A 72,089-nucleotide genomic window follows, 5' to 3' on the forward strand; every position below is an offset into this window, starting at 1 on the left:
CTTCTTCCAGGTACCAGCCCACATCGGTCGTCATCAGAAAACAGGCTGACCTCTGCTAAAGCTCACGGATTAATTACATGGGCATAACAAACAGATGACACTTATCAGCAAAAGCCCCCCCAAAAAACAAAAACAACAAAAAAAAAAAACAGAGAAAAGACAATTATTCAGCTCAATATAAGAAGAAATGCAAACAGACAAAATACGGATAATTCATGTTGGTCTGACATTTTTCTACCTCATCGTCCTGTCTGAATCTGTAGCATTACTCAATGACTAAAGACTACATCGGGCTAGGGAGTGTTGAGGAGACTGGGGTTGGCTTCTCTCTGGGGGGTTAATGCTCTGAACATTTTATAGTCAATCAATAAGCTTCAGGCATAACTTTGGTTAGATCCTTGACCACTCTCCTATCAGGAATTGGTAACATTTTTATGTACAATAAACCCGGCTATTAATCAAAATATACATTTTTCTTCAGGGTTCAGGTCGGACGTTGTTCTTGCAGTGTTTCTTAACAATTTACATCCTGTTGGAGCACATCTGTGATTTAAAGGGAACTGCTTAGGACGTTCTAGAACAATCCAGGAACCACCAAGCCACCAGTTTGGGTGATTTTCCATTACAGCTGACTAACAGCTCTAGTGGTTAGTCGTCGCATTGTCGAACGGTTCCAGTTTGTGATTCCACATTGTGAACTAAATTCTTGTTTCTTTTTAAATAGTTTATGTTGTACATTGCATAATCAGTGCATTTCAAACCTTCATTTAATTCAGTGGTTCCCAAATTTTTTACTTCTGCGCCCCCCCCCCAGTGGTTTCCAAACATTTTCTGCGCCCCCCCTATGGATTACAAATGGCTGTGGGTAGGGGGGGGGGGGCATCAACTTTTTGGGGGGCAAAATTAATGTACGTAGCTGAAAATAGACACCAACATCGGTAGCCTACAAGGTACTTGTTAAGCTTGTTAAGCTTAAGGTTCTGTATTGATATTAGCTAGTCATCCTTTAGCTAACTTTACCTGCATCTAACAGCTTTACTCAACTCAGTCGGTTAGTTTGGAGGGAAAAACTGTGAAAAGTTCTTTGCGTTTTGCTGATTTGCTGCCGTGATTCTAACACAAACCTACGTAGCTCCGCACAGCAGCAGCAGGTCTCCTTCACAGGTGGAAACCCAGCGCGAGCGTCGTAGCGCTCATGCTGCGTTTAAAGGCGGCTCGGAAAAACAGGTTACAACATGTTAACAACGGATTACACAGTTTTAACTGCTGATAAAAGTGACAGAGGACACAGATATGGGAAGTGTGGAAGCCCCTACTGTATCAAATTGACATAGGAATAACAGAGAGTTGGCCATTCTAAGGTAAAAACCCAGCGCATACAGTGTTCATGTTTTGTTTTTGTTTTTCATCCAGACGGCTTCCCGCCCCCCACCCCCTGCAATGACACGGCGCACCCCCCTTAGGGGGCGCGCCCCACTTGGGAACCTCTGATTTAATTAATCAAAAGTCCATACAAAATTTAACATTCAAACAAAGTGCATGAAACCTCTCTGCTAGATTGACTGATATTCTGACTGGACAGAAAAACAGGCGAACAGACGGCCAACTGAAAATAATCACGGCAGAAATCAATAAGATAACTGTTTCTTATTGGGGGCTTTCTTGTGCAGAGTCAATTAAAGCTGCGAAGAGCATTAAATATTCATCAACCCAAAACATTTCTACATAAATCTTCTACTTTACATATATCCCGTCTGTTGTGACTTTTTTACACTTATGTTGTTCAGTATATTTGCATGATAAGTGACTGATTTACAATTATATGTTAAGCATAATTTACATGATGATTATTATTAATTGTATTGAACATGATTGCATATAATTACAAAGGCGAAGTGAAATATATTTCAGTGCAAGACATGATTTATTTGAATAGAGGAAGTCTTTTATTTTGAAGAATGCTTAAGGATCTGTTACTGTTTTGTCACTATCTTGCTTTGTTGACTTTTGATTGCTATTGGTTACGAACAGCTGTTGCCCGTTATCAGCTCACGAAGTTTTTTTTCCTCTTCAATAAATACTGAACAGAAAGGTTCAGTAAAAGAAATACGAGCCTCCGTCTTGTTTGAGAAGAAGCTTTACTCCGTAACACCGTCTGACAAATTTCTAATACTTTCTTGGGCTATTTGCTATGCAACAAAATTGTTCTCAAGCCACGACAAGATAATAATTCCTAAAATTATCCATTTATGTATTTCAATAAATGCAAAAAAAAAAAAAAAAAAAAAACATTTTCCCCATACACCAACCTCAGAGGGATTACAGGACAGCTGCAGACATGGATCTGATATGGAGGAGACATTAACAGCTCTGAAATGTCTGCAAGGGTCTGGAGATGTAATGCTCAGGAAGTCATCCATCATTCCTAAATCGAGTTATCCTGCCAAAGGCCGTGGTTAGGATGGTAGAAAGAGGTTAACATGATTTCTGTTGGTAAGTTTGTGATAAATTGCGAATCCAAAAGTTCTTGAGGCTCGGATGAATCTGAATTGTGGGATGACCTGAGAAGTCTCAGTCAGAGTGACAGGAAGGACAGAGTCCAGAGAGAAACCGGACAATCAACATATGAGACATATGCACTAGTGAGGTATTTTATCAAAGTTATTTTTAAAGGGAAATTTACTTCTGATACAGAGTAGCAAATGAAAATGACTACAAGACAGAGATGCCTAAACTGAGTGAACAATGACGGGCACCCCTCTGTCTGAAACACAGAACTAATTTGAGGGAACACCTAAAGCAATACTTACTTTGTTGCTCTGAATATTTCTTCTGGCAAACAATGAAGTGCTGACTACAACCTCTTAGTTCCAGCAGACTGTGCAGCCTTGTATCATCATCATTCAGAGTGCACTGGACCGACATTAAATATTGATAACGAAATAAGCTAAATCACATGGGAAACAAGGCTAAGAGGGGGAGTAGGACCTGCCTATAGGGTAACAGCCCCTTCAGTGTGAAAAGACCTTCAGAGCATACTAATGTCAGCAGAGGCGCCTTACTGTCGCCAAACACACTGTGGAGAGCTGATGCCCAGGGGAGGGATTGGCACAGTCCAAATCACTGCATGCACGTGCGCATAACCATTGAGGATTTGCATCCACTCGCGAACTGAGCGATGGCTGAGCTGATACACCACCTTAATGCTATTAAATAGATGCACATCCCCGGTGGCAGAGGCAGATGCCCGGCTGCCCTTCATCCAAGAACAAGAGCAAACATTCTCAGTTTGCCTGGTAGTGTGTGTGTGGAGGCTGCAGACCGAGAATAATGACAAGTTGTCGGTATTTGTACACGGAACATATTATATCTCACAAAGAGCTCAATTATATATATATATATATATATATATATATATATATATATATATATATATATATATATATATATATATATATATATATATATATATATATTTTAGATGGCCCTAATTTAAATGACAATGGAGGCCATCTCTGCTGGCTTCCGTAGGCAGCTTGCATTGTGTCCCATGTTTGATTTGGGACACAACCAGAGTATTTACATAATCTGAATTAAATGTAAATCAAGCTGTTTCATCTCGGCTCTCCCCGGATTGGAGGGGTTAAAACGAGCGTTCAAAAACAGCAACCCCCCCAGCAGGGGGAAAGGGGCTCTTCATTGTCAAGAAATCTGTACTCGTAGGCCTGGAGCAGCTTCATTTCAGCAACCTCTGCGTTTTTCAGATTTACCCCAGATGCTCCCTGAAGGAGACGGAGCAGCTAGTTTGTCTTTAGGATACAATTCACGTAAATGAGGCCGTTTGGCCCCTAATCCTTGCCTAATTAAGTGCCGGTCTGCCTCCGTGGAATGCTAAGGGCTGGACTCCACTACCTGTCGATTTATGGGAACAGCTGGAGCAGCCCGGCTGTCAGCAGATCAGCTCCACATTATTGTCCTGCTTATTTATCGAGGACCATAACTGCAAAACCACCAAATGCAGTTGAATACATCTACTCTAAATCTCTTTGTGGTGACAGCTCAGACCTCTCTATGTGTTTGTAAAAATATCCTAACATCTTTTTCATTTCCAAAACCAAGTTTCTCTTTAACAAAGACAACAGATCTGTCTCAAAGATGGGTTTCATGGTGCAGCTGCAACAAGAAAATGGGGTTAAGTTTAAACACTTAGCATCCATTAATGAAAACCATCATGAAATTTACATTAAAATCATTATGGAATGAATAATTAACACCAAGGAGCTGTTTGCCGGGAGGGGGATTTAATTAATCAAACAATCAGAATTAATAGTTTGCATGTCACAGGAATGAAGTCAGTAAATCTTTGTCTAGTGTTTTGATTCAGCATCAAAAGTACAGATTTTTTTTTAACCATGAAATCACGTGAGGTGAGGCTTTCTAAATATCCATGAAGTAAAACGTGCTGTTATTGGCCAATGCTGTGACCTACATAGCACCATTAATGATTCTCTGCTCTGTGATCAGCAGCTAATCACGTCTGCCCTAGTTAGGCAACATCACAGAGAGTCAGAGTGCCACCAACTGGAGCTTTGGCAGGGAAAGCACACCATGGTGGTTACACAGGAAACGCACACAGTTACCTCAACTTGTACTTAGATACAGCAGCAAGCTTTGTTGTTTACTGAAACATATTCAGACTGCAGTTGTAGAAATTACTTTTACAAGATTTACATGCTAATGATGTGTGTCAATAGTGCATTTGGAACACGGACATAATCCACAAATTCTGTGGATTATAATGGAGGACATTGCAGAGAGGAGAGAAAAGTGTTGGTCCATTTGTCAGCTCAGATTCAGTCATGTTCAGTCGCCCTGCCAAATAAAGAACACGGTTTCCTTACTGAAGACTAAACTTCAGACTACAATCAAACAGGAATGCTAAGAAAAGCAGAATGAATGCCTGCATTTTGTTCAAGACTTTAGATAATGCTTGCTAATTATTTGTAACATTTATACATTGTTAATTCATTTTTAGTCATTTTTATTTGTTCATCTGTTTAGGCATAAGGCTGACAGTATACTATATTCTATGCTATGTTGTTTTATTCCGGTTCCGTTGTGGGAGTAGAACACAAGTTATAAAACACTGTCACTGTCCAAATAAACATGCACTGAACTCCTTCAGTGCGTGGATGAAAAGATGTTCTGAAAGGCGGCTGAAGTTCGAGTACAATTTAAACATTTGTTTCCTTGAGAGAAAAGTGAGAAAGTGCTACGTTTTACTGCTAACTATTCCAGCATGCTGTTGCCATGGCAGTCAGTCACTTCCGTTGAGTTAGAAAAGGATGCCACCTGGTGGGCACTCTAGCCTAGTGCATGTGAAATAACAAGAGCTTTAAATTGTGAGTAAAAATATTCTCGTTCCTTGGGAAGATTAACTGAAATTGAGCTTACCAGATTTTGGCAAGAAACACAAGGTAAATGTGTAGAAAATTCTCATGATCTCTGTGAGGATCGATAAAGCTGTGGACAGTCAGACACTTTCAACCACCTCGTTAGATACCAAGCCTACTGTAGGCTTATTGTACTGCTTATAAGCACTTTAAAAACAGCACAACTGACCAGAGCTGAAAAAACACCGGATATAATTATTACAAAGGGGTTACAACAAAAACATAAAAGGTGCTACAACGCAACTTGAACAAATACAATTAGCCCTCAGCTCATTTTATCCGCAGCGAGAGATGATTAGCAGAAAAATGCTCCTCTGATATTCCGCCTTCACAGTGATGCATTCAAGGACATTCTGTAAACTATAGTTGCAAGTACACAGGAGCTATATCTCAGTCTTAAATAGACTTCAAATCTTTGAAAGTACTATAAATTGTTTTTAGTCCGTTTGTCCATTTGTTTTAATGCATTAAATATTGCATTCAATTTTTAACTGGGTCAACTATATTTTTTAACAAAATACAGTTGGCCCAGAAGCAAACAAAACCAGGTATAAAATGGACTGAAAGCCACAGGTGCATTACTGAATGCTAAATTTATGCACATCACATAGTTTTGCAAACACAGTTGTACACACATGAATTATGTAAACTATTCACACATTTGAGAACAGTCCCCAGGAGTCCTGCATATTTTGTGCTTCTTCAACCAATCAACTTGCACAACATTCAGTTAGTGATGGCATTTGACAAAATGTAATGTTTATAGCCGTCTCATAATTGGTTATTATATTATGTTTTTACGATCTAAAGCACTTTGAACTGTCCTGGAAATATAGTTCAAAATTGAAATAGGTCAAATTGTTTGGTTGTTTCTGCTACACTTTTAACCCCACATCTGCAAGTTATACAGCAAAACTCAGAAAATTCAGTGCCGGGTTTTCTAAGTCCATAAGGTAACACAGATATTTAACTTGTTGCTGTGGCCACTTTTTTTTTTTTTTTTTGCCACTAGCACAATAAAACGTGCATTTCCTCAAATCCTTATAAAGCAAACCGTGTCAAAATCTACATAATATAGGCTTGACAGTGCAGACAATAAACCAGGGCTATGATTGTCCACCAGGTGGCAGTCTACACCAAAGTAAATATTCATTAGGATTTTGGTCTGAGCAACAATCAAACTACTGTGGAGGTTATTGTTTCAATACCAATCCCATAACGACTATTTATGTTCTTTTTTGAAATCAAATAAAGAAATCTGATGTTTTAAATGCAAAGCATCCAAATGTAAGGCAGATAACTGTTTAAAGAGTTATTAAAAGGTTTATTACAACAGCTTATCAGTAATTTTTTTTTTTTTTTTTTTTTTACAGAACTTTCACATTACAATTACACTGTCAACACAGTATCACAACCCGTTTGTAAGCCATACAGCTCGGGTGAAAAAAACAAAACAAAAACAAAAACCAAATCAAAAATCACAGAAGCTTCTACAAGTCAAGTTGTAATAACTTGTTTCATATCGTTTTCTTAATTCGGACATAAACAGTAAAATTCTCGCAGAGAATCGTTATCTCATGCAGATAGCACATAACAATAAAACCTTAAAAATCACATTTTAAGAAAACAATGTGTTAGCTGTTTATAAAACTACACAGTAGTAAGCCAGTACAGACTAAGAAGGAAAAGGCAAACTGACTTTTAAAGTTGAAATTTGTTTCGTGCGGTTACTTCAATAGTCATAATTATTCAGGAGCTTTAGCTGTAGTGTAACTAATGTAATTCCAGTTCACATCTGAAAGATGGCATTTTACATGATAACCCTATTGAGTTAATATGATGTGTCCTAAAGAGTCAGTTTAACAGCTAATGGAGCTGAGATCCTAAAGCCCTATCAAATCAAATATTAAGGACCACGTATGATACATTGATGGGTTTTTTTTTTTACAATGTTTCCTAAAAATGTTCTTGTTCATGGAAAGCTTAATGTTCTGAAGAGTTTTGCATTATATGCTAAAGCCATAAAGAGTCACTTGCAAAGCAAACAGTTTACAAAGCAGGAAAATCTCTGCAGATCAAACATGTTCATGGGACCCTTTAAATCTGGGAAAACAACAATCAACCCAAGCTTAATTAGCATTTAAAACAAAACAAAACAAAAATTATAGAAGGTATTTATGCAAAATACATTAATGGCACTGAATAAGGTCAACATCACCACAGACTGAGAAATGGAAAGAAAAAAGTACTGCAATCCTACAATCACTGCTTCAGGGACAATCAGGCTACAGCTGGAATGTTAATGAGAAAACACACAGATCTAAGCAGCTCACCTCCCTCAGACTATTTTACATGCAGAGGTGAGCTCAAACATTCAGTCTTTGCACTACAACACTACGGCTGAGCTCAGCCAAATTCAGCTATGTAATGTTTGTGTCAGCATTCAAAAATCTACTTCTAAAAAGCTGCCAGTGCTCAACAAACTCTTGAAAAGTAAAACCCGTCATCTGTTACATATGTGCAAAATGGTCAAAAAAAAAAAAAACATCAAAGAGAGTGCTTATAAATCAAATTAAGACAAATGAGCCTCTTAGCACTTTGGTAAACTTAATGATGGCCTAAATGACTGCCTTCAATTGAAAAAGAATAAGATACAGCAGGTAATATAAGTGTTAAACACCTCAACTTTTTTTTCTCAGTAAGTAGTTTTCAAATGGGAATATTTGCATGAAATTCACACCATAGGTTAGTGAGAACCAAAATAATGCAAATATAGAAAGAAATCAAAACGAATAGATATATAAATTCAGACGTGTGTAATAAGATGCAGTGGGAGCGAATAATCATTAAACAGAAAAAGTTGAAAAAAAGTCACAGAAAGCCAAGAAAACAGAACAAATCTGCCAGTATTTAGAAAGCTATCCTCCATATCAGTACAAATCAATATCATTAGGTTTAGTCCAATTAAATGGCATATGAATACATATCTCATGATTGATAAAAGCCAAGAGTTTTCTCAAGACCTTTCCAACATTACTGCTGCAAAACATTCTGATTTCACTGCAGTTGCATTTCTCCGATTTGAGTTTTAGCACTTCGGCTCATCATTGAGTTGATGACAGAGGAGTCAATAGAATAATCAGAAGAGTTGCTCAAGAACAAAAGACCAATCAAAGAGAAATCCAGATAGATTTAGCAAGTTCACTTTTCCCCTGAAAACAAAAATAAGTCACTCAACCCAGGGTGCAAGTGCAAGACTTCTTAGCTGAAGAAAAAAACAAAACAAAACAAAAACATTCTGATGCTCATTTAAAGTTTACTGTAAAACACTTGGGCAAGTCAATGAAATACAGTGAGAATCGGACTAAAATTAAACTCTTAGGATGCCATTGGACACAACATGTTCCGATGAAAAATAGTCTTGGATGTCAACCCCAAAATGCCACACCAGCAGCTAAGTTTGGAGGTAGGAGCCTGACGGTGTGGGTTGTTTTTCTTGTTTCGGAAGCTGTCATTACCAAAAAGGTTGCTCTACGGTCCATCCAATTTTACAAAGTTAACAAACTAAATCTTAGTTTATTAAAAATAATTCTTGTGTGCACACAGTTTGGGTTGCAACCAACATCTGGTGTGGATTTCATCCCAATAACCCCGTTAGAAGTAGAATAGTTGAGAAAATGTTAATTTGTTAAATACCTTTTTTTTTGTTTTTCGCTGCTGTACAAAATAAATAAGTCAAACATATACGAAAACAATTAAAAGCAACATTTCTTTTTTTTTTTACAAGTTACACCTAAAGTGCTTTTCTTTTGTGAAGAGAAAACATTGCATCTTTAAAAGCATAGACTATCAAGTACAAAAGTTAACAAACATTTACCCAAACAATCAAGAATAAATTAAAGTGTATGGTCCACAACTGAAGCTGAGAGAGAAGCCTTTTCCTCTGTCACAAAAAAAGGTTTGAGAGCCATTAGCACTCCAGTGTGGGATGCTCCGGACCGGTTTGGGGTGATCAGCTCCCTGAAGGCTGGGACCGGGTGCTGGCCCTCCGCGGCTGGCTCTCCTCTGTGCTCTGCTTGGATGTGGCCGAAGCGGCGCTGGGTGGGGCTGAGACCGCCGGGGTCGTTGAGGAGGAGGAGCTGCTGACCCCGTTGGAGGTGCTGACGGAGCTGTGCTGGATGGCCTCATTCTGCGGGCTGCTGGGGACGGACATCTCCTCGCAGCTTTCATCTTTGTCGGAGACTGTGAAGGCATCGGGAAACACTCGGTTACGTTGCCTACCGCGCTCAGGCTGCCGCACGCTTGGATTGCATCCTAGCACGTGGAACCCAAAAGGCTCGGGATAGCTTTGTTGCGGCAGCCTAATTACATGCAAAACAGCTATCTGCATGTGGAGTTTGCAAACCATTTCATTAATCCCCATAATGCTACTTTTGCACCTCTTTCCTTTAATTAACGCTCCAGTGTCAATTTAAACCCACATCATGAGGGTGCATTACATTCTGGGGCATGTGGCACTGTTTCCCATCCCTAACTGCATTCTCATTTGTTTCTTGTTACCTTGCCAACTACTGCAGCGACAGATGATTACAGCACCTGATTTTAATGATGCTCACACTGGAGAGTAGGGAAGACTTGGAGTCGAAATGCCACCAGCTGTTAGGCAGTTGGCTTGAATTAATTGGATCCTGATGGAAAAAAAAAAAGAGACTCCACTCTCATGCTCTGTTTCATACAGGAATAAGGAGCACAATGATAATTAATATGGCTAATGATATGAAGTCACTTGTTATGGCTCTCTGTAATTAATGACTGGGTCTCTGAGAATGTAAAAGACTCCATAAAAAAGGTGAGATTTCAGCCTCCTTCCTGCCCTAAAATGTTTTTTTTTATTTTTTTTTTTTTTATTCTGTTTCAGGAGGTTAACTTCAGAATAAATTAACTTGGTGAGTTTTGTTTCATGTTCAAGTGAACATCATTACTTTTAACAACACTAAGTGGTGTCCAGTGGATTTATCATAATACTCTAAATTTCTGATTCCCAGGGCAAAGAGGGCTCATATCCACTCTCCTGTTTTTTTTTTCTTGTTTTTTTTTTTTTTATAAGCGGGCCTTCGCCGTAAACAGATGGACGGCTCGGCTTGCCAAGCCAAACCATGTCCTGGCTTGTTTGCAGGGCAGTCTGGGCTATTCCCTTCCACCTGCCACGGCTACGCCTGGGCAAGACGATGAAGGGTATTACAGGGTCTGGAGGGCGGAGCGGCCTTATGGGATTTGTAACAGGGAAAACATAAAGCTTGATGAGATCTTTAGTGGATTGGTCAGAGTTTAATAAAAAGACTTTACTCATTAGCAAAGTAGATTATTTCAGTGACTCCCAACAAGGGAAGGTCCTCAGTGCCTTGCAACAGTAATCCTGCGTTTGGAGCTTTTCCACGTTTTGTCATTGTTCAACTGAATTTAATGGGGACATTGACTAGGCCATTTTCACACATGAACATGCTTTGATCTAAATCATTCCACTGTAGCTCTGGTCAAATATATTTTTAATCCAGGATTACCTTGTATTTAACTCCCATCGGATCCAATCAGCTTCCAGATCCTTGTGGAAGAAAAACATACCCACAGGATGATGCTGCCACTACCAAAGTTGGTTTTCCATTGGGGATGGTTTGTTCATGGTGTTCACATGATATTTTAAAGTGTAAATAATACTGAACAATCATCGGGAGTTGTGGAATTAAAAAGCGTTTTGCTGTCCTTTCGACAGATTTTCAGATCTCAGCACCTTCAAAGTTACAATGAACTTCTATTTCTTTGTTTAATTTAATGCTTTCAATTGTCAGCTGGTGAATTGAGCTGTTTGAACCGTGACCTTTCGCCTCAAGACCTAAATGTCGCCACAAGTTTTCCTCTCTGACCTTTCTCTTCATGATGCTGTTTGTCCATTGTTGTTCTCCAACAAACCTCTATGATAAAAAAAATCTGGATTAAAACTGAAATTAAACTAAACACACACATATGTTCTATTTCGTAATTATGTGACTTCTGAATGTAATTGGTGGCAGAAGGTTTTATTTGGTGGTATCAGAATAAAGGGAGCCAAATCAAAATTTGATGCCACCCTTCTCAAATTTTCATTTGTAAGAAATATTTACATTTACTCTACATTATTGGACTTTTAATTATAGATTAAATGTCTGAATTTATATCATAAAAGCACATTAGACATTTTTAAAAGCTGGAGTAAAGAAAGTTCTGTTGATGCAATGTATATATATATATATATATATATATATATATAAACAGTGAGAAGTCTAAGAAAGGAGATCCAACAATGTTTTAATCGTTTTCAAGCACTCTAAAATGTTATTTGGATGAATATCAGAGTAAATGTTTGATATTTCCTCTCAATTTTTTTCCAGCTTTCCATATGAACTAGATTTTTTTGTTTATGCTCGTATTAAATCTGTCTTGCCAACCACATCGACTGACGTATCTGGGTGATTCCTCCAAAACAGGACAAAAAGTGCTTCAAGTGTCAACCTTTACAAATATCCAGAGGGAAAGAGTAGAGATCTTGGAGAGGAAAGATGACCACATTCTTTTGTGGATGCCACTAAGAACAACATCTGCACCACACCAAATGAGCCTTCAACTCCAGCCTGGACGCCCCGAGTCCCATCATGCACAGGAAGTGTGTCTGTGGGACGGTAGGCAATAAGAGATGCATAATGATGCAGGGCTGCTTGGCGGACGATCCACACTGAAAATTTTCTGCAGTCTTGACAAGCCTGCCGCTTTAATGGACTCATTTTAGTGGCAATCACTGTCAATACAAGTCAGGCGATGTGTTTAGGGCTACAGTGTGGAGGAGGGGGTGTGTTGCAATCTCTTTTTGCAGAGTGGCTCATCTGTGAGGGGAGGTGAGTTATGACCACAAAACCAAAATGACAAGGGGTCCCATCTGAGGAAAACGAAGAAAAATCGGTGAAATGATTCTAAATGAGAACGTGTTACGATGCTCTGCAGAGTAAGCCGACGGCAAGAAATTTAAATGAAGAGCCTCAGAATCAGCACCGTCTTTAAGTGTTGATAAAGATGATCACTGTAAGCTGAAAACATTAAAGGGTGGTGGGGGGGAGTTTAATCACTACATACAGGTGAAGCAATAACACAAAGACACCCTGCTTGAAGAGCACAGACATTTAACGTCAGCTCACAAATGTTTATCTGGGCGCCAGATGACGGAAAAACATTTCACACGCCAGCTGTGGCCTCTGAAAGGATGGGAACAGCAGCACCACCAATAAAGATCTAAAGTTCTGAAAAGTTTTACAGAGAAAAAGAAGAATAGAGCCTAGCATGTCGATGGTTCTTTCTGCTAAGACATGTCCTTAGCTGGAGCTCGTTTTAAACACGTTTCGCATGCAGCCTCAGGCCGAGAATAATGGAACATTACTCACTGTGATAGCCAGACTTCTTCTGCATGACGGTTACAGGGCAATCTTTATGAGCCAGAAGAAGCTGCTTCAGCTGAGCCACTTCGTTTCTCAGCAGGGTGACTTCATTCTTGGGGAAACAAGAGACACACGATGACAGTCAAAGAAATGGTCTCTCTTCGGAAAGGAGGTTCCCCACAAGACCAAGAGCAGATGTAGACCAACGCTTTTCAAGTATTTTTGTGAAGTAGATGCATGTCTTAAGCTAGAAATATTTGAAATATATAAAAAAAATTAAAAATTAAAATACATGAAATGCATTTTTTGGCACTAGAGGAGCTCCAGTACATCAGCTGGTGAGCACAATCTAAAAGATTTCAATTTGATCGACCTGACCGGTTGGAAACAATTAGAATTTTTTTTTTTCAATCATTTAATTCATACTAATCACTACCAAGTCATACTAAGAGCAACACTCTTTGGTTTGGTAAGCTCAGTATCAATGAAGCATTTACAAATCGGAACAGAGGCATTTTATAGGAAACAGAAGAAGACAGCGAGACTTCAAAATGACTTCAAAATGATAACAGGAAGGCTGAACAGACTACAAAGTTGTTCAGCTTTAAGCTTTTGGCTTTTCAAATCATGCCTGACATAAAACACACTGAATTCAGAAATGAAATCTCATATGTAGATAAGGACCTACATTCTCTGGAGAATTCACACAGAGACTACAGATTTATCACCTATAATCGGCCAAAGAAAGTTTAAAATGTCAAAATGATCAACAATTTGTTTTCATTTCAAAATATTTGTTGAGCCACATTTATCTCAAATCCTCTGTCTCTCATGATGCAACATTCCCCTTACTTCTAATATGATAAGTCACACCAAGAATGATAAAACATGTATTTAAATTGCTGTTATTTCATATTTTTCTACTGTCTTAAAGGGAAATCTCAATAGGCTAAAATCAGTATTAGCAGGTCAAAGCTTCCCTTCTGGAGTTTGGGAATCAAAAGTCAGGATATCACAGATTTTGTGTATCAAAATATTTTAAAACGGAAAGCAGCTTCCAAGAAGGAAAATTCTATATCTGTGTGTTAGATGTTGTACTACTATTTCACACTTATAAAATTGCCTGTTAGACAATGTCTATGTATTTATTTTCTGTTCTCTTGTAAGCTGACATCTTGGTCAATTCTACACATAATTATAAGCCATTAAATGAGTGTTTTTGAACAGCCTCGTACTCTAGCTAGACTGAACCTAAAAAAGGCAGATATTTGGTTTTGATGTGGTTGCAATCTGCACCTTATGACACAAGATGTCACCCATGACCATAGTCATTAGAATAGGCAAAGGCTTTTTCTCTCATCCATACAGCAAACATGAATAATAACACGCACACACAAGTACTGCCTTTGTTTCATCCCGTAGGAATAGCTACACTTTTTTAGAGCTAATGACGAAATCATTAAATTACAATATTCAGGACCCCATTTGTACTTTAGAGCTGTGCATTATTCCGGGGAACTTGCATTTCTTCCCCTGAGAAAACAACAAACACAAAAAAGGAGAAACAATATAATAAATTAATAGAGGATAAAGTATAAAACACTGCTTGCTGCACAATAATTATGGGCCTTCACTGGCTACCAACCAGCACATTTGTCAGAGGTGAGCTGTTAGGGTTGTCAGTACAACTTCGTAGAGGCTGCAGAGATTTACACTCCTGTGTCGTTACAGCTCCCAAGAGAGCTGAGGATTTCTGCATGTCGTAAAAGAGAGCCACATTACGCTGAAGGTGACTTTAACTGGATTTAGAGCGGCCAGGGGCCCGCGCAACAACCAGTGGCAGATTTAAGCTCCTTCTCTTCTCCTTTAAAGGACTGCGAGTGGCTTAATCTATTAGTTTAAAAGCAGCCAATTTATCTGATTCCATCTGTTTGGTTTTGCTGGTGTTGGCAGGGCTGAGCTATTGTAAGCCAGATTTAAACACAGCTGGAAGGAGCATATGTATCACATGTAGCCAGCACCGTATTCAGAATGCTTCCAGCATGTCTGCTGCCATCTAAAGCTAATATAAATACAGGTGGGCTCTTTTTTTTTTAATACTCCTTCCAATTTATTACAGAGATAAAGTTTTGGGCTAAAAAAGTGACACAGGGAGCACGACGGCAGATCCGCCGCTTACTTTAAAGGATCGTTTACATCGAATTACACTACAGCTACAAGTTAAAGTAACCTAAACAGGACAATGGAGAGTTAAAACTCGTTTCTAACTTAATCGAAAGTGAGCAATTGGGCCTTGGGTAATGCTGGGAGCCCTATGAGCTGTCTGGTCTGACACCTCATTAAAAAGCCAGTTAAGGATGATGTTAAAATAATTGTGCATCATTAGAGGCAGTTTCGCTGATCAGCTGGGCCATGTCAGCATGGGTTTCCTTTCCTTTTTTTTTTTTTTCTCAGCTGCTCTGCTGATTAATGCTTTGATATAAAGTGGCCTTATATTCTCTACCACATGTTGTTCCCCTCTTAGCTAGCTTTTCTAGGGACACTTTTCTCTGTTTGTACACCTGCTCTTACTCACCTATGTCTTGGTTTTGATCCTCTCTCACTTAAATATAACTTTAGACAGAACAACCGTGAAACGTGGTGATAACTTGATTTTGAATGGTGTTTCATTCTGAAGCATTTTTTTTATGCTGTCTAGTAGGCCCCTCCTCTTTCCTCCATATCTCACTCTGCTTTTATAAAAAAAAAAAAAAAAAGACGGTAAGCAAGTAAACATCACATCTCATTTAATTGTCTGGAACACCGATGTGCCGCACCCCCGACTCACACTTATCAACAGAGACAGCAGACACATGAACTGTTTCGAACTTGTCAGCATCAGATCCTAATTGCTTCCTGCGAAATGAAGGTTCAAAAAGACACCTTTTCCCTGGGAGATTTTTGAGGCCATTCGGTAAACTGCCGAGACAGAAGCGGCGACACGCTTGTGTGCGGCTGACATCTGGAGGATACATCTTTATTGACAGGGACGTATCGACGTAAAGGGCTCACACTCTACTGCTGTCACGCGGCAGCTCGGCTTAATCGGCTTTAATGACTTCATCACAGCAGAGGAGGAAAAGGGTGTGTAACATCTCTTCATGATGCACGGTGAATACACACACATATTTATGAATCTGAATGCTAGCACACACAAAAATAATAACAAAAAAAAAAAACAGGTTGTTGCATGCAAAAGGTGTCTGGGATCACCTGTAGTTGTGTATTCATGGAGCCCAGGTCCTCGGCCTTCTTTTCCAGAGACTGGACCCACACTTTCCTCTTCTGCCGACAGCGAGACGCTGCGGCCCGGTTGCGCTCCAAGAACTTGCGTCTCTTCTCATCGGGGTCTTCGCTTGTGGTTCTGCGCCGCCGGCCCCCGGTGGTTGGAGGGTTTGGCACAGGGGGAGCAGGGGAAGCCTGGAAGGTGACAATAGGAAGGACATACATGCATGTAGTTCTAAAAACATGTTCAATGATTGCTCATGGGAAAACTTCAGCACTACAGTTAGGGAAGTGTGAATATACTGAATGTCAAAAATAAAAGAGGTTCAGCACAAAAAATTCTTATCAAAGCTGTTGTCAAATTTGTTCTTTGACACTCTGCTTTATGCAAACAGAGCATCATTAAAATACCCCTCAATAAAATATTCTGCCACTAAGTGGGGTGTTCTCAGGATACAAGTTGGACTGTTGGCATGAAAACCTACGGGTGTTTCTGTGGTGGAGGTGGCTGGCTGCTGAAGGGAATGTGTGGAGGCTTCCTCAGTTGTAGGCAGTTGGGGAGCCGGAGTTAGGATCGCAGCCGGCACCGGGGTTGGAGGAGTCGGGACTGGAGTCGGGGTCGGAGCAGGGGAAGCCGGATTGACAGTGTGGATTACTGCACTGCTCTGGACCTCGCCTCCATCTCCATTGGTTACCTGAGGAAGCTGCTGGCATAATGTGGCTTTCAGTTTCTGCGAACAGAAGAGGTCAGATGGTCATTAAACAGCTTGACAAACAATTATTATAAACAAGAACTGGTTCAAAACTTATGTGTACACAGCTAACCCCTAACTTATTAATACATCTCAGATAATTGGATTTAAAATATTTTTTTAATAAACCACAGAGTTTGTATCAGACAGGAAATCGGACAGGCATCTCTCAAATGATTAAAGTTATTTTCATTGTTCTCAATTATTTTTTAGAAATAAAGGGAAGTTAAAAAGTATTATTACCATTCTCAATATTAAACAAAATGCGTATTGGCAACACAGCCATCAAACCCTTCATGCAGCTGTCCCTCTCAGCCAGCTGAGGTAACGTACGTGGAAGAAAGAATGTGTGGAAAATAATTAGCGGGCTCCACTAATAACTCTGAATTATTGCACACATCATAGCCTTGTATATGTATGTATGTATGTATTCCAACATATTTCCAGTGTAATATTATGATTCTGCAATAAAAATACATTAGTTTTAAAGCTTTTTACTCATCTGCAGTTGCTGTGTAAGAAATTGCAGCATTTGCCATAAATAAGCAAGATTATGGATATTTTTATATTAGCTACTAACTTCTAGAGTCATACAATGCTATAAGTTAGTTAAAAATTTAAAATAGGAAATGCATATTGATAATCATATCAATATAAAAATGCCAGAATTAGCCAGAAGGCTACTTTCTATCTGTAGCACATGCTGTCAGAGAGAGCTCTGTTGGAAAAGTTGAAATAAAAATGGTAAAAAAAAAAAATGTAGTGAGTAGCTCTTAAAAACTTGCTTCAGAGAAGGCTTAGCACTAGCTGCAGAGACAGAACAGAAAAAATCCTCATGTTATTACCGAGAACATTTACTAGATACTATAAAATACCCAATTTTACAGCATGTTTGACTAGATTTAGTGTAGTAAGAATTAATATTCAAGTTTTCTTCATAGATTGTTAAGAAAAAATATGGCTGATTCGTGATACTGCTACTAAAACAAATATAATCTAAAAAGAAAAATCACGTGTATACGATACTGGATTACTTCACACACACAACTGTATTAAATGTTGTTGGTTAGCCGAAGTGATAGAGACCAAAAGACCCATTAAAGACCTCATCTTTCCCATTTTTACCACGACTTGTCAGGCTCCGCACAATTACATCGCATGTTTCGTAGTGACTCAAAAAGGGGTGTTTGGCGAAATCCACTGATGACTTGAGATAAAAACTGTCTATTTGCGGGATCTCTTCCTCTACAAGCCGGTGTGTGAAATTCACAGGTACATTTTTTTTTTCCAACATCAAACCTTCGGCAAACAAGGTGAAAGTGAATGAGGCTGTTCAAGCAATAACAAAGTGAGAGAGAACACATTTACATGGCAAAACAGAGCACCGCATTATTCCAACAGCTACCTTTGCCAGACCAATCTATCTACCAAATTAGTTTATCGTGTAATACCCTTCCAGAAGCTCTTCTGGCAGAAACAAGATATTATTCTCCTGGAATGGCCTGCAGAATGAGGGAAAAGCCAGTCAGATCCATATTTCATCTCTGCCATGGAAACCTCATCAGTGTAATAACCCTCCATCTCATGGGTGTTATTCAACCATCTGCTACTATATTACTTATCTTTATTTTGCAACTAATTAACAGCATAATCTTCTAAATTCAGCAAGTTAATTATCATTATTGTGGTCTTTGCAGCATCATCAGTCCTTGTAAAGTGCCGTCAACGCCGGCTCCCCTCCTCACGAGAGCCGGGTTGGGGGTGGGAAGCGGGCAGGTTGAGCTGGGGGTCTGTTTTCTTGATGCAGGCTCATTAGGTGTTTGCTGATGAGCCGAGTGCGGTGGGAGGCGCCGCTAGTGAGGAGGGGGGAAGAGGAGGAAGAGGAGGTGGTGGGGGGGGGAGATGCAGGTCAGGCAGGATTCTGCTGAACAAAAGGTTCCATGCAGGGTGAGGCTGACTTAATGTGCCTCGCTGAGCGTTTGCCAGGATGCCCCCAGCTGGCTTTCGCTCGTTGCCCCCCCAAGCCCCCGTGCCCCTCCTCCTTCCCGTCAGGTTGGCCCTGGTGACGGCGTGCTGTGCAAAACGATGTCTCGGCGTTTGTCATCTCTGCTCCGCGTGATCTTGAATAAGTCGCTGCCCCGCCCTTTATTATTCCCCACCAGTCAGGATCAGTCCTTCCCACTCAACATGCACACTTCTTTATGGCTTGGCTGATAATTTCCACAGGCAGAGCACGCTGTGAACACTTACACGATGTTCACGGGTTCTGTGATCTATGCTTCATCATACTGCCTCTGATCTCCCGCCCACACACTTCAGAACAGTGGGCTTTAACTATCACTTCTTATATGTAGGACTGCTGTGACCGTCTTCACACCATAGAGGGTTAATGTGATGTGTTTCTTTAGCACAAATATTTCTAATTATCACCATACGAAATCCATTTTTAAAATGTAATTGTCGGAAGTAAAAGAACTACAAGAAAAAAGGTACAAATTACAAAACTATTTTTTTTTCCAACAAATGCCTTATTCATTTGAATGTTGTTTCAGAGATAGTCGCCAGCAGGTGGTTCGAGCTGGGAATGAAACAAAATGATGCCAAAAAAATTAAATGATTTCTGTACAGTTGTCCAAGTTCCTGGGAGAAGTCATATGACGTTGCACATAACAGGTTTCTTTTTTAGAAAATGTTGTAACAAATCATCAATATTCCCACCTTAAATGTTTTCCTACTGTGTCTTCTCTCAAACAGGAGAGAAATTGTTTCATGTTGCTTTTATCCGATACTATGTTTGGTGAATTTTAGTCAGTATGTCATGTTTTTCGTGACTTATGTGTCTGAGAAAGGATATTAAGAATGCCTGAGATTAAAGGAGAAAGAAAAATAAAGGGAAACTATGACCAGTAAAAGGTCAGTCTAGATTAAGATTGAAAGATAACTGACTATTTATTTTATTAATCATGGGGCTATTATTAATAACTATTTATACTTTCAACTTAATGTAAATAAATTATATTGAACACTTTCCAAAATGGTTTTATTTGTCTCAGTCAGTGATATATGGTCAATATCTGTTTTGCAGATCTTGTAAAGGCTTTACCTTCTCATGGAGTTGATTTTAATTCTTCTTTAATAAAAATATTCAACAGAATTCAAATTGCTTTTTTTCTACACTTCCTGTAAAAGGCAGTCCTTTTAGTTATATACAAACCCAAAGCAAAGAAACTGTGTGTGTAATAACACTTGCTGTAAAACCAGGTTTTATGAGCAAAGACAAAATAATTATAGTCTTGACATTTCAGGCGCCTTAAATTTGCTGTTCACACCTGCAGCATTTCTAATTGTGAAGGGTTAAAGGTTAGCGTCTCTCAGTTCATACTTCATTTATCTACATGTGTTGAATGGGCCTGACATAAAATGATGAGTTAAAGTTAACCCCGCAAACTGTAAGGGACAATACTGGATTACACAACACAATAATTTCCTGATCCCATATAAAGGATTAGTAGTTGCCTCGAGACTTTTAAGGCACTTTTAATGACCTACCACAACTCTTGACATCTTAATTTTAATAATCCATTATTTTTATTGAAGCGATTTTTTTATGTTTACTTCAGGGTGTTCCCAATAGGTCAGTTAAAATGATATATATATATATATATATATATATATATATATATAAAAAAAGTTTATTGCATCTTAGAAACTTCATTTTACATAAAGTGAAACTTTGTGGTGTTGCCCGAGTTGTAGTGGTTATCGATCTGTACTGTGTGTGTCACTGCATGATCTGTTAAGGAAACATGCGCCACACCTTTAGTTCATCATGTTGGTCATCATATTTCTCAGACCAGTGACACAGGAAAATCTGTGCCGCTACTTGGTGAGAAACTTGTGCTGCTGCTGTTTTTACTTTGTTTCAAATCACTACTCCACACTCTTTAAAGAAATATTTTTCACTGCTTTAAGTTCATAATAATTACAAGTTCGGGAAAAACCTCGGAGGTGGATCAGGGAAGTGATTTTGGCTGTCCGACTTCAAATCCCCATTCTGTGTTAAGACCTGTGGTGTAAAAGACGTGACGATCACAGAATAAATAATGATCTGAAAGCGGGTTTTAAGTTTTCTTCGCAACTTCCACTCTGAAGAGTGTTGTTGAAAAAAAAAACAAAAAAAAAAAAAAAAAAACAGATTTTTGAGTTTTCAACTCAAAATAATCTAATACCATTAACCAGCTAATTTTAAAGCTAATTCTAAAACTATTTCTGGTAAAGTTCTAAATGATCATTTTTGTTATTTGTAGATATCATTCTGCCAAAGATGTTACAATATATTGTGTGACATGCTGTTTTATAAATGACTAAAACTATTTTTTGATTATCAAAGGGCATCAACTCCAGAAGAATTGTTGATTGAAAAAAGGAGTAATCTTACTGGGAAAAAGGCTATTCATTGTATTATTCCTTTAATGCTAGAACCTCTTATTGCCTTGGCTGTTATCATCTCCCTCAGATGGGAAATAACAGACACAGCATGGAAATTATATCCGATGTAAATGAGTTAATAAATACCAGCTTTGCTTCTGATTGGACGGGCTGAGGCTGAGGCGAGGGAGGTCCAGGGATTCCAGGGACGGCAGGCACTACGGTGACAGGTCTGACAAGCTGACAACAGAGACACAGACACAGATCAGACCAGAGAAAATTAGTCTTCGGCGGGAAAAAGCCTGGTGTTGGCCCCCTCCGCCTCGCCCCGCAACACAAACACTCACAGCTATGGCAGACTCTCAGAGTTTCCCCCCCATATCTCAGCCTCATTAGGTTGGATGGCCTGTTATTTTGCGGAGGCAGCGCCACATGGAGATGCAGCGTGCACGCTAATGAACCTCTGCCTGCCTGAGTGAGAGCATATGGACAGGGAAGCTGAGGAGAGGATGGAGAGACGCGAGTCAGAAGGCCAAATTCAGGCCTCTTCTCACAGCCGCTGACAGCGAGACAGTGAGGGAGGGGTGGGGAGGAGGAGATGATCGAGGAAGAGGGAGCCCCACTGGTGGCTCGTGTTCTCCATCTATTTCTGCCCTTCTTTACTTGTCAGAGGCTCTCCTTATCCCCAGCAGACAGGGGAGATGGAGACTTCTCCCTGCTGTGCCTCTATCAGGAGATAATCATCTGCTGCTCAGCGTTCCACGCAGACAATCGCGGCGGCAACGCAAAATAAGACAGGCATCCACGTGAGGGAGTTGCACTATTCGGACCACACCTGAGGTTTGTGTTACTGAGACAATCAAAAAAACATTTCTCAATTGTGCCAGAGATGAAAACCTGGTAGTTTAATTCTACAAGGACAGAGCTCTGTAAGGCATCCTGGCCTCAAGCCTGAAGCAGCTTAGCTAAATCCTGTTTCTTTCCAGCACTGACAGACTGTTTTACTTGTAAGTTCATTATTTCCCTCAACCTCTCATTCTCTGAGGTGACTGCCAAATCACGAGAGAGAATATCTCAGTACCTCTGTACAATGTGATGTGTTTTATGCGTTTTTGAGAAATATTTCAGGCGAGATAATTTCGCACTTACTTAAATGTGTATCCAGGTCAATTTTAAAACAAGAATATGCTCCGAGTAATTTAATTTGCATTTAAAAAGAGAAGCTAGCATGTCAGCAAACCTCACTGTTTGCCAAACATAGGACTCTTCAGTTCGGTGCTGACCCGTAACCAGCCAATTCCTCAAGCTAAAAGTCGGCTGATTCCAGTTACAGGACGATTGAACCTCTACATAGTACCTTTATTTGTTAAAGCGGTTGAATTCTGCGTTTGTACGGGAGAAAATACAGAAAATCCAAAAGAGCTGATACGACACAGAATCTAATTTCTGGAATACTCAAATTAAGCAAATTATTTTTGGCAGAGCACTCACTGGGATTGTAGTTGGGATATGTACACTTGAACTTGTAATTGATGCAGGTATTGCAACTGGCATGGTCTGGCCATTAGGCAACTGTAAGAGCACAGGGAAGGTACCAGTCACCGGGCTAAAAGAGAAAAGAAACCACAATTAAGTAAAACACAAAACAACTGTGCAATCAATACATAAACAGGATGTCTTGAAGGAATAAACTGATTCAGTTTTAATTCAGGTTTTGCAGAGTTATTGTCAACAGTCAGTGCTTTACCTGCTGTAAACAGTAGCCCAAGTCTTATCGAAAGAAAAAGAAAGTAATTTTGATTGGTGCTAGTAACTGGTAATACCAGGGTAAGTACCAAACTTACACAGTTATTTGATTTGCATGAATCAGCTATTTAAACTGAGCATCCATGCTTTTTGTCAATTAAACTCCTGCTTAGCTAAACAAAGAAGGTTAAGTGACGTAACAGAGAAACTGAATCACCTCATGATTTGAAATGCAAGTTTCAAATTTAACACTTTTTCTTAAAGACCAGAAACTTTAAAGTTTCTGACCAAAAAAGAGACAGCAGTGTAAAGGTTCATAAAAACACCATTAACATTAGCTTTTTGGGGCTGGAAATGTTTTAAGATATTCATTTTAGAACATGTCCGCTTCAGATCCAAGTCATTTTATCCACTCTTTGGTCAAAAGTATGTATTTAAACTACGGTAACTCTGGTCACAATCTGCTGAATGTAAAATACTGACTGCTGACAACTCCACACAACCTGACTTGGAAAAAAAAAATCCCTACAAGACAGAGTGATTATCAGCATACAATTATGACATATTTAGATGACAGAGATGAGATAAAGGAAACAAAAAAAAAAAAAAAAGAGTTCCTAAACCTCTACTCTAAAATGCAAATATCACAGACCATACAGGAACAACTCGACAAAAAAAAAGACTTTACATGAGACCTGATAACAATGATCGGTGTTGCCCAGATACAGTGATATATGGCAGATACAGAAGAATCAACTGAGTTTGTCAAACTCTTCTGGTGTTCATTGCAATCATAAATACTCGTTCCAGAAAATAAATTTCTTCTTCACAAATCTACTGAATTCAAAAGGTTTTCTACTTCCTATACTCAAGTAGTACTATATTCTTAGAACAAAGGTAAAGGTAGGATTAGCAAAAAATAATGTACTTAGCTTTGCTACACACACACACAGAAGAACCGTCAAGAATTCTAACCAAAATACATTCAAACTTGTGTTCAAATCCAGCATCAAAAACATACAAACATGCTTCAAATGCATCCTTTTTCATTTTCAGTTGAACGTCCCTTTGCTAGTTGTCGCTTGAAAACACATTTCTTACCGCCATCAACAAGCTTCTGGAATAATTCTGGTTGGATATCTCTCAACTCGTCCTTACAGAATCAGTGTTTGCTTAAAATTAGCCCCTTTTTGTGCAAAATGTCAAGGATCAAGGTAGCACTTTCAAGATCAGGCTTCAGTGTTGTAAGTAGATTCACAGTTTATGACCTTCAAGGAAGTGTTAAAACTTCTGAATGAAGCACTAGGTTTTCAGTCTAAATTCAGTTGATTTGTTCAACTCTGCCTGAGAGCAAATTTGTAATAAAAAAAAAAATCTAATGTTTAACCATCATGACTCCCAGTCAGTCTTAACTTTTTATCTTTGTCAAACAGCCAAAGATTATGGACACTCGGTTGAAAAGTGCTTCCTAATAGCGAAGGTTAAATACAAAACCCAATCTCTTACTTCACTTCTCACTCAAAAAAATAAACACAGTATCTGAACAACACCAATATATATATTTTTTTAACTTGATGGAACATAATTTCTTTGCAGCTAAACAAAAACTTTTCAGAATGCAAATGAATTAAAAAAAAAAGATAACAACAACAAAAGAACAAGCGCATGCTGCATAAAATGCAAGCTCACCACAATATACTGCACAAGTGATTTTGTAGAAACTAAGATGTTTTTTTTTTTTTTTTAAATGGACGCATTTTGTTACTTACACTATAGGCCTATTAGTGGAGGGGACTTGAGTAATAACAGAGCTAGATGTTGGCGATGGGAGAGCTGGCTGTATTACAACACTAGCCTCTGTGGTTGCTAGAAGTACATTGGGAACTTGGAGGGATGCAGGGTGGACTATAGTGGATGTTGGCAGTGAGGCTGGCTGCAAAGATAAGTCCTGAAAACACCATACAAGACCATAGCTGCAGGAATGCGTCATCAACACCAGATCAGTTAATTGTACACCTCTAACATGATGGAGTCACTCATTTATCAGGAGAAGAAGCAAATCTTCTTTGGCCCGATAACTATCGGGCTAATGCACAACATTGGCCCGATAGTTATCATTACACAAGTACCCTATTTCAAGCAGCTCATAGCAGTAAATCCACAAACTCTACAGCAGTTAAATTGATAAGACAATCAGGAGAAAATCACAAGCCACAAGTCAACAAGGGGTAGCTTTTTAAGCTTTACCTTATCGTCACTTGTAGTGGATTCAGGATGAGGCAGTGGACTGTCTCTATGTGCGTCTATAACTGTGGGTTCCTCAATTTTGTTGCGTATAATTGGTGTAGCAAGCGGTGACAAATCCAGGGGTAGCTGCAAAACAAGGACCAAAAACAGAATAAGGATGATCAGGAAAAAAGTTCAAAATGGACCCTAAAGTAAGATGATCTGGAAGCAAGTTTAGCACCTTTTTGATGTCATCTTCGGCCGATTTTTTGAAGTCATGATCGAAAGGACTTGCAAGTTCGTTAAAGAGACCGACTTCCTCGCAATTCTTTAAAAAGCGGGTGGGTGTAGGAGTTTGGTCTGAAATGGACATTATTGTAAGTGAACTGGCTTGGGGATAAAATACTTGTTATTTAAGTAGCCCACCTGAAACTAGTAGTGCACTCACCTGCAATGATAAGATTGTCATTTCTTGCTGGGCCAAACTTCAGTGTCATCTCATGCTTGTGTTTGTGGACAGCCAAATGGTCTTCATTTGTGAATCTCTATGTGTGGTACAAATAAAAGTGACAAAAAAAAAAAAAAAAAAAACATTAAAAAAAAAAATTAATTTTTTTTTTGGGCCCACCCCCCCCCAAAAAAACATCTTGGTTACTTTTTACTGTAACACTTTATATATATATATATATATATATATACATATATATATATATATATGTATATATATATATATATATATATATATAAATGAGGATACATGATAAGGATCATATACATATCCAAAAAAACATCTTGGTTACTTTTTACTGTAACACTTTATATATATATATATATATATATATATATATATATATACATATATATATATATATGTATATATATATATATATATATATATATATATATATATATATATATGAGGATATATGATAAAGTCTGTTATTTATTTTAATGCAATTTTTAATGACTGAAAACTCCAGGGATTTACCTGTCCACACCCAGGAGCAGTGCACTGGAAAGGTTTATCATCACTCATATTAAGGAGTTCCTTTTACTTCCACCTATAATTAAACAAAAAAACAAGTTTGATCTAAATATGGGAACGAATTTCCATTTTTTTTTTATACATGTTGCCGTGAAACAACCTTACTGCTATAGTTAGATTTTTGCCAAAGATCAGAGTTCATACTAACGTAAATAAACGCAGCATTGATTGTAAATGTGAAGGCTCTGAGCAAATCTGAACAAAGCCTTATCGATAAGGGGCGGTTGCGGTGGTTGCTTACAAGTCCATGTTCTCATAGAAAACGTAAAGATAATTTTATTCAAACACAAAAGTTAGTTTGTTTTATCGGGGGTCCCATATCTGACCTGTAAATAATCACCCTGCGCTCACAGAACAGCTGTAAGGATGCTACAGAGGTTCATCTGGTTCCAGTCGCTTCCATGAAGCAGCCTTAGCCCTGCGTTGACACACAGTCGTCGCCATATTAGAAGCTAACTGTCACTGTAAACATATGAGACGTCTGCGTCTAGTTTAGCTCTGGTTTTATTGCGCCAAACAAGAGTAGCCCACGGTCACTCAGATGCTGTATTTTAACACAGTTGAGAACACGTCCGTTATCAGTTTATGTAGTCACTTACCCCCTCTGCCACAACCCTCGATTTCTAAAATCCCACGGCTTGTCCAAAGTATCGCGAGAGCAAGTCGACGTCTTCCGTAAACCTTACACCCACACAAGAGCGATTCTCATTGAAGAGACGAGAAGGTACAAGATACGATTATGAAAGAATGATTAATAAAACATCTTCAAATGTTAGATAAGCCTGTTTAACTTGTGGTATGTTGATTAATTAGACACAAAGTGATACAATTTATAGGTTTATTTCAGTTAAATTTGAGGATTAATAGATTACAAGAAATTAAAACCCCAAAACGGCTGCATAAGAATGTTAATAAATTTTTAATACAGAAGAGCTGCTCTAGTATATTATCAGAGAGCAGTTCTGCTGGACATCATTTCTTACTTCAGTGTCCAGCAGACTGCCACTGGCAAAAGTAACAAATAAACTAACAGATTGCTGCAAGCCTATCAACGGAAAATCGAGTGAAAGGAAAAGGTGTGGAAGAAGATGCACAAACAAGAGGTACTGTCACAGTCTTAGAGGATTGTGATGAAAATGCCATTGGGGGAGATTCACAAGGTGTCAACTTGTGATGGAGTCATTTCTTGAAGAACCACCACATGGACATACCCAGAACAACTCACATTTGTTGCATTAAATCCTTCCTAAAGGTAAAACAATAGAAGAATCTTACCTGGTCCATGGAAAAGAGAGGAGAGTTAAAAATCCAAGCAGTATGGCCTCAATTGTGATGTTTTAACAGTTGGTGATGATTAAGGGAGGCATATTTTGGTGTTGGTCCACCAGGCTTAGTCAAATTAAGAAGCAGCACATTCTCCAGGATATTTTTTTGGTACTTAATGCTTTACATTGCTCACAAGCTTTAGAGACTTCATTTTAAAGCAGGCCTTGCATTGCAGCAAGTATCAGAACATGATTCAACAACCATACAACTGTCTGATTAGCCAGCAAACTGGCTTGGTATAAACCCCAAACACTAAAAAATAAAAATGACACCCGAACCAACAATGTAGATCGGTTGAAGGCTGCTAATAGAGGAACCTGTGCTTGGCATAGTAACAATGCCAAAGTGATTAGCCAATGCAGCAATTTAAGTTACATACATATATATATATATATAACCCATATGATGTAATATACAGCAGTACAGTTCATGTAAACCATCTCTAATATTTTATAAATTTCAAAGCTGGATTTGTTTCCCCTCCCATTTAGCTGTAAGGCAGAATCCATAACAGAAATGTTTGTGTAGGAATCTGTAGGGGGGTTCTAAACTACTCATTTTGACATTTACTTTGATGATTTGGAATGAAGTGCAACATACACTGAAACTAAAGCAGCTGTGCACAATAGAGCTCAAAATATAGTCTTCAAGCTGCCCCTGAAGAGTTCCCCAAGCACTGGACAAAAGCTTCACTGTTTAAAGTATTTTTTTTTTCTAATTAGTCAGTGAAGAGCTAATCAGTCAAGCTTAATGACTATTTTGTAGCTTTTGAAACATTGTGGTGGCGAAGGAAAAGGAAACATTTAACTCAATTAAATCATTTAAGTTTATTCAGTGCCATATACAAAAGCAAGTTGCCACTTGCTGTCTAATTACAGTATTAACTGCAGCTGAATGTCAAAGTCATTAAGGTGGACCCCAAAAGGCTAGGTGAAAACGAGGCTGATTTGTGGCAGATCTAAGCAAATCCTACACTGAAAAAGATGACATTCACAAAAGCTAAACGCTTCCCATTTGAACAGTGTGATGTTCCAGACAAAAGTAACTGCCATTACTAAATAGTCAAATCCATGTATTTTAATTGTGTAAGATCTTACATTTGTACAATACATGTTTTGCTTATTTGGACAGTGTCTGAAAGACTTGAAAAATGTACATTTCCATGACACCAACACGGAACAATTTTGGTAGCCACAATAAAATATGTAGTCACATCTGTGGAAGGAAACTGTTGCAGGGGGATGATTTTACATAGCAAACAGGATAAGGAAAGCGACCATCAAACAGAAGAGTCCCATAGCTTCAGACAGAGCAAACCCCAGGATGGCATAGGAGAACAGCTGCTGCTTCAGAGATGGGTTCCTGTAGACAACAAGGAAATCAATACAATAAAAACACTAGTGTGTAAACTGTTGCTACATATTTTTATTTTTTTGTTGTTGCTAAAATTAAAAACAAACCTGGCATAGCCAATAATGAGACTACCAAACACAGTCCCAATTCCAGCACCAGATCCAGCAACTCCAACTGTGGCAGCTCCTGCTCCAATAAACTTGGCAGCAGTGTCAATGTCCCGGCTGATGGCACTGGTCTGGAAGCCTCTCAGAGAAACCTGGGTGAGGGGATTCTGTGGCATCACAGCAACCGTGCTCTGCAGCAGGAAAGGACTAAATGTCAGTCTTCTTTAAGGTCTAAGTGCAATAAAAGATCAACAATGACAAAGTTGAATATGATAAACCACGAAAGAACCAGTTATGACTTAAAGTTAGGACACATGCGTCAACATTTCAATATGAAATTTTACCAGAGTAAAACAAATACAGCATTTTCCCCATCAACTTCATTAAGTCACACAATTACTCAACTCATTTTCATTAGAATGCAGAGAATATATTGTCAAACATTAAAATACTATTTAAAAATGTAAACAGCTGGTGAAAAGCTTAGAATCCTGACCTCTGTTTTGGCCTCAGGCCTGGACAGTACAGAGGCAGACAGGGGTCTGTAAAGAGCCCGGGAACCAGCACGCACCTGAAAAAACAGAACATGCAAAAAAAAAATAAATAAATAAGTTGCATTTAATTAATTTTAATGGCAAAAAACCTGTCCTTTTTATCACATACAAGTGCATATGAAAGGCACCTTGAATGCCAGTGTTTGAATGCCAAGTATGGCATTCAAGCAGCCTCCCAATGTTGTTTACACTAACAAGTTTATTTAGTTATGTTAAATAGTAGATCAGCAATTAAAATGTCCTTAGTTTCCATTACTGTAGAATTTGTTAGATATTATTGCAGAGTACATAGATTATTTTTATTAAAAGATCTGTATCCGGTAACATGACCTTGGAGATAGGAAAGTGTCACGGCTACAAACACCTGACAGTATGGTCAGACAAGCGATGAACATGTAAACTAATTACTTTGAATGTAAATGCTTTTAATTCTTGCAGCACGGTTAGCTTCGTTGGGCTAACAATGAGTTTGAATGACCTTACCCAAAAACATTCATTAAAGATGTCCGCTAAGAGTAAGAGCAATTGTAGTAAAACATTTTAACCCTAGAGCCCTAAAACACAGCTCATGCAAACGTTGATGTACTGCTTTCTGTAAGAGAGCCTGGGCTAGGTTTAGCATTAGCTGCTGGCTAACCCTGCAGGCCTAGTCGGCGGATACCCTTGGCATCAAGCTAGTCAAGTTCAATCGGAGGCCTACATGATAAACCGTAACTATAACTAAACAGTTCGGATAGGAGATTTTTAACTCACCACAGCCGGCGTGGACACAAACTTTGCACAGGCATACATCTTGTACTTTAGGTAGTTTTAACCGGTTCGGTCAAATCTGGTAGAAGCCCGGGTCTCTCTGAAGAAGGAAGAGCGGAGAGAAGTAAGGTCAAATGGCTGTAAAAATACCCAACTTACAAAATAAAGACATTTGAATGTCTATTCACATCCATCCTGCATGCTGTTCACACTTCTATAGAGCAAAGTAAAGCTAAGCGAGAGGATGAATATAGATTTATGAAGATTCGCTTCTCATTCAAACTGCCATTACAGACTTACCGACTGCAGAGGTCGAACCACAGTGGAGGAGAGAGCGCCTGCGCGTCGTGATGTACAAGAGACCCGGATGTAAGTGGAAGGTCACGTCACCAAAACTTTATTGAAAATTAACACAGGACAAAGCAACATAGTCCTGTAAGTGAAAGACGTTGAAATAACAAAAAATGACCAAAGATGAATGTTCATATCTTCATGACCATTCATGGCCATTTTTGTTCATATGAACATTAATGTTCATTCATCTTTGGCCATTTTTGTTCTTTAAACATCTTTCACTTATGTTTGGAACTGGGGTTGGAAAGTAGTTTGGATGGAGGGTTGGAATTAGGGTTGGAAGATCGATTGAAAGAATGGTCGGAATTAAGCTGAGAGGTTTGGAAGGTTTGTGAACCCTAGAGCTAGTTGGCCATTGTGTCTTAAAGCTAGTGACCAGAGCCACCCATGTTTTTTTTTTGTTTTTTTTTTTTCAGACCGAGCATAACGGGAACAAAAAACAAAAACTTGCAGAGGGTCTAGTTATTCCTATCAAGCTGCTTTTCTGTTAACAGTAAAACAGGAAACTGTCCCTTCAAAACACAAACATCAAACAGGAAGTTAATCATAGTTAAAATTTAAAAAAGGCAAAATTTAAAAAAGGGATGCAAGCAAATAAAGAAATTAACTCAGTGTTATTTACAACTACTTTTCACCTTTACTTGATTAAAAATAGTTTGACAGTAATTTATCTAAGTTTTTGTGTACTCTACCCACTGGAAATGCTTTTCTTTATCAGGAACATGCATGCTATAGACCCTGAAAGACATATGACAGGGCAACACTGAAAAAACACTGTCGGAGGCAGCAATACATTTCTAAAGAAATGAAATCTTTCTCTCATTTTCTGTCTATTTCACAACCATAAACTTAATGCTGGTTTCTCATTATCGGCGAATCTGTGGCAACTCTCATCAACATCTGAATAATCAGATATAGGCATCTTGCACTAATATGTTTGCATCTTTCAGTCATGTGTCAGGTAGCTGTTGTTTCCTAAGACAAGACCTTTTTGACATTCATGTTCTTTAGATATATTTCTTTTATCAACCATGTCTTACACTGGTCCGATTTAATTATTTTCTAAAGACATTCTTCAAACCATGCAGGATTCTGAGTCTCAGAATTTAGTTTTTTTCTTCTACAAGAAAAAAAACAACAACAACCTGTTTTTAACCAGCACCTGTTTAATTTAGCACTGTGTCCGGAGCGGCTGATGGCTCACGGTGATATCTTTGTGACTTGCAGGCTGATGGCGGAGCTGTAGGCTACCAGCAGTAGGCAGATTTATAATCGTGATGAATGACTCCGCAGCAGCTGGTCTGTGATGGAAAGGTAATGAGCAAAGGGAGCCTGCCTCTGCTGCACACAAGGCTTAAAGGGAGGAGAGTCCCAGTGGCTCCTCAGGTATGATCTTTTCAGTTTCACAGTGAACATAAAGCCACAGATTCCTAACCTCTTAGGCAGTGAGGAGAATCAGCTGGTGCATTACACACAGTATGAACCAAACACTGTAGAAGACAGTGACAGATCTTATTCATTAAGATAGGAAACGACAGCTGAACACTATTCTACTTTATTTTTGCTTTTCTTTGTTCTGGCTCTCACCATTTCATTCTACTTCATCTTTGGTCTAACATGATTCCAAGCCTGTTCATTTTGTAAAGTTTACACAATAGAATGAATCGCAATAATAACAAACATGGCCTTCAGACATCACTGATCACTGATGTCTGATGTCTCACATCAGACATCACATAGTCTGATGTGAGAAAGTAGTTTATTTTGCAGGCTATGCTGGTTTGCAACGGTAAACAAAGCATGGATAACCAGGTCGCTCCCAAAAGAACCTTTTGCGCACAGGAGCATCTTTAAAAAATTGGAATATCAGCAAAGAGGTCAAAAGTGTCGCTTCAAAAAGTGAAGCTATTAAATATACTCATTAGCTTTATTGCTGTCATTTTAATAGCGAATAAAACAATCTGTTAGTTTTTAAAATTCTACACTTTCCACTCTTCCTTTGATCTCTAGGGCCTTGACACAAGATGCAAAACTGGTTTTCATTTGACCCACCCAATATTGCAGTTATCCCTGTTTCATGTGCACTGTTTTTATGACATTTTTGTTCCACTTAACTTTTCAGTGCATCTATGACTTTAACTTTTTGAATAAGATTACTAAAACAAATTCTCTTTTTAAAGCTTTTCTAAATTATTGAGCTGTACCTGTAAAACTTAAAACTTTACATTTTCATTGCATTGCTCTTAGATTTGCTCCAAAAATTCCTGAAGTTCAAATGTAAAGTATATATCAATTACTTTACATATAAAATTGAAACTTTGTACATGATTTAGAGAACTGAATTTTATAGTGTTGTTTTAAATTTGTATATTTATATTAAGATGTGTAAAACAAAACAATAAAGAAAAAAAACATTTAAATTAAATATTGAAAAGTTTAATTATTCAACCATTGCATATACCTAAGCCACACAGGTTGCCTACTTCTATGCTATGGAACACAAACAACCCGCCCCCCCGCATTATTATGACGAACTAAATGTTGCAAATCCTTGTAGTTTATAATCTCATCTAGTAAAGTTTTATTTTCTCTGGGTTTTTTTTTATCAGTACAATCTCACTTTTTTTTTCCGTATTTGTCAACGATTAATAAACTTTAGCAACAGTTTTGGGAACAAAAAGAGTATTGTTGTTCTACTAAAGATCCAGAAGAGGGCGTAATGGTGTCTGATGTGTTCGTTGCCTTTGTTACTGGGGTTATAGTAGCTGCACCTACAAGATGAAACAACATGATTTTATTCCTTTAAAATGTTTCTAGCAGGCGAGAAAATATAATATTTGTATTACTTATCTCAGTATTAACATAAGGATGTAAAAAGTTTTATCCTCCCCTTTTAGAATTTGGTTCTATACTAAAATCTACAATGCTGTTTGATTTATTTTTTTGTGTGGTGCGAGAGGATTTTCAAAGCAAAATTACCATAAAATATATTCAGTTATTATTATTTTTTTTAAATTTCTAGTAATGCAAGATGTAAAACCAAAGAGTGAACACTAGGCCAGAGTGTAATGCAGCATCTTATAGGTCACATCTAACCAAATGGTAAAACATGAACATCTACACTGCATTAATTGCAAGACAGCACATATCAAAGTGGCCATTAACTACCTGAGGTCAATGTCATACTATCTAATTAACCGGCCAGCGGCTGTGTGGTCCCTACATGGCTGTGGAAGGTGGAGAGTGCAGCCCATCCCACTACACTACGCCACCCTTTACCCGCCTTTTACTTCCCCCACTTTAGCCGGCATGCACGCACTCGCTGTCTGAGTTCTTGCATAGACCGCTGTGAGACATTCCATTTGCATGCCCGCCCCATCAAGCTGGATGCACTCAGACTGGTAATAAAAGGCATTGACCCCCTTAACCTTTATGAATTACAATTTGTGCCTGCAGCACGTCCTGTCAGAGGCCTCAGAAAAGCAGGCACCTCAGTCGGAGAGTGTGCGTGTTGTTTTGCAGTTGTTAAGGAGAGGGGAAAAGGTTTTTACAGCTCCTCGTCGGAGCTTCTGACAAGCAGCTAGGAGGCGGCCTGACAGCACAAGCAGGGTAGGGAGGGACTGCGATGCTGCTGATGGCTCCGTGTTAATCTCCATGGCTGGATGCTGCACACAGCCGAGCGGGTTCCTTTCTATCTCAAGAGCAGAAACTGCAGTTTAGCTCTGTGTCTTTGCCATCTGCAGCCACTGAAGCTTTTCTGTGGGAGTACTTGTTGACTTAGGCTGGAAAATTACTTAATAGACTTTAATTTATTATCTCTGCTTATTTGACAATTATTGCCCTTTTGTGTGAAAAAAGCATTAAGTATATATATGTATGTGTATATAGATTTACACATCTGTCAAGTTTCACATCAACAGATCAAAACAAGCAGACTTTTTCTGCCTGTCAAAGGTGTCAAAACTAAGAACTCTCGCTTCTTTTGACAATTTGCTTCTGTACTGTAGTAGGTGTAAACTCCAAGATAAATACACGTTGTTTGGTGATTTACAAACAACAAATTCTTTCCCATTTTGAAGAGAACCTAAAAGTAGTGGGCCAGTGAATTCATGGATCACAAATGAAAACTTACTTAGAGTAACAGTAATTCTGGCACCAGTGATTTAGATTAAAATAATAATTTCTTAGCATTTTTCCCAATGAATACATTGACTCATAATGTTGGATTTTTCAACAATTTCCAGATTACGATAAAATGATGGCTTTTCTCAATATTCATAACATATACCCACATTTGAAATCATTCTAAAAAATATTAATAGTAAATGACTTGTACTTGTATAGCACTTTATTTAGCCCAAGATAACACATATTTGATTTAGAGACTTATCATCCAGCAATATGAAGTTACAACTAGGTTTTGAACAGTTCCAGATTCGGAAGGACAACATCAACAGTCATACAGTTGCTACATTTGAAGTCTATTTAATGCAGGTTTTATTCGGAAATCTCCAGCACAAACCTTATAACTGCAGGTTTCCGAAGATTGATATGTCAAAGCAACCTGGGCTTCCTACACCTCAGCAGAACCACAAGCTTATCGCCTCCAGGCCATGCTGCACTGATGCAGTAATTCATACAAAAGGAGAACCAGTCATGTATTGAGTGCATCCAAATGAAAGCACTTCTCTGAAACCTTACATTTCTGTTAAAAATATCTTATTTTCAGCACACCAAAAGAGCAACAAAGTACCACCAGTGAGGCATGGAAATGGCATGATTATGGTCTATGGTTACTTTTCTTCAGTTGAAAATTGTATATTTTTTCCCCTAATCAGTATTAATTTTAATACAGTTCAAAACATTTTGAACCAAAACTTTCAGTTGATTGGTTGAAAACTGAAGATGAAATTTTTCAGCATAACAGCAAATTTCACTCAAGCAGTCAACAAATGACTGACTTCAGATACAGAAAAGTGATGGTTTTGGATGGTTAAAAACCAAATCTGATAGAAATAAGGGCTGTAGCCAAAAACCTTTATTACACAATTTTTTAAATTTTTATGTCAATAAGCTAAGTGACATCATGGTACTTTTATACACTTTCCATTATTCTGTGAGAATCCCTCACAGGCCAATGCCTCATGACAACTGTGATAACCTATCCTAGACTCCAACAAGCAAATCATTCTTGGAGAAGCTCGATTGTGTGTTAGATTGTTTTTTAAGCCATCCATAGTTAATCTATTGTCTTGCAAACTGAAACTTAAAGAGTGACTGCAGCTTGAGATGCACCATAATTCTTATCTGCAACATTGTACGCACCATACAGTGTCTGTCTATCAAATCCATTTTCCATATGCGGTCCTTAACAACCTTCTGTCTGCTAAAACAAACATGCGTACCGTACGTATGCAGGGCATCTGAAAAAAAAAAAAAAAAAAAAAACAAACAACAGCACAGTGTAGACATGGACCACAGCGTGAGGTCAAGCAGATTCCTCCGACTGTTTTTCATCTTGCTGTCATGAGTTTTGGGAGGCTTTCGCTAAAGTTTCATAAGCCATTTGATTGTAAATTTTAGTGACCTTAAAGTCACTGGAGAAAGCAGAGATCCGTAAACCAATCATCGCTCGGCTGCCCCTGTCAGCCACGCTCCTGTTCACACGAGGACTGACTGAATTTCCTGATGTTGAACAAAGAGAGGAGACAGGATTAAAGCTCAGTTCATGCTTGTATTTGTGAGAACATCGTGCCAGTTTGAAACTTTATTTAAGATCCAGCTCAGATTGGAGGAATAATGGCTCTGCTAAGGAATTATTCAATAAAAATATGTCTTTTCACTTCAGTACTCACAGGGCATCCAGAAAAAAAAAAGACAGGGTAAAGACAAATCATTCTGCAGGGTTCAACGTTCTCTAACCACTTCCAGCTACTCTGCTCTGCAGCAGCAGCACAAACATCAGTGTTATTATGGATCTGCTGTAAAATTAATTTGAGGAATGTTAATGTTCTTTAAATCTTTCTGACATGAAGAATGTCTGGTGAATTTTTTTAAATGACTTGTAACTGTATCTATATAGTAGCTGAGTGGCTTCTATGACCAGCTGGTAGAAGGATGTCTCCTGTGATGACCCACACAGGCTGATAAACGTTTCCTAGATAAATTTCACAAGTGTGGATTTGGTTGAACCTCCTCCTGATCATACACCTATTCTCCAGTTTGCTCAGGAACAGAGGCTCCATGTGTTAACATGGTTTATCCTCATCACTGCACTGATTATTAACTGTGTGGCCTGGAAGAAATGGCACAGTCAAAGTTTCTAGCATAGGTGAACACAAAATGAAGTGAAAACGGTCATTTGGTGAAAAATTATTGCTGTTTGCTACACTTAAAATGGTTCAGTGATTTCCTAGTTACTATTTCTTGTTTCAAGCTTATGGGAGGAAATTTGAGTGAACAAATTTCCACACAGTGACTTGAGATATCTTTAGCCACCAGAAATATTATCAAACAGCCAAATGAATCCTGGGTGGCAGCCATCCTGCTGTGTGGGGAGGGGATATACATTTCTTTATGCTCTTTTGAGAACATTTTTGATGAATCCAACAGTTTCACAGCAACCAGGAAATACATTAACAGTAACTATGAGGCCCAACTTCACCAATCAAATCTCATCCACCAATCTACAGTTGTTCTGACACATGTAAAATAAATGCTCTCTAATCATTTTCTTGTAGTAAAACAATGTCTATGTTTTCCTTATTCCAGGAAAGTCCCTGCACGACTTGCTTCCATTTCAAGGTTCCAAAATTCATTTGACATAATGACGCAAAAAGGTGCCATTAACACTCGATGCACATCGAGTGTTTTGATACACGGTAAAAAAAAAAAAAAAAAAAAACTGTTTGCCTTTGTCCCACCTCATCACACCTGAGCACCAATGCACCTGGATTAAACCGGAGTGGAGACAGTGGCAGGTAGCATTTTTACTCCCCCTTGTGCTGATAAGTTACAATAATACAAATAACATAAAGTGGCTCCAACAGTGACTTATTAAGACCTTACAGTGCCTTGTAATTAGCCACACAGCTTATTAAAAAAAAAGCTCTTAAACTCAAAATCTGTGTACTGGTCATTATCAAAATTACCCAAACAATAGTAGATTTAAGGATTATTACTCATAAGCTGATCTTTACCAGCGTGCTCACTCAGCAATCATATGGAGGACTGTTGATTTTCATGGGGTTCATGTGGCTGTATTTTACTGTGCTTAATTAAAGCTCTTTAAACTAGGATTAACGTTTCGGAGCAATAATCCATTATATGAAGCCTTCTCTGAAATATGCATCCACCGTTCAGTTGCTGTATACCGGAGTTGCAATACTGGGGTGTCAGAATCGCTGCTGTCACAACAGCATTTAGTGAAAGAGAGCCCTTCCTGCTTTTAATGACCTGACCTACATCCCAGTTCAGAGAGCTAATAAAGGCAGTCTGGTGCAGGTCCTGGAGCTGCACAGTGTCACTCACAGATGCTCAACTCAGCAAGATCCGGAATGCTCAATTAGTTTCTTTTATAGGTCCCATTAATATGCATTAACTGTCTTTCCAGTGTGCGGGCAGAGACAAACACAAGGTGCTGGCAACGCGTCAGGTAGGTAGGACACGTTTTTGACACCATTGACGAAAAAATCTCACACTTTGAACCCCTTTTCACATTTTGTCACATCACAGCTACAGACGTCAGTAGAATTTATTAGAATTATATGTGGCCAATAGAATTAAATTCAAAATGTTGAGTGGAAAAAAGGGAAGTATGGTTTTCTGTTTTTTTTTTTTTTTTTTTTTTTTTTTTTTACACATAAATCTTGAAACAGAGCTCCCTGAAACAATATTTCGTGCAACCACATCAGCAGCTTTAAAATCTAACTAGCTTCTGTTTGGTTGCTATGATGCATCCCCACAGAATGATGCTGCCATCACCATTTGTCAATATGGGAGTGGTGATTTCAAATAAACTTTTTTGCTGTAGTGTTTCACTTGTAGGTGTTTCTCCTAAGTGACTTTGTGGGAAACTGTACTTTATATAGCTCTCTTTAAACAGTGGCCTTCTTTTTTTTTTGTCATTCATCCATGAAGGCCAGGTTTGTAGAGCTAATAGTTGGTTGTCCTCTCAACAGATTCAACAGATCCATGCCACCTGAGCCAGGGATCTTTGCAGCTCCTCCAGATTTGGAATGGGCAAAGGTGAATCCCCAGGGAGGTCTGGAGACTACACTGCTTATGAATAGCTAAGACCGGTGAATACCGGAGATTCCCTCAAAAAACATAACTGCCTACATTAACAGTTCAGCCACCAAATATACCTTAATATGCTTTAATACACATAGTGGAAACCACCTTTGCATTACTGCAAAAGCTAAGATCCCGGGTCTTTCTTATCTCTGTTCTTGAAGGTACAGCCAATCACTGCCAGAGAAAATGAATGTCGCTCCTCAATTGGCTGCTTTGCAAACGCCAGCCAATAGCATGCAAAGTAGCCTGTCAAACATTTACAAGTTAAGCTCCAGGGAAAAATCCACAAATTTACGTGAATTATTGGAATTATGTTGCACAGAAACATCTGCGAATACTAAACCAAGAAGAGGGAGTCCACTATGCCTTGTTGCTCCTTGCCCAGAGCAGCCAGGTTGACAGCCATGTCTTGGCTGGTCTGCTGTAAGGATTTGCAATATAAGAACACCAGGGATATATGATGTCAATGATGGTGATCAAGGAACGAACGACATGAAACCCCATCCTCCCCCCTCAGATCTTTGTATTTGAAGTCTCTCTGCCTGGTAGCTCTTGGTCTTGTACAATCCGGGACCATTCCTCCCACACAATAAACTGATCTGGCCCACAGCACACTTGAATCAATCATGGCACTTTATTATCCTGTCACTACTCTGTTTCCTGCATGTGTGTTTACCCCGTCCATGGCCCTGCAATAGTGGCTGTTCAGTGTACATTAAGGCGGACATAATTGAGATTGTGGGAGGCCCATAGTACAGGGCTCAACCTCTAGTCGTTAATCTGTCATATCGTCACAAGTCACGACGGCGGTGACCTATGAGAGGCTCCATTTTGGACGTTTAGCTGAAGGCGCTTTCATGACAGAGGGGTATCACCTATTTTAAGTTTTATTAGTTTGCCACCTACAGAGACCCCCAGCAAACTGTGATCTATTGGCCCACCTCTGGCTTCAATTTTCTGATCTTATCTTTTTTTTATGCTCAGATGAGACTCTATTAATCCTCATCTCCTCTACATTTGGCAAAGCTTTTGATGATTCAGTTTAATAAAGATATGACTTATTTCAAGGTGTTAGAATGAGTTATAAGTTAAAAAAGAAACTCTTAGGAGCAGCAGTCATGCTCCATATAATGAAAGATTAATTCTGCTTTTTGTAACATACGAAATTATACAGGCAATCAATTTGAATTAATTGGAAAATCTTCAGATTTCAGCACTCTCTTTAAATTAGATCACAGACGGCTGTGCAGAAAATTTGCCTTCGTTTTGTGCAAATTAAAACTGTGGGAAAGCATTCACGGAATAACAAGATATAAATGAATGCAATCGTAATGTTGGAAAAGGTACTTTTTACAATCACGGCCCATGTTAGAAATAATAGCTAAATCTCGCCTCAGCGGCCTGTTATTAATTACCTGGCAAATAGAACCTGTCTGTTTTCAAACTGAGTTATAGTGGAGGCGAGAGATCACCAAAGAAAATTAAACGGCAATCAAAGTACATTTCTATCATCATAATTCTGATTGTCAGCATCACCTTTCCCAAGATTGCGCACAGCAGCATAACAAACCCAGTTTTCTTTTTTATTAAGTGCTTCAATTTTCTGCTGTTCATATTTCATATTTATGCCGTATTACAAACTCGTCACGTGTGCATTCCGCCTTGTTTTCTTTGCTTGTATAAAGCAAGATTTATTAGACACGCAGAATGTGGCCATGAAACTGGATCTAATTGATAGTTAGAGAAACTGTAGCTTGTGGCATCTTATCATATGTGGCAGAATATGTTGACATCACTGAAGCAGCAGCAGGAGCAATAACATGAGACTATGTGGTGGGTTTTTTATCACATGATGCATTTCAGACTTGATTTTTCACTGCTGAGATTCAAAAACCAATTGGTTAAAGCCTTAAAGAGGATGTTAAGTTTCCGGTTATGGCTCTTTAGACTGTGGCTTCCTTTATACTCGGGGGTTATATCAGCCTGGAGACCCATAAGTTATGAAATGTCAGGATCCTATGCATTCTAATTGAGTGTGGAACAGTTAATGGCTCTGGAAATTCAGCCGCTTGACGTCTTATTCCCCCGTGAGCCGTTTCGCAGCCGAGCCCATGAGCCTCAATTAAATGACAAAATAGGCCCATTCTTGAAGATAACAACAATAAAAATACGAGCCTATAAGGCGATGATATCAGGTCTTACCTTGAATCAACAATGCCCGCAGCTTGAAAATGGCTAAGACACTGAAAAGAGCTTTTTTTGTTGTTGTTTTGTTCCTTGTGAGAGGTCTTTATCTCTCAGGTATAATTTTTCAATTAGTCCTTAAATGTATGTTCAATAAAATATAAAATATGTGCCTTGCAATTTTCTGAATAGTTGAAGAGCTTAAAATGTGTTTTTCTTTTCTTTGACAAGAACAGAATATTAAGTTAGAAAGTGAGTTGAATGTACTCTGTCCATACACGACCCCAGTCAGAAATTAACATGCATTTATATATAGTTCTTATTTATCTTGGGTGCATAGTGATGCATTTATATTGTTCTTCTTCTAAAGTGTGGATGAATACATTCTAATTTATTGTGGTGAAAATTATGTATTTAGGGTCAAGTATATTAAAACCCCCCGCCCCCACCCCAAAGACATACAATAGAGCTCCATAAGAAGCTTTATGTAGTAATCAGAAAATTTCAAGTTGGACAGTTTGGAAGGTTTTAGGGAGCCAGTTCTAGGTGCTTAAAACCTGGACAGAGTTGGGTTTTCCAACATGGGTAAATACATTAAGTTTCTATGAAGCCTCTGACTGTGCTTAAAAACATGGCCACAAAAAAAATCGACGAAATGCATAAATTTAATTAAAGGGCTACCACATCTAATAAGTAGAATGGTGAAATATTCAGCCAGAATTATGTCAGAAACTTGTTTGTTATGGGCTTCAAACAGCACTTGTTTTATCTACAACATGTTAAGGGACATTCAAACAAATATTTGCTTCTGAATGTAAAGCACAAAATCTACCACAGATTCAAAGTTTTTTTTCCAAATGTATTGTAATATTTTGAATGAATTAATTATTGATTTTTTTAAATCAATAATTAAAATCCCCAAACTAATATTAATTCCAGTGATGAATGTATATGAACTCCTGTTATCTTTGTAAACAACAGAGAAACTCATCACTTAATGTCAAAACTGGCCCAGGGCTGGAAGAAATTGGTCTGTCAGAGGTATCCTGGTGTTTAGATGTTTTTCTCACACTCAAATCTGTTTTTTTTTTCTTGTCTCAAAGCTTTCCGCTCCAAAACCTACTTGCCTATGTGTAAGTGAATAAAACTTTTAAGATATCGAATCACTGCTGCTTAAACAGTTTCCCATTTTCAGCAGAAGTCTGCAATCTACAAATGCACATGGAGCATATCCTATTAAACCCTGTGACACAGTGAGAGGCTAAATATTGACCCATCTCTGATTGGGGAGGATTTTTTTTCATACCCTTGCTTATTGTTTTTATCACGCTACGACTTTAACCCCTTTACTGCTTCGCTGATTTCATGCGGCAAACAATAGCTTTTCAATAATTCAATTTATAGCTTGCCATAAATGGAATTCAAAGGACAATGCTGTTGCAAATAAACAGCAACGATGCCTTCTGGCTTGCAGCGACGGCCCTGCTTGCTGGAGGAAACTGAGAATATTTATTTTATGGTGCCTCGCATCCCCATTAAAAGGAGGAAGCTACATTTCCAAGCCTATGGAGTAAATGTAATATACGGAGTTGAAAGAGACAGATGGTGGAGGGAAAAAAAATCTCATGTGGCAGCAGTGTGCAATGGTACCACCGCAGCCAGTGCCAATGAAGAAATCCTCCACAAACCATCTGAAGCCCGAGGAGATCTATTAATACGTGTTCATGTGCACGCGTCGTGTTTCTGTTGCACATGCACCGTCCGGGTGGGCAGTCTGATCCACTTTGGTCAAATCTCGTTCATCATTTGTTGCTGATGCCAAAGCCGAGAGGAGTTATCTGTGGAAATGGATCTAAGACACAAAGCAGAGAAATGAATTACAAACCTATTTATTTATCCAGGCCCTTTCTGTCAGTCACAGCCATAATCAGAGCTAACTCATTCAGATTTTGAGAAAATGAAGGATGCATTCCCTCCAATTTTCAATTTGGAAGTGGCCACTATGGCCATGATGAATGTCTGAATAGTCCATCTTCCTCCCCTCATTTCTCCTAACCTTTCCTGACAGCTTAGATATTGCCTACCTGGTAATTTGCTCGACAATAATTGTTAGTGTGAGATTTCCCCCCAGCTTTTTAACAAGGATTCTCAACACCCTCTGTAGGTGACGAAATGCAATTACAAACACAAGTTGGCCCCCGTGGAGACCGGTCATCAGCAGCTGCCACCCCAACTGGTCCCCATTAACGCAGAGAAAAACAACGAGGCTCTGTGAACATTTGCTGTGAATAAAAGTCTAATTAAAACATATGACTTTGCCTCATTGATGAACAAAATCAGTGACTGAAGAATACACCCTCGCCTTTTCTTTTTTTTTTTAATCATTTTTCTATTTTGCTCCCGCTGAGATCATTTATTATTGCTGGTTATTGATAAGTGTGTTTGATGAATGCAGATGTGGCTGTTAGGAGAGCGGGCTTGCTGATGGAGCGATCATATTGTGCGAAACACCAGGCTCAGACGAAGAACAGCTGTTCCGGCTCCATCCGGTGGGACGCCATGTTTCACCACCACCCCGGGTGCACATGCAGGCGTGGTGCTGTAAAGCTGCTGCGGATGTGTTTGCACCGCTCTAACAACTCTATGAATTTTATGACACATCACCAGAGCTCTCTCATCTCTGTCCAGCACTAAAGCCTTAATTATTGGACTAATTGCTATGGCTATATACATCTCTCGGTAATCCTTCAGTGATTACATTTTGTGTTCAATACAGGGCTTATCCTTTAATTAAAAGGATTATTAACCTTTAAGATGGAGCCATTTGGGATCACACCCTCAAATTCTAGCGTCTATTCTTTTTCTACCAAACAAGTTGAAAAATTGCTCCAGCTGCTCTAGGTTGCACTGGAAACGGACTTACATAAGCAATAAGCCTTGGTCCATATCTACTTCTAATTAACGTCTACAAAATGCTGACACATTGTGCCTGGTGGGCTAACAATCAGTGCAAATAGATAGATAATGATACGGCTCTGACCATGGAGAACATAAACGCAGTGAGAGCAAGGTGAAAGGGTGGAAAAGTCAATGATAAAGAGGGGCGAAAAAATCTCATTATGGAAAAGACTGGGAGATTTTCATTCTGAGAAGCTTTCAAGGCCTTTCACCTCCAGAGCAACGCAGCTCAAAGTTCAAAGTCGGACTAAGCGGAGCGAGAGGGGAGATCATTGGAAATCTTGGATTAATCAGAATTGGTTCCCGACAGTGCTGCACGGTGGGGACAGTTGGTTGCATTTGTTGCATTGTGGCAATAAAATCCTGGGTTCAGACCCTGGCCTGGGGTCGATCTGCATGGAGTTTCCACGTTCTCCCGGTGCTGCGTGGGTTCTTCGCCGAGTACTCCGGCTTCCTCCCACTGTCCAAAAAATAGTAGGTTAATTGGTCTCTCTAAGTTGTCCTGAGGTGTGTGACTCTGTGTTGCCCTGTGAAAGACTGGTGACCTTGTCCAGGGCCCAATGACCTCTGAAGATAGGCACACCCATGACCCGGTAAGGATATACAGAAACAGAAAATGGAAGAATGGATACATGTATTTTAAACAGTGAAGGTGGAAGACAGATTTTATTGTAGAATGACGATAAATGAGTGATTGACACGTTGGTCCTTATTGTGAAAAACAGTAAAGATTATATTTCTTGTTATTATTCTGAAACTATCATATATAAATCCTTCAAGTAAAAAAGGACTCAGGGAATAAAACCATTTGAGCTGCCTTGTTACTGAAAAGTGCCACGCAGATAAACTTATCATTCAAATTGGCTAAAAATGTTTTCTGTCTGAGGAAACACAAAAGACTTCATTGAGTCAATGACTTGAAACGATTTTGAAAGAATTATTAGTTGAAAACTTGAAGAACAGATATAAAATGGTTGGTGATGGATTGTGCAGGCTCTCTTTAGGTCTTTGCTGGATTTTTCAGCTTTGACCTCCATCTGCTGTAGGAACTTTGTAAGACCTGATACTGAGGACCTTCTTTCATCTTCAGTTTTTCCCACGTTTTTCAAACAACACATTGTGTTGTCACATTTACATACAGGAACTGGGGCTGAGTACAACAACAGAGAAAGTTTTAGATATATCTTCAAGTGTCCCGAGGAACCAAAGGATCAAGACCATTTTAAAAGATTATGAGAAAACTAATCTCTTGCAAGACATGAAAAAATAAATTAGCTGTGTTTCAAAGCTTTGCACGGCGCTGCTGACGGGCATAAAATATGTTCTGTTGATAAGTTCACTGTCATGGCTGTTGCTTTGGTAGTCCAATGTAACATAATGTAATTTTGTCTGTTCAATACCTGGTGTCATCAATAACTTAGATCAGCTATTTGGCACCAATGAGCCGAGCAAAGGCGCGGGACCGTGATGCTGAACCCGCCTCGGCTGTGTCACGCAGTTGGAATCAAGAACTGTTTTCCCATGCAGCATTATCCAGAGCAAGTCTTCATTTGAATGCCCTAATTATTAAATTAGTTGGTGGTTAAGGATGATATGAGCATCTCATCAATCTCGGTATCTCTAAGAGTAAACACCCTGGGACGACCGCGGAGCGTCATTAGAATACTGATGACTGTGGGAAGTGTGTGTGAGGATGAGAGGTCCGCTTGTGACACTCTGTTTCCATAAACCACCCGGAAGACGAGGGGAAGACTGAGGAGCAGTGCGCTGTGTGCACTGTATGGATGGCAAGCCAAGCATGGTGTAATGAGTTTACGGGAACTCTGAGGAGCTCAATTAATGTTTTTTCAAGCGTTTCTTTTTGGAGGATCCATTTGCTTGTTTATCACTGGAGGAGGGGAGCGAGAATAAGACAAGAGAAAGAAACCTGCTTGTTTTATTCCCTTTTTGTTTTTCAGGGGGAGAGCTGCGATTAAAATAAATTTAAGAAAGAATCAGTCATGCTTCAGATGTCAAAGGGGCAGGCTTGTGACTTCATATGTAGATTTTAAGTAATCATTCCTGCCAAAGCAGCGGCACGGAGATTTGGTTTGTTCTGTATTTCTGCAGGAAAGTGCAAGAAAGAAGGATGGTAGAAGAGAAGGAAAGAACAGGTTAAAAATAGTTAGCACATGTCAGTGTATGATTGAGCTTTCAGGGCTCTGAAATCTCCCTCTAATTATTCAATGGTATGGCTCTGTCATCCTTCCCTACACGAATTTCTTTGTGCAGAATTACAAGTGACTCCAAGTAATATACATAATTCTGCCACTTAATTGGCACAGATCGGGTGAAAGTGGGCTAAGAAATCTCCTTAGAGACTAATAGGGGCACATATCATTGGCTCCATCAGAACAGCAGTCCCACAGGTGATAGGAGTCAGCATATATTTCATGAGCAGCGCTATCACAGCGTCTCACCTCTGGAGTCTTCTGCACTTTCCTGCGAAGAACACTCCGGAAACGGTTGCACTGTCAAGTGTATTTATAGCAGGCCGGGCCCATGACTGATGCTAATGCCACTGAAATTATGCAGTGCACCGCTGCTGTCATAACAATGAGTTAAACTTAAACAGGAAGGTTAACTAAACTAGTCATTTAAGTTATAAGTGGGCCACTGGTGTATGTCTGAGTACACAGATATGAATTAAACTGAGAGCTGCTTTAACCTCAGCCTGCTTTATGAGACATCATGGTTTAAATTTAGCCTGGTTTTGATTAAACTAAGTTCCTTTATGGAGGAAAGTGTGCCCTACAGCCTGGGGATTAAAATCCATGATGACAATCAAAATTTAGAAAACATCCATCCACTGCCTACCTGCTTACCCACAGAGAAGTGGTGAAAGGATCATGAAGATTCAATAAGGGCAAAAACAGCAGAGAAAGAGAGTACCTTCACAAAAATACCCACATTCTGTCACATCGTAACCGCGATCTGGAATTTATTTTACCGGTGTATGTCAAAGCATATTTATGTGCTAGAATGACCCAGTCAAAGTACAGATTTAAACATAATAGAGAACCTGCGGAAATGTTTGAATATAGATGCTTAGATATACCCTCTGACTGACTTTGAGTCATTTTGCAAAGAACAAGAAGCAAACAGTGGAACTGCAAGAGACACACTCCAAAATACTAATTACAGCAAAAGCTGTGTCCACAAAGTATACTTTGCATGTTTATTTAGAAAATGAAAAAAAACTAAACAATAATTGTCCTTTTGTTTCACATTTATCCATTACTTAGTGTTGATCTGTAGCATAAAATCCCAATGAAATACAACAAAATATCTGGTTGCTGACAAAATAGGAAGCATTTCAAGAGATATAATTACATTTGTAATAAAATGATATGGGATAAATATTCACTTTACTATAATGGAAATGTTAGATAATGGTCTAAAAACCATAACTCACAAGCATAAGTGTTTTTAAATGCACATCATCACATTAGGAAGCAAAAGTGAGAGACAGAAGTGGCTCGTTGAGTCTGGTGAGAGCAGTCATTCGACTGCGTCGTTAGCACGGATAATCAGCTCAGTAAGATCTCATAATAGGTAGGGAATATGAGGCTATTTTGCAAGACTGGGTGCACCCTAGGGTGTCAGTGCTGTTCACTCAAGATGCTTCTGCATGTAATTACAAAACGAAAATGCCACAACTACATATATTTCAAGAAGGCTTTCAAAACAGCCTGGATGAAGAGCCCAACAGTTCACTGCACAGTTCAGGTCGTACATGACAACAAACAAGGGCAACTGAGCTTGATATTCACATCCTGTTCCAGCTCAGGCACTTCCATATTCCTCTGTCTTGTTGTTATGCAGTGTTTAGGGCTGTGATGGTTAAGCTGGTGGGAGCATAATAATTCAGTTTTACTGCAGTGAATGAAAGCTTAGCATATTTAGAGATGAACGTTTGAAAGAAGCAGCCTATATGTTTTGTTTTAGGTAGTTTTTTTTTTTTCTATTTATATTTCACAACTGGTTCATTTCAGCTTTGGCTTGAGTATTTTCAGACTTTAGCTTTTGTTAGAAAATGCTGGCTCAGACGGGAAACCCACATGGAAAAGCCCCTTTAAAGATCTCTCTTGTTTTCCTGTTTTGTCAGATTTAACTGGTCAGATCACCAAAATAATTATATCAGACAAAGATATTAGACTATATCTTTTTCTATTTTCTGCTTTTTCAGCAAATAGAAAAAAGCAGTTCTCAGATAATGACTTAATTTACTAAGGGGAAAAGAAACTGGCTCAATCTGAAAAAGTAATGTTCCCCTGAACTCGCTCACAGCCTGTGCCACCCTTGGCTGCAAGAACTATCAAGTGCGACAGCCGGTAATCAGTCTTTTATATTACTCTGGATGACTTTTCTCTCTAATTTTCTTAGCAGAATTTTAATTCAACCACATTGTAGAGAGTTTCTGAGCCTGAACGACTTGTCCTATGTTTTGTTATTGAGACTTTTAGACACGGTGTGTTTTCAGATCCTTGTCCAGCAGCTGAAGCAGCAAAGCAGCCCCGACACGCTACCACGTTTGTCAGTGAGTATTATTTTTTATTTCTGAAACCAGACGTAATGGTCAAAGAATATTTTCCCAACTGTCTTTTGGGATATTTAACATTGGAAATATTTTATTTTTGGTCAGTTTTGGGGTTTTAACTTGAAACTCTCCAAAGAATGTCATATCGATCAGTCTCTTGCAGTTGAATCACAAGCAGTGTGCTTATCCAAAGCGAGCGAGGCCTGTAGTGCTCTAGATGTTGTTCTATGTGCTTCGGAAACCTCCTGGATAAATTGTTAGTTCACTCTTGGACGAATTTTGGTCAGTCGGGCACTTCTGGGAGAATTACCCACTGTTCCTTGTTTTCTCCACCTGTAGATGTTCACTGGAGTCTAAAGGTTCAGATGTAAGCCTTTCCAGACTAACGGAGGACAATGGCTTTGTTTCTGATCAAATCAAGTGTTGCTTTTTGAGATCTTTTAGCCTTCTTCATGATTTCTTTCTACAAATCTGGCAGCATTCCACCTGACACAAATGAAATGTTATATTCAAATTGATTATTTGGCTGCCATATAACTTCCTTATGAGAGACATAATATTGGGAGTGATGATATTTTTTCATCACTCCCATGTATCAGTTTTCACATGAAAAGTATCGACCTCTCTGCTCAAAGTGTACAGTTCTGCCTGTTAGCTGCTGCTGCTGAATCATAAGCTTCACTAGTCTATTATATTACAGGCTTATTGAGAAGTATTACAGTGTTATGTAATAAACAGCATTTATCTAAAACAAAAGCATGGAAAAAAAAACTGATCTAAAGAGCAAAGCAAACTCACAATAAAAAGATTTACACTATATCAGAAAAAAAATTGTGGCCACTAGAAGAATCAATTGTCGACATTTCACCTCTCTCCATAAAGAGTTCACTGACCTTGGCTCTTAAATTTACAGCTCTGTGCAGCCTCTATCAGAGTGGATGTCAAACAACGCATTCAGTTGAAAGTTTTAGTGTAACACATTGCTGATCATGACACATACGGATTTAATGGGCCCTTGAGCCACCCTTATGTGTCTCATGTCTCTCACAAAGGATAAATATCTAAACTCTGAGTGAAATAACACAGGAGGAGATTCGAGGAGCAGACCACCATTTGTGATCTTAGGTCTACGAAGGCGCTTCTGAATAGATCATCAAAGCTGTTTATGTCACTGAGGGCTAGTTAGATGGATCAATAGCAATTTTGTGAGGAATGATTTCAAATTTAAGACGTTTATTAACAATCTGTGTAGAATAAAAAAATGATAACACATACACAGTTGTTGGAAAAACATTCATACTCTGGACTTTCGTCTTGCTTTTTTACTTTAAAGTCACAACCATCAATGTATTTTATCGGTACTTTATGTGAGAAGCCAACACAATGTAGTTGAATCTGTGTTTTATGTTGAGTATAAATATCATGATTTCCCTCTCGCCTCTGCTGACTGCTGATTTCTCCCATCTGTGCTGCTGCCTATATAAACTCATGCTCTGCATTCACTCAGTGCAAGATCACCTGTCGTCATCCATGTCACAGCCTTCGAACATTTCAAGTCCTTGTTCCCGATCATATGTGTTGTGTTTTCTGCCTCCTGTCCATTTCCTTTGCCTGCTCCTTGTCAACACTGTGAGGTACTAACCCTAACCCTATGATCCAAGATGAGGTCCAAGACTTTGAAGAGAATGTCCCAGGAAACCGATAGTGTTGAGTAATCCTTTACATCCTGTTTCCACTTAACATTTTGTTTCCCTTTCCAGTCACTCAAATTCTTGTTTGGTTTCCAGAATCTGGCCTGAAAGCTGTACTCGAAAAGATGCCAGCAAACCATCTTGCGCATTCAACTTGTTGTTGAATGTGCAAGATACACTACTTCAATTTCAAATTTCAATTAAGTACAATAAGAAATCTCATGTTCATGAACAAAAACCAATAGTTTTCTTCTGAGAATCTGAGAAAAGTGAAATACTCAGGCTTAGGATCCCCCCCTAAAAGCAGAAGAGATGAGGAGTTTTTCCATTGCTGCAAGAGGCTGTTCAGCTTGCCCAGGGAGAGGGATCATGAGTACAATATTGACTTTAAATTACAGCAATAGCTGCTGCTCATGCTGTCTCAGTACCATGCTGTGGATCAAACACAAAGATCAGACCAGGATTAGGAAGAAGCCACTGACTAGCACAGAGACACCTCTCTGTTGCAGCACACTCAGCACCGCCCAAATCTCACCCTAAGCTCTCCACCGCCCCGCAGCATGTAACGCAAAGACCTTACGCGCCTCTCGTTTAGATTTCAAAGCCAAAATTGATCAGGACACAAAATAATTTAAACCCAAAGCAAAAGCTTGGCTGAGGAGCTGTTATTCCCTTACATTTCCTTCACACACCTTCTACGTACATTTTTACTTCTTTTTTTCCCCCCCTAGCAGTTAAACACAGAAAAGGAGAAAAAAAAACAGTAGAGATGATGTGCCGGGTTTCATTTTCTTTGCTCCGGGAGGAGTGTGGGATGTGACGGGTGTGATAAATGATTATACCCTGCGCTTGGCGTGACAAAGAAACAGCAGCACAATCTGCATGTGCTCCATCCTTTCGCCATCATTAGGTGTAATTGGGACTCATGGTGAGGCATGTTCCCTTTCCTCTGTGGAGGCATAGAGAATGAAGCCGCTGCTCCCTAATTGTACAGGATACAGACAAGCAGACGTGTCCATGCCACTTCTACGGCAATAATACTACCTGTATGTACTAATGTCACACTCCTGGCTAATTCTAGACTTAACATATATGAGCTTGCAGTAAATTCAACCTCAGACCAGGTTTTATTGTCATGCTCCACTGTTTCGATGTCAAGGGCAGTGCACTGGTTGTTACTGACATCTGTCTGAGAACGCCGGAGCACGTTCCCCAACTATAAACACAAAGTTGATTACAGTGCTGCTCATTAGCTTTAATGGGGACGCATAAGGAATTTACACTGCTCTCCAACAAGGTTAAAACAGACTCATGAATCGCGGTATTTATGCAGAATGGCCCACTGCACTATTATTCATCATTAAGAATATCCAAACAGCACAGTATACAAAGTAAAGCTGGGAGCAAACTAGAATAGCAATATTTAATGTGGGGAGTGGTAAAATGTGCGTCCTCGTTGCCCCCGTTTCTCCGCGAAGCGTTCCAAATCCCAATTTGCACCGTTTTTAATGCGGCTGCAGAGTAAGTTTTGGTGGCGGCAGAAGCACAAAGTCGTCGTTTCTTGACCTCAGTCTGTATATCCTCTCCTCTTCCTTTGGATCAAAGCTCCACCGCCTCCTCCTCCACGCACGCCATCTTTAGCATTTAGAATTAATTGCACAGTTATCCTCAAATTAATTCCTAACTGTTTTACAACACACACAGAGAAAAGGGCAAACCAATTATTATTCTGTTTTCACCTTACAGAGGGGGATATTATGCAAATGATCCTCTCTACATGAGAAGGAAGAGTGGGCTTTATTTTCCTCAGCAGATGCTGCTGAGACAGCCTTGCGTTCTGTTGAGGGGGGACACAAAAGTAGGGATGCTGTGAAGATCTGATCGCCCCACCTGGCTTCCTACTGACTCCATATCTGAGCAATAATAGAAAACACACTAATTATTTATTTCAAAGATGCTTATCGTTTTTCTCTCTCTCTCCATATTTCACGCCGGACAACTAAGGTTAAATGGAATGTTCTAGGCGATGTCTGGAAGTATTTTACAACTTCTGTGATTATACGAGCCGAAGGTGTTTCTTGATGGAAGACAAAAGTCTCTGGGCTGGGCGGCCCTGGAAAATGTTTTATTTGCCTTTTTCCCAGGAAATGAATACATACTAAGAAGGGCCTGTGAGCCAGAAATTGTAATTTGGCTGGCAGGGCAGCTACAGTGCCTTGCAGAACTATTTGAACTCCTCGAAATTTTTCACATTTCAATCAGAGTGTAGTTTAATGCTCTTTTCTGTGGTAGACCAAATCAAAATATAAAGTAATTGTGAAGTGTAAGAGAAATTATGTATAATTTTGAAAATTTTAGGAATGGAAATCTCAAAAGTGGGGACTATTGAGCCCCCTTCACTTTGTTACCCGTAAATAAGCAGCTGGCAGGCCAGGTGCAAAGCTGTGGAGACGTTTAAAGCAGGGCATCAATATCCAAATGAAGCAATGTTCAATCCATTTTCTAAAGACGGAAATCAATGTTGCACAACTGCAAAACGGCCAAGTCAATAAGACGCAAGGAAATGTAGAGATTCACAGCTAAAATGGGATTATCTTTTGAGTGGAAAACCTTTAGAAATTGCTCCACTAATATGGCAAAATAATTGAAGATGCCCACAGTGAAACATGGTGGTGGTGGAATTATGATGTGAGGGGGGGTGCGTTTTTTTCAGTAACAACTTGGAAGATGGCCAAATCACTAATCATTTCTAAGCCCACAACCACAACCCTAATATTATAATATTAATTTATTCTTTTGCTGCCATTTTTACTGACTTGGCAAAGGACTATGACACAGTGAACAGCGGGTGTCTTTTTGAAAGGTTTGATAGTGTTAGCATCTTTGATGGCTCTTTCTCTTAGCACTTACATAGTTTCACAGAGAGAATGCAGAGTGTGAAGTCAGAACAATTTCTTTCTCAGCCTCTCCCAGTTATTGGTAACCAGTTAATATAAATTAATATTAAATTCTGTTGTAGATTCATTAATTCAACTTTATGCCAAAGACAAAATCCTCTTCTCCATTGGCCCTTTCCCTGATATAGGTTCTCAACTAAACTTAAGTTGAATCAACAGGCCCTTATCCGATTGCTTCTTCAGCTAAACAACTCTAAGATCAAAGTCATGTTTTGTTTGGTTAAAAAGCCCTTGCACCATTAAATTCCCCATTATCTGCACTTTTGATAGAAACTTCAAGAACAGGTGACTGAACATCTGGGAATCCAGCTACACAACACAGTAACAGTTTAAAGTCTAAGACAGACTAAAAAACCAACTTCCTCTACAGAATGCATTCCTATTTCACTTCATCTGCAAGGAAAACACTGATGCAAATGATGATTCTTTCTGTGCATGATTACACTGATCTCTTTTACAGATCAATATTTAAAAAGTTTGCTGTAAAAGCTTAATGTCTTTTACTAAACTGTTATCTGGTTTGTAACCAGCCAGCTTACAAACCTGTTGTCGGGTTTGTAACAACCACCGCAGTCTGTATTTTTCTTTTACCTGTCAAGTCAATGTGTAGTTTTGCCTGATTGAAGCTTAGCTACAGCGATATAGTTCAGAACCGTATCACTGGTTCTAAACCAATGATCTGTGTCTGTGTCTAACAATGATCTTACTGTCCTAAATGTTTCTGGCAAGATTTTAACAAAAGATTTTCACATATGTTTCTCTTACAATATAAATAACTGAGTTGTTTTTTTTTTTTTTTGTTTTTTGTTTTTTTTTCAGGGAAGTCTGGACCAGCAAAATCATTATGTAGATGTGCAATGCTTACAGACTACTACATAAGAAGACAAGTGATGGGGAAACAAATGGAAGCCATACTACTACAATTAAAAAAATTGCTTGCTTCCCAATTACACACCACTTTGTGTTTGTCTGTCACATAAAATTCCAGTTAAATATGCCAAGGTTTATGGTGATAACAAAATAAAAAAATAAAACTAGTCTAAAAGTCCAGTGAGTATTGATGCCACTTGGCAAGGCTGCACAAAGGTTGGTTTCAAAGAGGACAGGAGGCATCTCACCTCCCTGCGATGCTTTGCATTTCTGACCATGGCGAGTGTTTATTAATCTGAGACTTTGAGACCTCAGAGAAGTTTCTGAAACGGTGACATGGAGCATTCTCAACTTTTTAGCCTGAATGCTTTTTTTTTGTGTGTGTGTGTGCAGATTACAACAAAAAAACGCCTTTTCTCAATAAGGTGCGGTGAACAAAAGCGCTAAATAAGCTGCAATGATGAGCTAAGGTCAAAGCACTTATCATCGTTACAAATCAGGAGAAGATGCATTCATGGAAATAAGCTCCCCTGAGTATCCATCATCACCTCAAAAAACTGCATGCCGTGGCGCAGCTCCAGGTGCTCGAGCAAATTGGGCTTTTCGATGTGGAATGGATCAAACGTCGGCTCAATATCCATTACTCTCCCTCGCTGTGATCTGCTGGAGTTCTGTAAGCGGGTGTGGGTAATTGTGTACCTCATTGTGTGCGTGTTTTGGACCAAACTTAATCATGATGTCAGGCTGTTAATAAAAGGTTATTAGAGGGAACAAAGATCCAGGTTTTACATATGTTAGGCAGAGGTCCCAGGAACCTCTGTCTCTGAGGTAAACACGGGCCCTCATGACAAATGATGTTCACGCTGAGCTCAGATAGTTAACAAGAGACCCCCTTATTATTAGGTCTGCATAGATAATTGCCATTTGAGCCTCATGTTTTGAATCTGGCTCGAACAGTGTCATTTATCAAGAACTCAAGCATGCTGTCGCGGCTGCGTAATAAGCTGCAGTAACTGATGACTCCAGATTAAGTAGCTGGATTGAGAATGAAGGAGGAGAAAATGGGACACGGCCAACGTTGCAAGCATTTGGACGGACGTCCGCAGCAGCAAAGGAGCCACTGTTTGTTATATGAACAGACTTTTTCTTGCATCAATCCGTGACGTCGTGACATGAGTCCGGCTTGACAGGATTTTTATGATGAAGGGCTTTCATAAGTTTGCTTTCACTAAAAGTTATAAATCCTCACTGAAAACAATGTAAAATATTTTGAGTAATCATGTCAATAAAAACGACTACTTTTTCATTCATTTCAGAAAGTGAATCATAGATTGACAAAACAGAGTGAAATATTGAAAATCCCAAGATATACAACATTGGAGACTCACGTTATCACACCCTAATCAGCTAATTAAAACACACTCTAAGGTTTTCTGAGGCTCTATATGGTAAAATAATCAGAAGGTAGACTGCTTACTTGAGATACACCCTGGAGACAGTCACTGAGATCTTCCACAAGAAGCCACAAAAGGTCACTGCTAAAGAAGTTGTTTGTTCACAGAATGCTGAATCCAAGTAGATATTAATCAAAACTGGAATAAAGAATAAAGAGTGTTGCAAGTTCATACATGGATGATGGGAACAGGATCTCTGTTGAGCTGTGGTGAGGCTGAAGGACTGAAGTTTGGAAACATATTAAAAATACAATAAAAAAAAAAAAAAACTTTTTCATCTCTATAATATTAGACATCTTACTATGCTACATCTTTAGTACCATCCATATTATGTATAACTATTTACAGGCTATCCAGGGTCATGTAACAGCTGCTTATCTTCATGCAGAAAGAGTCCAGGCCGGGGATTCACCTTCAAAATTCCTCAATATAGAATATGTTGCCCCTCCTCCACCTGTTGCTGTGAATTGTTGGTTAACTGGCTACAGGAAGGTTCTTGCTATCTGAAACACCTTGTTTTTCAGATGTGTTTTTCTCCCCAAAACATCTCAGATTGAAAATGTCTAAACAGCCATTCCTTTGCCAGTGACTGTTCTGAAGTCTGACGCTGTTTTCTCTGCTTATTTTAGTGGCGGCTGCATCAGTTCACCTGATGGTCTTACTGTACAGAACCTCACTTCAAAAATCCCCATCTCATCAAAATCAAAATACCAATTATAGCTTTAAAAATCAGTGTCATGTTATTTTAGGACCAGTTGTAATAACCGAGCTGCTTCAATTGAAAGCAAGTAGATCACATCTTTTTCCTCTTGTTATTATTATTGTGTGAATATGGTGATTTTTCTTTTCTTCTTCCTTTTTTTTTTTTTTTACTTCATGTTGTGAAAGTGGGAGGATTCCCTTCAGGTCCATGCCCCGTACCGCCACTTTAAGCCACTGTTCTTAGTTTTCTTTTGCAATATGAAATGGAGATGTCATGTTACAGTCATTGAAGGAAAATAATACCTTGAAGTCAGGGTGTGTGCGCGCGTGTGTGTGTGTAGGTTCACCGGGCCTCCGTTTATCTCTCTGGTATATAAGTGCAGTTAATTACAGATGATGGGGCCGGTGATCAGCTGCAGGTATGGGACCCACCTCAGGCCTCGCCCAGCTTCATGCACCTCCAGCCCTCCCCTCGCTCTGTCAGGTGCTTTTGGCAGAGTCTCCTTTTCCTAAAGTCTCCAGATGTCCAGTGGGGTGCGCCAAGTCACAGCAGGAGTGCCTGCAGTCCACTCTGTCTACGGCCCATGTCTTTCTAGGAGTGTGTGTGTTTAAAAGGAAGTGGTGGCAGTGAACAGAAGAGAAAGGGGGAGGAAAGTGTGTGTTTGTGTGTGTGGGGGGGAGGAGGGGGGGGTTCCTCTCTGTACTCGCATTACTCACGAGCAGAAGGAGCTTGCTGCCAGGATCCAGCATGTCTGCCCACACGCCCCTGCCCCGCCGCTTAGACCTCTCGGTTGGAGGAGATGATGGAGAGAATCTGGCTTCGAGGAGGGGGGCGGATACCGGAGGAATCCGAGAGACAGAAAGATAGCAGAGACTCGGGTGCTCACCTCGGACAACTCCACCTCATATGGTAGTCCTCATCTCCTTGTTGAGTTTGTTTTTCAGCTTTGGTGAAACTGACTGTGAAATGACAGCTGGGGTTATTTGTAGATGGTTTGTTATTCTTTTATGCACATAGCACCTTTTTATATTCTAATGTTGACAGCTGCCAGTTTAAAAGAAGCAGCTAAATACCCCACACTGACTTTTCCGTACGAGTACTTGCGAGAGTTATATATGGGGACTGAATAAGAAATATTAGGAAAGGACAGTGAGAAGAGTTTGACGGCAAACGTTTATGGGAAACAACTTGGTGCAACGCAAGCCTGCTTGCAGCAACAGAAAAAAAAAGTACATCTTCATAAAACAATAGAGTACTAAGCTGTTTACAACAATTAATTAAATATATATCAATTTGCTAATAAAAATCATACCGTTTAGGAAAATTTTCTGCTCCTAAATCCTCTTTTAAGAAGTCTTATTACTGCCAGCTGGCAATACTCCCATATACCCACAGGGGGCTCTAGTGTACCACACATTTTTACTGCCAAGACTCGGTTAACTGCAGCTCAGAGACCAGAGCCACTGATTGTGTTCAGAGTGGACCTTTTGAACCGCTGTGTTATACGATTGATACAAACATTAAGCAAGTACAATATGAGCAAGCGGTAATATTCAAATTAAATGCAAAACAGGTGAAAGAAAATGGTTAAAAAGGCAAACAGACATGTGGTGTTTGGTTTCATCAAAGAGGGGACGGAAAGTGGAGAAAAACTGGAGTGAATACATACCTTATCTCTGTACTTATATATATTTATATGTGTGTGTCTTGGTGAGTGTGTGTGTGTGTGTGTGTGTGCGTGGCTGTATGAAATTCTGAGGTGGTGAGCAGTACTTGATGAGCTAGCTCTGGAGACCTCTGAATTTTAATGATGTTGGAGATGATATTGTGTGTCCTTCAGCTTGTTATACTGACACAAGCACTCCATAAATCATCATACCTAGCTATCGTAAAATCAATACCAAACTGCTACCTCAGCGCTAACCCGTAATAAGTTTTTCAGCCGTCTAACAGCTTAAACTTTGCTGTAATGCCGTTCGACCTATAGGTTAAGATCAGAGCATGCTTAATTTGTTTTGTAATAGAGACTTTCTAATCCTTAATGAAGCGCCTATTAGGGAGGCTTTTGTTGGCACACTGGTGATCAGTTGGTGGAACAGCCACTGCAATTAAGTTTGAATCTTTGTCCTGGAGCTAAAAAAAAAAAAAAAAAAAAAAAAAAAAACCCCAGAAGGAAAATAAGAGGGGAGAAAAAAAGAAGCAGAGGCGGGAAAAAAGCAGCTTGAGCGGTCAATAAATGTTAATCCAGTCAGAAGTCGTCTGCGCCTTTGAACAGGGCTCATGCTGGGTTTTTTTTCACATGCACTTGTTTCATCCTTCCCCCTTAAGAGAGGCCATCCCTGAAGGATACCGCCACTGATCCTGAGACCAGACTAGCTCTCACTAATAAGAGCCCATGTGTAAGCAATATTGTCCACATTAAACACATTATTAGTGAGCTTTGTGTTAAACAAAAGACATAAATACAGCCGGGGAAAATAAGAAACGGGAGACCACACTTCTTCCATGGAGGAGCAGAAATAACAAGAGCCCATTTAGGTCCAGAGAATTATCTCCGCACACTTTGTTTGAACAGCGACAAGGATGCAAACACGATGACACGGTCGCACTAACACTTTGAAGTTGTTTTCGTTTTCCTTTAAGGGAATGATAGTTATAAACCGGGGCAGCATTTTCCAGACACACAACATATGTAAAAGCCCTTTGCACAAGAGAGAAGCCATCGCCACAATTTGTGAAGCGTAAACAGCTTATGAAAGTCAAATTGATATGTGGCATAATCTGACACGGCCAGCCGCTGCTTCAAAAACAGCCTTAACAAACCACCGGTCCAGACGGCAGTGACAGTGGCGGTGTGTGTGTGTTTTTGTTTTTTTTTTAAACGCTCCACAGGTGATCGAGATATAATGGGGAGGGGAAACGCAAAGTCCAACAAAAGACATTAGATGGGTGAATTTACACACTCCACTGCAAATTTGATATTGAATTGCCTTGGATTTAGTATTAACAGGCCAACCGGAGGTCAGCACAGAAAAAAAAAAAAAAAAACAGAAGGTGGGAAAGGTTAAGCAATAAAGCGACCTGGCTACACCATTCATTCCTTTATTTGACGGGGAACCAAAGTACCAGCGAGTTTTTTTGGGGGGGAGACTGTGACTTTGGTTGTGGTTCACACAAAGTGAGTGGTGAAACCATAATGTCAGAGGTCTGGCTGGTTGACAATGAAACATCTGTATTTAGGATGTCTTGATGATTAGACACCGAGGTAGCAGGACGGAAAAAAGAAACCGGAGTTTCGGAACAAAAGGAACCAACGTGGATGTATTTTACAATGACTGGTGTCTCATTATTTCATGTTAAATGGCAATTTGGATTTTGTTCTTTTACGTTGTAAAATGACTTTATAAAATGCAGTGTTCCAATAAATAATTAAGTAAATTTATAAATAATTCTGTCCATCTTATATTAATAGAGATCTAAATCACTGCAATTTACACTTCAAACTGAAAACTACATTTCATTAAGTTATGTCTTGAAATATAATTTTTAAAACAAATATAACAAAATGTAGTTTCATAAATTCAGGGCAGCATAATGTTGAAATAATAACACTAATTTTAAAATAAAATGGTTAAAATTATGAATTAAAACTCAAATAAAAAAAGACTAGTGTCAAGGGATCTGTAAATTGTTAATTACAATTTTGGAAGAATGTGATTTAGAATGATATGGTCAGTTATAAAATATCTAACAATACTTGAACAACAACGCTATAAGCTAATAAAAAAAATAAATTGAACGTATATGAAGTAATTTTTGTTGTTGAAGTTTTAGAGTTTTGACATTCAAATAGATGCATCTTCTTATTTTAAGCAACATTCAGACTCATGTGACTATTTCTCTTGCATAAATTGAATTTCAGTTTATTTCACACACAAAAAGTTTATAGTTTTTTTTTTGTCTAAACTTTGTGAAGAAAACACCACATCTAGTGGTTTGTGAAGGATGTGACATTCCTGTTTATGTTAAAAAAGAGCAATAAATAAAGTTAAAATTTCTATGCCTTTTAAAATATTTTGTGAGGTATTATTAATGTAATTATTGACTAATAATAATAATAATAATAATAATAATAATAATAATAATAATAATAATAATAATAATTTCATTGTAATTACTACTTTTAGTAGCAGTAATAGTTGAGCTAACATTTGTTCATATTCCTCCCTTTTATTAGGAGTCTATGCAACACAATAGGAAAACCAGCTGCACAGAAATCTTTTGAACTAATCATATTAAAGCCTCATAGATTAAATCTAACTTCACTTTAATACTAAAAACTTTGCAAAAGTAATTTTTTTTCCCTCCATGTGAAAAAACACCAACAAGCGTCGGTGATGAAAGATGTCTGCAGAGCCGTATTGAGAGGAAGCGTTTCATTTGAATACAGGGCTCAACTGCAGCTCCCTGGTACAGACATGTGTCTGTTAGAGGTCTCCCACGTGGCTCTGATCGGGCTATTAGGCACTGGTAAGGCCAGAACAGAGCAGAGAGTGAGAGGACAGGGGATGGAGGGGATTTATACTTGAGGCCAGTGCTGGGGGCTGTCGTTGTGGGGGTGTGGGAGAGTTGGGTCATCTTTAGTGTGACCTGCCAACCTTTGACGGAGCTCTGAAAAGTGCAATCTGACCCCCGATCCCGAGCAGTCGTCTCTCACTGTCATCATCCAAAAGGCGAGCTCTTCCCATATTATAGGTTTGTAACACTTGGCTCTATTCAAGTGCAATTAGCAACAAAACCAATCAGGACACAACATTAAGCAACAACTGAAAACCCAGGCATGGAAAACACACCAGTGGCTTTTAATTTGAGCCGCACAGCAGCATCCACTGCCTCAGAAAACACTGATATAGTTTTTCACAATTGCACGGTCTGCCAAAAAGTCCGGAGTCGCCCTTTGTTGAGCATCTACAGCAAGAGGGGAGCACATAATAAAGGTCTTTTTATGATAAGGGTCTTTCGCACAGAGGGACATAGAAAAAATATCTATCAGGAGGTGGGAATTACACTGCTCTATGAAGCAGGCGTCTCCGAGCTCGGAGGCAACATAACCTTCAGAAAGACCCTATTTTTCATTAGACTTGTGTCAGCTAGCTCTGCCTTTAATAACATTCATCCCCGCACCAAGGAGAGGATAACTCAAGCTTTAGGCGCATAATGAATGGGAGAACCGGCCCCGGCGCTGTTAGGAACAGGAGGTGTGTGCCGGACAGGCGGAGCCGCGTTGTGGTGAGTCTTTCCCACAGGCTGCATTAGCATCAATGCAAATGAACATTCAGAGGCTTTCCTGAGGTGTCTCTCCCTCCAACGAGGCCCTGTTAATTACTGTCATTAAAGCCAAGGACCAGGGGAGAGTACTAACAAGCCAGCGTTCGCATGATCCCCGCATTTAAAAGTCATCTTAGGCGTTAAGAACATGTCACAGCCGCGCACAAAGAAAATTGCAAATTGCCAAATTTGCTGACAGGGTGGAAAAAAAATAAAAAAAATTCTGCTGACTCCGAACAGCCCGTCGGTGATGGATGCATTCTTGACACAGTCTTGGTGTTTAGACTAAGGAAATAATGAGTATCAATGTCCCAGCCAAAGAATATGCAAAGACAAAAAGAGCAGTGTGTGGGTTTAATTAAGCGGAGGCAAGATCGGTTTTCAAACTGACTGACCCGACATGATCAGGTTCTTATCGCTGTCATTTCGGTGCCCAAACATGGCCGCCAAGGTAGTGATGGCGGTTTAACAACTCCAGTGCAATGTCTTGGCAGCTTGCGCACTATTGGTGCAGATATAAACCCCGAGATATCTTTAAGCCAGTACGTTAAAATGTAATGTTTGCATGAAGGGGGCAGGAGGCTCTCTGGATAAGGCCAATTTTGTTTAGAAAAAAAAGAGAAAAGAATTGGTCTTCACTGCATCATTACAACCACGGGGGGTGAGGGCACTCATTGTTTCCACAGTCAAGTAAAGTATTTTGTTTTACAAATGCCCTCTGGCAATTTGCGATTCCTACATCTGAGCAGGAGGGGGGTGGGGGGGTAAAAAAATGTTTCTCATACTTCAGAGAGCAAACCAAAATATACCCTATTATGTCTGTGATGCATCAGATCCCTTGTGTGGCAATGAATTTAGTTTTCCCTCTAAAACCAGAGGGTGACACGGTCAATATATTCAACACTCAAGGCCACCGCAAGAGTAACATGGCAGACTTTTACTCTGTCTCAGGTTTGACTTCCCTCCCGTCTTGTTTTTCAAACGTCTAAGCTGCTGAGGACAAATCAAAAGCTGAATTTTACTAATGTAACATTGAGCAGACTGCGAGGTGGCTGTGGGGATAATGAGGGACTGCAGGGATGTGAAACAGACAGGCTGAAATGGATAATTAGGACAGAAAGTTTCTGCGATTGCAATGACACTCTTCGGGAAATAGGATCATTAAGTTTCATATGAAGTCTCTGTGCAGTGTATCTGTATGATTCTCCTCGTCCAAATTCGTTCGTTTCATTACAACTTTTCTTTTCATTACACCCAAGTTCTGCTTAACTTAAGGTGCAGCTCTTACCTTTGTTTGAGAAAGATGTCAGAATGTAGGTACTTTATCTTTACAACAACCTGTGGACCTGTTTTACATAATTACTACCTTCACCTGCCGGAGAAACACTCAGACTTGTGAAAGTTGTCATAACCATTGGACTTTTTTGTATGGGGACCACAAACTTGGATGTATTTTATTGGGGTTTTTGTGAGACACCGACATAAAATAGCTGAGACTCTACCTTACCAGGGCTCTCATTTCAGTTGTACGGCCATGTTGGGTTTGAGATACAGTCATGCTCTTCTTTTTTTATTTTTATTTTTTCCATTTTTGAATGTGTTTGGTTGTTCCTTGTTTATGATACAATTAGTTCATTAATGTTCTCTAATAAATATCAAAGTCTTCCACAGAACAACTGCATTTATACAGAGATTGCGTTAGTCACTGGAGTATCTCTATTAGGTGCGATCATCATTTTGCAGAACTGGACTTTATTTATGGGTATCAGAGTGAAGGGGGTGATGTATAAATACATGTACATACAATTGAACTTCCACTTCATGGCTATGCATGATCTTTTTTAGACTTTCACATAAAATACCTAAAAATAAAATGCATTAAAATTTGTGCTTGCAATGTGACACAAAGCACAAACTTTTAAGAATACTTTTTACAATGCACTGTAGGTACTTTAACTCTCTTTAGTGGATATATTTTGCATAATTACTACCTTGACCCACCAGAGAAGTACTTGACTCCATATTTAGCTATCCTGCAAACCAAGTGAGCTTATTGTTCATACTAGGGAAGAAAGCCCTGGTGACATGTGAGGGTAAAGGACAGGAATACTTCATGCTGCAGAGGGTTTTATGCAGGCAAACTGGATAATAAGCTGCACTAGCTGTTAAAAAGCGTTTGAGGGAGATATCACGCTATGTTGCTCTATTATGATTAGATTTCTCCTTGACAATATGAAAAGATCAAATCAATATCTACTGAGATTTTTATGATCCACAAGCCGGCCCTATCTTGTTCCTCCCTCCCAAGGCTCTATTAAAAGAATATGATCTGACATCACTGCCCGTTAGATCTGCTTCTGTGGAAATATGTAACTTCAATTAGAGAAGCGCTTCACAAAAAATAACCCTTGTTTTGGATTTGCTCCCAAATGTTTTGTTTTGGGTTGTTGATGACGGGACCCAGTCTGTTCCTCTTAAAAGCAATTCAATTAGGAGTCATTAGTCCTCTGAGTGATTACCAGTGGCCTATCGATGGAGAGAAAGGACACTCTAATTAAAGGGCATTTAGATCTTTCTCAATGGAAAAATAATGGGGAGGAACACAGCATTTAAAAAACAGTTTGAAGGAAAACATGCTCGCGCGGCAAATGATCGACATAACATCTTCACTTTGCTCTCTGTAAATTCCCTTTATAGACACATATGCACTAACGGATCCCTCAGGAATAGTAAAATGTTGCCATACAAGAAGCCGCTAGCACTACTAAGGAGCAGGTAAGCGTTCAGATGTCATCTTTACCTGCATAGGGGGTTTGGGGGGCAGAACAGACAGATTAAATGGCAGAACTGATGCAAAATCATGGCAGGCATTTATTGTACACATGTGGAAGTGAAAATTCCTGGAAGGATGGCGCGGACTATCTTTCATTTTTAATTGACTGTCAGTGTTGTGCATCTTTGAATTCACTATATAAAGATAAATAGGCACATTCACTACCTATCATGAAGTTAATTCCAGTCTGGGATGAATCATAGTGATTACATTAAAGTCAGGAGGCTTTCATTTTCTAAAACACTTTCTGTACATTTAATATAATCAGCTGAAAAGAAATGAGTGTATGCTGACTCTGTGAAATACATATTCAACCAAGACCTATTATGAGGGATCATTTTTGATATGGGCAACATAGACAGTTGCCCAGGGTGGCATGAGAAGGTGAGAGCACCAGCATGGAGCCTTTGTACATCTCGACAGCATTTTGAAGGGAAACTTAGTGGACTTAGTTAGAAGGAGGTGCTTGTCCAGGGTTGCATTCATGCAGGGGGGCGCCACTGTCTATTGTCATAATGCTTTATTTATATGTTTATTACAGAGACTCATCTACCTAACATTTGCACATTTGAGAGAATGGCATTACGTTAAGACCAGCATGAATGATGCAGTATGAATTACATCCAATCCTATGAGATTAGTGGCAGACTTCAGTCTAGATATGCCAAGGTTTTTAAAAGTTGTGGTTTAAAACTGCTAACCTGTTGTAGTACATCGTTGTGGTATAAAGTTTTTGCGATGAGATGCCAAAGTAAGTGACTGCTCTTTCAGCACTTCTGTTTTCTGTCCCTAGAAGTTTTCATCTGTGCTGAAAGCAGACTAGTTACTCGCTTAGAGGCAAGACAAATTCATTTTCACGTTCAAAATATTTTGAGTCCCAAAAAACATAAATAGCATAAACGGACACTAAACAAGCACCTCCCCCCCATCACATTTACTAGTGTGATAATGTTTTAGAGCTACACAAGATAATTTGTGTGACGCATGTTAAGCAGTGGGATGCAGGCTAGCAGATAGGAAAGCTAGTTAATGCAGCAGCTATTATCATATACATTAAGCACTTACTACTAAATTTAACCAGTGTTAATATTTTCATTTAAATCTATTCATTAAAATAATTAGCATTAGCAATTGTTACAGATGAAATTATTATAATTACAATCAGTAATTATCTTGTGGAAAATGAATTGATATTTGTTGCTTTTCTGTTTTGATTTAAAGCATTTTTGACGTATTTGCCGATCAGAAACCCATCAAGATCATTTAGAAAGAGTAAATTCAGCTTTCTCCTTCACTTAAAATTACACAAAAAAAAAAATAAGAGGACAGATTGGGTGAGACACTAAGGGAATCAAAGCCGTTTTTATCTCCTTACCTTGAACATAGCTTCATAATTCTTTCAAAACTTTTTCTACACCGTTTTTTATCTTAACAGTCCTTAAAATCATGAGGGTCTAAATGTGGAGAAATTAATTTTATGAAGTCCTATCACATCTATGTGTTGTGTATTCTGTATAGTCTGTGTGTGTTGGGATAAAGGGTATAAGATTGGAACCAGTGTGTGGTGTATTGAAAGAATAAGTTACTTTTTGCAATAGGGTCAACATCTGTGCTTATTTTTAATTTTTTATGCTTGACAGTGGTCTATCTATATGATTGTGAAGGTTCAGTGGTTATGCATATCTTTGTGTGTTCCTCTTTGGTAAAAAAATAAATAAATAAATAAAAAATAAAAAAAAACCATTTATCTGTATTAATCAAAAGGCCGTTGGAGTCACTCCAAGCATTTCTAAGTTGTGCAGTCTTCATCAGTGTAAACAAAGTGTCAGAATAGTGTAGAGTGTAACACCACAGAATGTTTTTGTTACATCTTTCCTGTAACAGTTGACTAGCACCCAGATAAGTTTCTCAGTAGCGTGATAAACATGGCGTCGTTAAGCTTTGACAACCATTTACAGGTCCTGAAAATGTGTGACAGCAACTGGAGACCAAATTGTGCAGTTTGATATGGGAGGCATAAAAAGGCGACCGCTGAAAGGTTATGTGCTTAAAGCCACACATCATCACATGTCACTGAAACTCAAATCAGATTCGTAATAATGTGGCGGGAGTATGAGAAACAAGGCAACACATGGCCAGATGAAAAACCACAATATTTAATTATTTAACCACAATGTGAGGTTGAAGAAAACAGCTGAGCTAAAAGTATGATTCTTGTTTCTTTTCAGAATACTATTGCACTAAATTCTAAATACAATGAAATGACTATTGCTGTTTAAAATAGCAATGCACTAATCAGTCAGTGATCAAATTTGGATTTTTTTTACTTGATTACATTTGACAGGTAATCAGCAGATCAAACTCTAAAAAAATCAGATATCACCTGCTAACTGTATACATTAAAATAGAAAATGTGTGTTTTTATTTACTTCCTGTAAATGAAAATAAAATTAATTATTTGACTGCTACAATTAAAAAAGACATTCACTTAAAAAAAGACATTCATCCTTCAAAGAAGAGACTATTTACATCTTTGAATAGCGTGTTCAGGAGGATTCTGATATTTATTTTGTATTATGTATAATAAGTGAATAAACGTCTTTATTACAAACTTACTATGGTATGAAAAAAACATTAGGCTTCAAAATGAAAGCAAGCAATCTCATTGACATGAGCCTTATTTTGGTAGGAACAGGGAAAGAATTACATTTATTTTTAGCAAAATTAATATTTTTGGCATCTAATGAGAAAATGTAAATGCATTCTCCAACATACAACATATTAAAATGATTGTTTTCTTGAGTAGAGGTATGTGGAGATAAAAATAATGTGTTTGATTGAATTTGATCATCAGAACTGAGCAGAAATTTACAATGCATTAAATATTCAGTATTTGCTGAACGCTGCTGTGTCCAAACAAATGCTGCAGCAGACAAACTCAAATCTGTTGTAGTAATCAGTGTCTCCTGTTCTCTTACTGTGCCGTTTTCTGACATCAGAATAAAATGTCTACATACTGATAACATGTAAGGTTTACTGAATATCTAAAGTGTGAAATGTGAAAAAAATAAATGATGGGATTTTGCATGCCAGCTGCATTCCTCTGTTTTTCACCATACAGCTGAAATAACTGTGAAAAATGTCCCCTCGGTCCGACTTTTATCCCTCACCTTATTCCCAATGTCATTCATTTGCCACTGAAGGTAACAAGCCTTTTCCACTCGGTGCTCTGTAACGGCAGACCTTTAATAGCCATTTCCCGGTGTGGCGAGAGGAGAGAGCGGGAACATGTTTATTTGTGTGTCTGCACATGCTTCTCCAATGATTCTCTCTGCTCCACTCACCCAGCTGCTGGCTGGAGGAGTGATTCATGGGCCTGACAGATGCCTGGTGCAGCTGGATCTGTCCTTGATCATCCCAAAAGCCTGGACAGCACTGTCATTCACCATTGCCCAAATTATCTCTGTATTGACTGCAGAACCCTCTGTGACAGCGCTGTAATGGCTAATTACCCAGGATGCTTTGGGTACTTTTAAGCCCCAGAGTGTTCCCTAGCTGTCTTTGCCATGCGGCGGCTGCTGCTGGCTGCCGGATTGTGTTGCTGTGAGGGCAACCGCTTCCTCTGCCCCACCTGAGGTCTGTAGCCTGGAGCAAAATGTCAAGAGAAGGAAATGCACAACGTCTTCGTTTCACTCCCTGTCTCAATGCAAAGCAAGTTAATTTGCATAGTTCAAATAATAGGCAAGGTGATTCAAAGATACTGGAAAATTAAGAAACAAGAAAAAGAAAATAAAGATCAACATATATTTAAAAAAAAAAAAATCCCAGCAACATTTAAGCATCACATTAAGAGAAGCATATGACTATGCCCTGATAAAGGTGAACAGATTAAAATATCTGTATGCTTTATAGAATCAGATTCAGAATCAAATTTGTTGGCCAAGTATTTTTACGTACAAGAAATTTGACATGGTGCTGTTGTAATGCAGAAATTCAGCATGGGAAAGATGCAGCAGAACAATTTTTTCAATCTAGATCCAATGGTTTCAGCACATTGTAGATTTTAAGGTAGTTGGCTTCAGAAAATCTAAATGCTACCTCCACCGACCCGAGAATAAAGCCTTGAGGAACCTCACACGTACTCTTTCTGTTATATGGCCAATGTAAGTCTGAGAGCAACAAAGTAGTCCCTGTGCTGCAAAGTACGATCTGAACCAATCTAACATACCAGACTATTCCAAACAGTCTAACCAACACTTCTCTGAAAGACAGAAAAATTTGTCGTTTACAGTTTGTCTGTTTCTCTTTCCAGCTTTCTGTATCAGGGGAATTACCTTCAGAAGCATACAGTTAATTATCAAAATCTGTCTAATTACAGTTTGATTAATTTGCTAGCTGAAATCACTCTCATTTTCCAAACATGACAGCGTGGTTTATGTTGAAGGCATGAGGTAAAAAACAAAAAACAACAACAAAAAAAAACTATTTACACAAATATCTGCTAAGGTTTTTTACTATGTCACCTGTTTCTTATGCTGCAACATTACTTACAAAGTCTGAGGTACATTTTAGGGTGACAGAGGAAGGAAAGAGGAACAGAAAGGAGAGACAGAAAGAGGTAAGGAGAAGGTGAGGGAATACAGGGTACAAAATCCCATCCTGACTGTTAGAGAAGATGATGAGGTCCCCTGAGAACAGACAGAGTAGAAAGGGAGCAGCTTTTCTCTGCAAAGATTCCAGTAATTTGCCACATCCTGTCCGCACACCCAGCATGGAAACCACTCTGTCCTTAATTACCAGGATAACAGGCCCAACCCCTCCCTGCTCCTCATTGTCCTGTTCTCCTCACGTTACTTTCTCTCCCCCTCTTCCTCCAGCCAGGGACTCCACCTCCCGGGCTTCTGCTGCTTTTCCTCACCATCGGCGTAGGGGTAAAAATGAATGGCCTTTGTGGCTGTCTGCAGGCAGTGGAAGAATGGACACCAAATAAAGTGATAAAAGCTGTGAGAGTGACCCTGAATCTGCTCGCAGCTGTGATCCTGATGGACAGGGGCATTATTATGACACCAAGGCCTTTACCTGGATAAACTAGCAGCTCTGACAGCACTGTTAGTCAGATAGAAAGGAGAACATGTCTAAAAACAACGGGTGTCTGTTTAATCCAGCGTAGTAATTTAGATCTATTCTTTCATAAACATTCAAATTAAAATAAAAAAAGTGTCAGCAACCTCTATAATCCTGCACAGAAGAGACTGCAACATACTGTGCTTGCAACAACAATCAATGTCAGGAAGCAACCAGGGTGTCAGGGTTGTGGCCTCTTCGTCTGGCTGGCGTCTGTCATCTCCAAGATGGCGTTTTGTCTGCTGCAGCTTTATTTGCATCAGCTTTTGCAAACGTTGCTGCCTCACATATCCTGACTCCACAGAAACCCTTTTTTTTTTTTTTTTTTTTGCTTATAAAAAGGAGGAGATCCACCAGTGACACCACAGTCCTGCCCTGCTGCTTATATAGATGCGATGAATGACGAGGCTGAATTAGAGCTGTGTTTGTGCGCCCTTTCACTGAACAGGCAGTGGGAGGGTCTGATATTCCTCAGGGTGAAGGGGTTAGAGAGGGTGTGTGTGTCTGTGTTACCAGTCACCTGCTGCTAAATCCTATTAGCAAGGCCCGGGGGTTAAACCAACCATCACCATTAAAGGCCTGTCAGGGGGAAAGCCCACAAATAATAGGGCTGATCGCTACAACTCACAAATAATTAGGTGCTTTGATAGAGAATAATCAATTAGCGGTGATAGGAGGAGGCTTGACTTTTCTGAGATCTCAGAGAGAAGCAAAATACAAACGAAAATCCATTTTATTAATAGTTGTAGCCTATTTTTTTTTTTATCAAATTCCACATAATTAAGATAAAATATAAAATATCTTTATTTACTTTAATTCAATAAGAAAGAAATAATAAATAAATGTAGAATTTTGCTGGCAATTTTTGATCAGGGTCTGATTGAGAGAGCACTCAATGAAAAACAGGATTTTGCCATTTTAAAACAAAGACAACATCTTCTGTTGACAGTTTCTGTGTGTATTCGCAAGAGACTGTGGAGCTCTACGATTACCAAAAGACTTTCAAATTATCCAAATCCATAACTGACCGAGGCTTAAAACGCAAAAAAATAAAACAGAGGAACTTTGCAGCGCTACATTCAGCTCTTCCTTTGTGGTCTTGCTTTCTCTCGCTCTCTCGCAGCCTTAGCAAACCAGACAATGTTTCAAAACATAGAAAAAATAGATTCTGTTTATATTTATCTGTGAACTTCCACTGACTTTATTTCAAACTCTTCACTGAAAGATAACAACTGCTTGTATCCCTTCAGTAACAACTTCCACATCTCAGAATGTTGGTAGAAGCGTGAGCTGAGCAATGTGTGTTGCACATTAATTGCGCGACACCAAAGTTGTACATCCTGAATATCTACTATGGTAAAAACAGAATCAATCCTAAAATTACTTGATTTGGAAATTTGATATGGAAGTCTGGGGAAAACTTTTCTTTAAAAGTTTAAAATGATAATTTTGATAATATTTTTGACATACTGTGCTGTTTTTCTGTATCTCTGTCACTTTACATGTGTTGTTGAAATTAAGCTTTTTGGTGGTGTTTTCACACGAAGGCACAAAAGTGAGCGGTCATTAGTTTTTACTTATTTCTGGCTTTATTTAGTGCTTCTGAGGCAACACTGAACACTATGGGGTGAAGAAGGCCAGATGGAAAAATAAAATCATTAAAGTTGCTCTTTTAAATGTTACCCTTTTCTCCCACTTTGTACTCATCGAGGCTATACAAGAGATACCGGCGTATGCTGCGGGACTCTTGAAGCAGATACCACTGTTCAACAACTGAGAGGGTCCATGTAAACATATCCATATGTTTAGTGGCTTGACGAAAATGAGGTGAGAGGATATTGGCAAAGCAAGTGTTAAATAAGATGAGAAGTGACAGCTTACATCTCCAGCCACAATTAACACGTTGATAGCGTTTTTCGCTGGCCCCCTCGCAGTGATAATGCCTGTTGTCAAATCTGTTTAGCACACCAAATCTCCCGGAGCCTTCAACTAGGCAGCAAGCTTTTGACAGATTGAAGGTTCAGAGATAGGCTATCATGACAGATGGAAGCTGGCATCGATGTTCAGCTCTCGCCAATCACAGGGGACCTGCCCCCCTTATTCTGCGGGGCGCAGCTCCGCAACCTTCCCCCCTCTGATGGGAGCAGGGGATGGCATTGTTAAGCAGTGCATCTGTGAGACTCAGTCTCCTCTGATGGAAGCATAAGGCAAAGAGCTCTCAAGCAAAAGACGGCCACTGCTGTAAGCGCATTTCAGATATGATGGGAGGCTAGCTCTGGGGAATTGTGGAAGAGG

The 72,089-nt window shown here is 39.1% G+C and overlaps 2 protein-coding genes across 5 annotated transcripts; both read right to left on the minus strand.

Moving 5' to 3' along the window:
* Positions 1–6,758: 6,758 nt before the first annotated feature.
* On the minus strand, positions 6,759–28,065 carry atf2 (activating transcription factor 2). 4 transcript variants are annotated; one of them, XM_015048804.1, is made up of 13 exons: positions 26,974–27,105; positions 26,701–26,792; positions 26,318–26,390; positions 25,778–25,874; positions 25,571–25,689; positions 25,351–25,476; positions 24,873–25,051; positions 22,849–22,963; positions 21,505–21,597; positions 16,663–16,908; positions 16,166–16,372; positions 12,920–13,025; positions 6,759–9,695 (listed from the first exon to the last, which is right to left on the minus strand). In XM_015048804.1, the coding sequence occupies exons 3-13, from the start codon at positions 26,363–26,365 to the stop codon at positions 9,466–9,468; spliced, it is 1,566 nt and encodes a 521-aa protein (XP_014904290.1). In that variant the 5' UTR covers positions 26,366–26,390; positions 26,701–26,792; positions 26,974–27,105; the 3' UTR covers positions 6,759–9,465. The 4 variants fall into 4 exon arrangements, with proteins under 4 accessions (XP_014904290.1, XP_014904291.1, XP_014904288.1 ...); XM_015048805.1 differs by lacking the exons at positions 26,701–26,792; positions 26,974–27,105 and adding an exon at positions 27,650–28,065; XM_015048802.1 differs by lacking the exon at positions 26,701–26,792.
* An 870-nt stretch (positions 28,066–28,935) lies between these two features.
* Positions 28,936–30,859, minus strand: atp5mc3a (ATP synthase membrane subunit c locus 3a). Its single transcript, XM_015048806.1, has 5 exons — positions 30,765–30,859; positions 30,468–30,564; positions 29,657–29,731; positions 29,161–29,351; positions 28,936–29,062 (listed from the first exon to the last, which is right to left on the minus strand). Exons 2-5 carry the CDS (start codon positions 30,504–30,506, stop codon positions 28,948–28,950), a joined length of 420 nt encoding a protein of 139 aa, XP_014904292.1. The 5' UTR covers positions 30,507–30,564; positions 30,765–30,859; the 3' UTR covers positions 28,936–28,947.
* Positions 30,860–72,089: the final 41,230 nt, after the last annotated feature.

Source organism: Poecilia latipinna, unplaced genomic scaffold (assembly GCF_001443285.1).
Source record: "Poecilia latipinna isolate Pla-1442-1.1 unplaced genomic scaffold, P_latipinna-1.0 Scaffold903, whole genome shotgun sequence".
Taxonomy (NCBI): domain Eukaryota; kingdom Metazoa; phylum Chordata; class Actinopteri; order Cyprinodontiformes; family Poeciliidae; genus Poecilia; species Poecilia latipinna.

Bases quoted from the DNA above. Each gene is read 5' to 3' on its own strand.
- atf2 (XM_015048805.1), bottom strand. From the start codon at position 26,365: ATGAGTGATGATAAACCTTTCCAGTGCACTGCTCCTGGGTGTGGACAG. The intron at 16,373-16,662 runs GTAGGTTTTCAT...GTCACCTTCCAG, and splicing joins CCTCCACCACAGAAACACCC to GCTTCCCCTGCTCCCCCTGT. The intron at 13,026-16,165 runs GTGATCCCAGAC...TGTTTCCCCAAG, and splicing joins CCATGAATACACAACTACAG to AATGAAGTCACCCTGCTGAG.
- atp5mc3a (XM_015048806.1), bottom strand. From the start codon at position 30,506: ATGTATGCCTGTGCAAAGTTTGTGTCCACGCCGGCTGTG. The intron at 29,732-30,467 runs GTGAGTTAAAAA...CTGTTTTTTCAG, and splicing joins TTGTGTCCACGCCGGCTGTG to GTGCGTGCTGGTTCCCGGGC. The intron at 29,063-29,160 runs GTTTGTTTTTAA...TGTTGTCTACAG, and splicing joins CTCATTATTGGCTATGCCAG to GAACCCATCTCTGAAGCAGC.